We start from the raw sequence: 70,689 nt of genomic DNA, 5'->3' as shown, positions 1-70,689 counted from the left end.
CTAATGTGCTGCGTCGTGGCAACGATGGCTGCAGGCGAAGTAGTAGGCATGGACATCAGCACGCCGGCGTCATGGCCGGGGCAATCAGTTGAACGCCTCGTTGGTTTGTTGGTGGTCGTGTCGCTGAACGTCATGGTGGTGGCTGCTGCAGACGAAATAGTGGGCGCCGCGGTGGTCGTGGTCGGTGAAGCGGTTGGTGCCAGCGCTGCCAAAGGAGGTAGCTCGCTGATGACCTGGGCGGCAAGGGTACCACTACGGGATTTGAGCCGCTGATCCCATTTGGCATCCTGAGCGGTGAACCACCGATCCCACTTGGCTTCCTGCTCGGCGAAGTGCTTGTTGAGCGTGTCCAGTATGAGCTTGGTGTCGAGAGTCATGGCGTCGTGTCGTGGATGCAGCTGGTGCGCCGAATCTCTAGTGGGAAATCCTCTCCAGATCGAGCAGCGGGGATGGGAATTACGGGACACGACTCCGTTCTACGAAGACATCAAAGATCGAGCTCACCAAACCCAATCCGTGTGCCACCCAATCGATGAAATCCGGATCCAACACCGAACCAAATCACACCAAATCTAATAGCACCGAGGATCAAGAATCTCTGATACTAATTGTTAGCAGTTGGTTAGTGGGGATCGAAGAGAGAGATAGAATTTAGATAGAGTAGCAAGAATTGGGGATAGTGATGGATCGGAGGCGGTACGAGATCCGCTATGTCTTAGAAAAGAACAAGCACAAGTGCTTAGTTCATACATCAATATCCTCCCTTCTCTCAATGCTGAGTATAAGTACATGGGAACTTAGCCCCCGACAATACGTGCAAGCGAGTTTACCCATTCCAGGCTGTCGATTCGCAGGTTCACCTTTCTAGGCCTAGAGGAGCGCACTGGAGGCCCATCAGTTAGAGCGCTAATCGAGTGAGTCCGCAAGAGGAGTCGGGGTACTAATAACAAGTGGGCATATGTTTATCCTAGAAGGTGATACGATATCATGGAGATCTTGCAAATAGACTATTTTGACGAGATTAACTATGGAAGCAGAACTTACTACTCTACATATAACCAATGTTGAAGCAGAGTGGTTGCGTAAGCTTTTTGATGGACTTGCCTGTGGTCGAAAAACCAGTGCCGGCTATCCTTATGAACTGTGACAAACAAACAGTGATAGTCAAGGTTAAAATTGCTAAGGATAATACGAAGTCATCAAGACACGTCAAGAGACGACTGAAGTCAGTCAGGAAGTTGAGAAACTCCGGAGTGATAAGTGTAACTTATATCTCAATAGAGAAAAACCTGGCAGATTCCTTTACAAAATGATTTTCACAGAATGTGATTGAAAATGCATCGAGAGATGGGTACTGTGGCAGAACCGCTTGAATTATTCCAGCTCAAGCGCGCTAGTCATCGCTAGGCAGGCAACAGAAGCTCAACGCACTTCAAACAGAAAAACCCATTGGTCTGTCGGGTCACCGCCCGATTCAACCACGGTTACACAGGATCGACGTAGATTTACCTCGCACGAAAATGAGTCCAGCCTTACAACAGCTCACAACTTTTACACCACAGGATAATTAAACATTATTACACAGGGATTTTGTTTCATCCTAGCTAACACAAATTTATACAAGTATTATTCGAAACTTCAAATTTACCAGGCAGTATTCAGAGTTAGCAGCGAAAACAACAACGTGGCTACATACGCCGCAGAGGTAGGCACCATACTCAGCCCAAAGCATGGCGTTACTCTGAAGGGTCATTGCCGGCCGGGGACGGATCCCATTCCACGGACCAGCCAAGCGGAACAGTACCGGGCCAAGTCAGACTATCCACTCGGGTCACGAACGACATACCTGAAAACCATATTACTAGCAAGGCTGAGTATTCTAATACTCAGCAAGTCTTACCTGATATTTGGATATACTTAGCCCATAACTAAACCATGATAGGTTGAACGGCTCTAGTTTTCTTATTCTGAAAAGCAACAAAGAGTATGTCCTTACTTTCATATGTTAGCTTTCAGCTTCTAGTTTCTTTTAACCATTCTAGGTAAGCACCTATACTAGTCAAGCAAGGTAGATATTTAAGTATCCATCAAATTTATTCCATTAACTGTTACTGTTATTACTCTATGTGGCAGAAGTATCAAGTAGTCTCGATCTCCGCGAGAAACGGTTGATTCTGAATCGAATTTCATAACCTTGCAAGGGATCCTAACTCACACGCTCGAAAACTTAACTTTCTGGGCAACCGTTCCCATCTTATTCCGGAGCGTGGATCAAGGCCACCACAAGCAACTGTAGGACCATACGCACATTCACTGTGCGGGACGTACGCCTATAGCGCGACTGTATGGCCGTACTCCCGTCCGCTACGCGGAATGTATTCCCACACGTCGGTGCGTGTGTGTGAATAAAACAAAAATTCGAGTGCTGGGGTAAGTCCACTTGCTGGGCCAATCAGGTAATAGGCTTACCGCGTGCCATATTTACGGTATGTGGTTAGTACTTTCAAATACTTGACTACCACTACCACACACTGCGACCTTATCAAACTTAAATCAACACGGACGGGGTATTCTTTCAAGTCATGATATCGTACATAACCCCATCCGTTATCCTTATAGTGATTGCAGAATGGTAAACAATCAACTCCTATATCGCGCGAGTGACAGGAAATCACTCAACTTCTACTGGTCCTATTAGCAGAGCATCTATTTGGTAAAGACTCGGAAAAATATTACATAGGTTCCTAAGTTTCATGCATCTAGGGTTTCATTACAACTCCTAAAATTTAATGTACAATATAGATATATAACATAATAAGTGCATAATTTGAAAAACTGGGTTATGCACCGGGGTTTGCCTTCTTGGGTGAGGCTGGAGTCAGGAATGTCAACAACTTCCGAACTTTTGTTCGGGGCTTCAGTAAGATCCTCGGCGATGTTCACTTGGTCTTCAGATATACCCTGCTCGGGTTCTGGGACCAATTCGTAGGTTCCGTCTTCAAGCGTTGTTGATTCTACATGATATGCAATGATTTGAATTAAGTGATTATTAAGTCAATAACTTTCCTTCACGATAAGGTTGCAATCCAACAATTCACATTCAACACACCACAAAGAAAAGGATTTGAATTCCAAGAATTCAAATTTACTTATTATACATTAATTCAATTAACTCTACTAGTATCATAAATAATTTCTATAACTTCAAGGATAAGAGTATTGAGGTTAGGAATTTAACTACACACACTTGAAGTTAATACAAAGCTTCTGTTAATTTTTTATTTTTAAACCTAACAGGTTAGTGGTACAAAAATGAACAAATTCAAACTTAAGTTAACAAGTTTTATTTTTAGTTTGAAATCTATAGGGGCTCTGGCTTTAAATTTTGGTGAGTGTGTTTACTTCTATCAGATGAGCTTGCGATAAATATTTCATAAATTTTTGAAAGCAGAAACTAAGGTACTTGAATTAAATTCAAATTTCAAGTTTAAATCAAAATCTTAAGTTAAATAGTGCTATAAATTATTCAAAAATTACTATTAATTACTCAACATCAAAAAGATATATAGTAAAAATATCTAAGCATGGAAGCATCAGAAACATGCTTGAATAGTCTTAATTCATTTCAAGCTTAATTGCACAATTTTAAATGAGTTCCAGTTAGAGTTTAGTAATGATGGCGAAATTTTCACACAAGTTCACTCATGCCACATACAAGTTGTATACCAAAGATTACATGAAATAAAGCTAGCATGCAAGAGTTACATACAAGATTCCCTTTTGTTAAACTTTAAAATAACACTTAAAACATTAAGTTTCAAACTAAACTTTAGTAACAAACGTCGCAGAGCTAGACTCTTGGAGTACAACAAAACTAGTTTGACAATTTTTGGATTTTTCTACAAATTTCTATAGATTTTCAAAGTTGGCAGATTTGAATTGGGAGGGTACTGATATTGTTGTAGAAAAGACCCTAAAAAGAAAAGAAGACTTGCAATTGGGTCCCTGATCAGTTTGAACAGAGCAACCGAACGACGGCGGCCAAATTCCGGTGAGGCGGCTCATCGGCAGCGAGGGAAAGTGGTGGAAAAGGTTCAGGGGCTCACGGCGAACTCGGGGATGACCGGAATCGAAGAAGAAAGGCTCAGAGGCGATCGTTCGATGGAGGTCTGAGCCGGTGCGGCGAAGTTCCAAGAGCGGCGGTGGCATTCCGGCGGCCGGAATGTAGGAGGGCGATAGGAAAGTGGCCAGGAAGCTTCTACGTATAGATGTGGTGCTGGTGGTGAGCTTGGCGAGAGCTAAGAGGGGACGGAGCAGCGGGACGACGGTGAGACCGAGCGGCGGCGGTGGAGAGGATCACCAGCACGGCGTTTTGGGCGGCGTAAACGCGAGAGGATGGAGAAGAGCTGGCTAGGAAGTTTCGGTGGGATGTGGCGGTGCCAGGGGAGCAGTGGGTTGCGGACGTGGGGTGGCGGAGGCGGCTAACGGCGGCGAGCAGGACTGCAGCGGAGCTCTAGTGACGGTAGTCGAGCGGAGAAGAAAAAGAGGAGGTGAAAAGAAGTCGAGAAGGGCTCCTGGACGCATTGCAAGACCAAGAGGAGTCACGGGCGAGTGGGGAGCACCTGCTGGCGGCCGGCGGTGCGACGTGGCGGCTTCGGACGGCGGCGGTGCGACGTGGCTGGGCGGGGAAAACGCCAGCGGGGTCGGGCAAGCGGCGGGCGGGCAAGCTGGAGGCCAGGTGGTGCGGGTAGGGCGGCGAGGGGGCAGCTGACGGCCAAGGAGATTGCCGGTGAGGGGGCGGCGGGCGGCGCAGCAGTGAAACAGAGGGAGGGGAGAGAGGAAGACGATGACGATTTATGTGTAATTTTCCAAAAGTGCAAAGGGTTCACTGTAAAGTAAAATTTTATTTCAAACCATATCCCAAATAAAAATATGCCAAAAATCAAAAGTGTAGGGCTTAAAAAGAAATACAACTTTGCTTTAAGGATCAGCTTCAAAGGAGTTAGGGTTTTGAAACTATTTCAAAATTTGACAAACTATGCAATTTCAAATAAAACCTATTTAAATTTCACATTTCAAATGAAACCTTAGGGTAATTCCACTTCTTACAGTGGTTTAAAAGTAAATTCTTTCTTTTGCAACACAAATCTTCATACATTTTGAAATTACCTTTCCTTCAAACACATTTTACAAAAGAACTCTAATTAATTTCATAATTACAAAAATACCCTGTAACTTGCATTTAGGTTTTAAACCCATCACAAGAACAAACACAAACTTTACACTAAACTCTAGTGTGTCTTACTCCCAAGTACCAGAAATGTCACAGGTACGAGACCCATATAGGTTGTCATAGCAGTAACCCAACCTATGTGATCGGAGATCCCGTAAATTAGGACTTGGGAAAAATAAGCTATTGATTAACTAAGAAGAGTAACCTTTAACCCTCTCCAAGTAAAAATGCAATACTCTCAAATGTTGTAAGACAGTTAGGCTATACGTCTTAATGTGTTTCTATTGGCATTGATAAGCAAATGTGTTGTCCTATAGAGCATTCTTTAAAGAACACACCTATATGAACCTGATTGTTAAAGGTTGCAATCTATGAGATTTGTGTGATCTCTAGCAAGCTCATGAAGAGACCAGGGAGTACGACGTATATGCTCCACATGAGGGGTAGGCAACTGGTTATGACTTTGAGTGAAACTTGTTTACAGAAAACTAACAATTCAAGGCATAGTCCATTGTCAAGTTATGAATAAACGTAGCTTGAAGCTCTAGGCGGAAGTTCGACTTAACAGTCTCTGCTGAAATACTAGTATATCAAACAGTGTTAAGAGTAGGCAAAATTCTAAATAGGCTTTTGAAATCTGGTGGGGAATTGCTACAATTTTAGTGGGCTTGGCCCATTAATAATTTTAGAAATTTTAGTAAATCTCAAACGTTCATGTACGCAAGAGGATGTAGTGCAAGTTTAGTCCCACCTTGCTAGTGGAGGAGAGGGATGGCAGTTGGCTTTCCTATATATATATGATCCAACGGCCTCCACCAAAATTACATCTAAACGAGCTAGAGTTTCTTCTCGCTCCTGCGCCGCCACCGTAGCATTCTCCATCCCAAGCACCGGCTTGTACCGACGAACGGGACAACAGGTCTCTGGAACTCTTTGCCTTTGGGATCCTGCACCTGGAGAGAGCAAATAAGATTTTTGGGAAGCGCTTCGCGCGACTGCTCAAGGTCTTCATCACGGCACGCCTTCCATCCAACATCATCACCTCACGGGTCAACTGCCATCGTCGACTCCAGCAGCGTGCGGTTCGTCGTCATCAATCCTGCAGCCAAGACTCAATACGTATTCTGTGATCTGATATATTTCTTGAGCATGTATCCTAATATTCTGACTATACTGTTTATGTTGTCTAGTATGTTGGATCTATGCACGCTAATTCTTGTGTTCGTTATGATTTATTTCGTACGGAATTTAATATTACGATTGTCTATATTCTCCATAACTACTGCCGCGACTTCACCGACGTCCTCGTCCCACTGTTCATCGGCTCATGGTGATTCAACGGGGGGAGCTCCAGCTCCTCGTCGTCAACCTGCTGCACTTTTGGGTCGACAAGTACAAGAGGATCTTCAGCCAGCTCTTGCGCCACAAGATCGTTGACTTTGATAGGGACAACTATTGATATGTGATCCAAATTCAGAGAAGGCCAAGTTTTTGTAGTGTAGCGGAGGCCCGTCGCCGGAGGCCCGCGGTATGGATCGTTCCCTACTCGGTTTAGGGTTCCACCTCTATAAATATACTTGTAAGCCGCAGGAGATAGTTATCTCATTGTAAATCTCATAAACACCCCAAAAATAGTGAGATTGTTTGCCGGTCGGCGCCCGTGGTTTTTCCCTTTCATGTTGGAGGGGTTTTCCACGTTAAATCCGTGTCATCTCTGTGTTTGATCTACTTTGTGTCGTATTCGATTTCTAACAAGTGGTACCAGAGCCGTGTTCTTGTGATCCGTGTGCTAGGGTTTCTTGCCGGCGCACATATGTCGACGACAATGAAGTACAATCTTCCGCTGTTGGATCTTGACTCGCGATTCTCGCTGTGGCAAGTGAAGATGCGGGCTGTGCTCGCGTCCTATGATCTCGATGATGCCCTGGAGGGCTTCGGGAAGGATCGGAAAACATGGACACCGGACGAATCGAGGAAGGATCGTAAGGCTCTGTCCATGATTCATCTACAACTTTCGAACAATGTGTTGCAGGAGTGTTTGGAGGAGAAATCCGCTGCTGCCCTCTGGTTGAAGCTGGAGTCAATCTGTATGTCGAAGGATCTAACCAGCAAGATGCATGTCAAGATGAAGCTATTCACCCACAAGTTGTAGGAAGGAGGCTCCGTTCTGATGCACATATTGGTGTTTAAGGAGATCGTGGCCGATCTGACGTCTATGGAGGTAAAGTTTGATGATGAAGACCTAGCTGAAGTGTCCCCTCATCCGAGGTGACTTAAATGTGATATAAAAATCAGTCCCAGGAGGCTGATACACATTTATTACATCAGATGGTACATTACCGTACAAACCTCCGAGGAGGCGGGCACTCGATACAAATGATAATTAGTAATAAAACAGCTATGGTGATACACCAAAGCGTGATCCACATGGGATCCAGCTCGGGCTCAGAGTAACACGCTAGCAGAAGCATCTTGCGGAGGGCCAACACCACAGGCAAAGTTGGGCGCAGACACAACCTCTATTCGACGTCTTCGATCACGAAGTCCGGGTCTTCCTCTAAAGAAAACCACAAATATATATAGGGTGAGTACAAGGGTACTCAACAAGTCCAACCACACCCGTGGAGGGGAAATAATAGAGATCATGCACGGGTATATCAAGGGTGAGGTTAGGGTTTATTTGCGATAAAGCAAGGTTTTACACATGCAAGGGTTCATTTTAATAAAAGAGTTTTCTCAAGACATTTTTATGGTAATCGAATAATAGGTGGAGTTGATCCTACACCAAGGATCCAAGTTTTAATGCCACCGGACTCCGCGTCCACAGTAGCTGACTGCACAACTGCCTAGTACTTTCAAAACATCTCATGCCACAAAACCAATCATCCCAAAACATCTATTGAAGTGACCATGCCGTAACGCGCCCAATACCGTGGACACAGCTATTCGAATAGATTTTTCACTCTGCAAAGGGGGTACACTTTACCCACAAGTAGGGTACCGCGCTACGAACACCTTAATGCCGCGGTGGATCCTAACGAAGCCATTACCCACCTTAGCTGAATCCAACTAGCCAATACGGAAGCTACCATGGGGTTAATGACCCATCAAAGTTATAACCGGAACATAACTCACACAGATCGTATTCCTTTTCCATGGTCTCCTGTTGCTCACCCGCTCTCCTTTTGGCTAGTAGAACAACTAGTGGGGATTATGCTAAGCCGTTGCCCACACAACGGTCGAGTGGTTGTACGATAAATGGGTTAGGCAAGATGACACCTCAGTTCATCCTTATTTTGACCAGACGGACATCTCCCGACCATGCTCAACCACAAAGGTACGAGCACACTAGTGGCATTTCACACAGAAAACGCCGTCCATCTCGTCAGACTATGTCTTTATTTTATTTTCTCAAAATCCCGCTTTATCTTTCAAAACACTCGTACCCTTATTTTCAGTAAAGCACTTGTGGTTGTGGTTTAAAATATAATAAAATGAATAACAGGTAATAAACATCTCTAGCAGTAGTTATCATCTAATAGGGCAAATCCTAGGTCATCAGGGAATGGTCATAACAATCAAGGGGTGGCTATCCAACCAGGTCTTGCAATAAAACAATGCATTTTATAAAACAGGCCAACAGGTTGTATTTATAAAGCTGGGATAAACATGCATCGAAGGATGGGATTGGATTTGCCATTCACAAAGCCTTCCGGGAAGTCCTGATCAAGGTACTGTCCTTCAGGTTCGGGCTCACGGCACTGGTTCTCGGACTCTTGCTCGCAGTATTGCTCGTCGACGGGTTCCCCCTCGGTCGCTTTGTGATCTACGGCGCATATAAACAATCAATCAATACATAAAAAGAAATAAAGGTTTTATCTTCGAGCCCGAATCAAGAATAACTTAAGAAACAATGGTAGAAAGAATATTTTTGGTAGATTTCTTGATGGCATGGCCGAAATTATGATAGAAATGGCGTGGTAAAGTTTCGGGGCAAACGGAAGGTTTTTGGCACATGAAATGATAGGCCGAACGGGGTTTTAGGGAAGGGATAAGGGTCCAAGGACCGATTTGTAATTACTATTGGGAGAGGAGGGCTTGGTTAGAATTTCTAGAAATACCTAGGGTACCCTGGAAAAGGTCGGGGGTTTATCCGTAATTATTTTGTATAGGAGGGGGGGTTCATTTCCTAAATAGAATGAGCATGGGGTTTATTTGGAAAAAGGGATTAAGGAGAGGTGGGGCTCTGAAGGGGATAGGCAGAAGGGCAGGGGGCTCAGGGCAAATGTGCCCTTCTTCCTCCTCCCGTTACCAGGAACAGAGGAGGGGAGAGGGGCCGGCGGCGGCGCCGATTCCGGCAACTCCGGGGCACGGCGGTGGCCGGGGGCGGGGGGGAAACGGAGAGGGGAGCACGGGGGACCTATTCCTCTACTCACCACGGGCCGGGGTGGCGCGAGGCGGCCTGCCCACGAGAGCCAGGGGCGGCGGGCGGAGGGCCTGGTGGCGGCAGTAGTGTACGGCCGGGGAGGGGGAGCTAGGGGCGACGGCAGAGGCGGTGGTGGTGGCGGGGCGCGGCGCGGGGGTATTTATAGGCCGGCGAGGGTGGGAAGGAGGGGGCGCGGTGGAGGCTGGCGAGCTCCGGAGCACGGCGGCCAGTAATGGCGGTGGGGGCGGTGGTGGCTCTGAGTCGTCGATGCGCAGGGCGATCGGTGGCGCGTAGCGGGGAGGGGCGGCCTGGGGGACGCGCTGCGCAGGGGGGCGGCCAGTGGCGAGGCGACGCGCGGCGGTCGGCTCTGCTCGGCGTCGTGGCACGCAGGGGCAGCGCGAGCGCCAAGACGGCAAGGGGGCATGGCGTGCGCAGAGGAGGGGCCAAGTTAGGCCATTCGTGTGGAGTCATCAATGGAGGGAGGGGGTGGTGGCCGGGCGCTCGGCGTCGAGCTTTGCTCGGCGTCGTGCTGTGCGTGCAGGGGAACGAGGGAAGGAGCAGGAAAGGAGAAAGAGAAAGGGGAAAAAGAAGAAGGGGGAAAAGAGGAACAGGGGAGAAAGGAAGGGAGAGGGAGGGCTGCGTCGGCGGGATTCGCGGCGACGGTCGCGAGAGTGCGGCGCGACGCGCGAGGGGGGGGCTGCGTCGGCGGGATTCGCGGTGACGGTCACGAGCGCAGGGTTGAGCACGCGGCACGGCGTGCGGGTCGAGGAACAGAGAAAGGATGGCGATTAATTTTTGGATGTCAGACGGCGGGACGTCGGGAAATGTTTTGGGCGATTAAGAGCTCAGACGATAGAGGGTTTAGGAGCGATCTGAGCTTGACGAAAGAATTTTTCTAGCGAGCGATTTGTGCTGTAATTTGAATAAGGTAAAAACGCGGGCGTTACACTAGCCCTTCTTCTCTTGTGTTCCCTCCCTGCATCGTTCAGCAATTTTCGAGATACCATCCTATACAGTCGTGATACTTTAACCATGACCGAAGTGTATGAAGCTTTGACTGCGAAAGAGAAGATGAGACAGATGGTTAACTCGGAAGATGCTACGGGCTTGAGTGGAGAAGCTTTAACTGTTCGTGGCTGCACTGAGCAGAAGAAGTCCAAATCAGGTGGCAAAGGGAAAGGAAATAACCAAAGGGATCGCTCCAAGTCAAGGGGGCCATCCGGTGGATTGTTTTGTAAATACTGCAAGAAGAAGACCCATGTAATTGAGAACTGTTACAAACTGCAGAACAAGGAGAAGAGGAATAGGGAGAAGGGTAATACCGATGGTACTGCCTCTATTGCCTCCGATAATAGTTCTGATAATGGTGATGTTCTTATTGTCTTTGCTGGATGTGCTGCTGATGATGCCCAATGGATCCTCGATTCTGCTTGCTCGTATCATGTCTGCATTAACAAATCTCTGTTTAGTACCTATGAAGCCGTGCAGCACGGAGGCACTGTTCGGATGGGTGATAATTCCCTTTGCACTATTGTTGGCATGGGCACCATGCAGATAAAGATGTTCGATGGGGTTGTGCGCACATTGACAGAAGTGCGGCATGTTCCATCCATGTCCAGGAACCTCATCTCTCTGAGTACACTGGACACGAAAGGTTACAAGTATTACGCCGGTGACGGTGTTATGAAGGTAACAAAAGGTGACGGTGTATGCTGTCCAATTCAGGTTTGAGCCAAAAGTTTTGGGCTGAGGCCGCTTCCACTGCTTGTCATTTGATCAATTGTTCACCATCCACTGCTATCGATAAGAAAACTCCAATTGAGGTTTGGTCTGGTTCCCCCTATAATTATTCTCAGTTGAGAGTGTTTGGTTGTACTGCATATGCACATGTTGATAATGGTAAACTTGAGCCTAGAGCAATTAAATGCGTTTTCTTGGGTTATGGATCTGGTGTTAAAGCATATAAATTGTGGAATCTTGATACACAGAAGGTATTTTATAGTAGAAACATTGTGTTCAATGAATCTACTATGTTCACCTCGGCTGTATCTACCAGTGCTACTAACCAGAATTCTGAGTCTATCAGTGTGCAGGTGGAGCACGTGGGGGATGTTGATGATCATGCTCCACCATCTGCTGAACCTGCTGAAAATTCATCTCCTACCAGTGCCTCGTCACCTGTTGTGGAGTCTCATCCGCAGTCTCTTGCTGAAGGCCGAACTAGGAGGCAGACAGTTTGGCCCCAAAGATTGATGGGTGCTAATGCAATGTTGCTTTTGCTTTGGCTGTTGCTGAAGAGGTTGATAATGCTCAGGAACCATTGAATTACTCAGAAGCTATATTGTCTACTGATAGTGAAAAGTGGATGGGTGCTATGCATGAAGAGATGGAGTCTCTTGAGAAGAATGGCACTTGGGAACTAGTTTGGCTGCCTCCTGCCAAAAGGGCAGTTAAGTGCAAATGGATCTTCAAAAGAAAAGAAGGTATGACTCCAACAGAGCCTTGCGCTTTAAATCAAGGCTAGTTGCTAAAGGTTTTAGTTAGATTCTAGGAATTGATTACACTGATATCTATTCTCCTGTTGTCAAGCATAGTTCAATTCGTACCTTTCTTAGTCTTGTTGCTATGCATGATTATGAGCTTGAGCAGTTAGATGTGAAAACTGCTTTCTTGCATGGAGATTTGGAGGAGGATATTTATATGGACCAGCCTGAGGGGTTCGTTGCTCCTGGAAAAGAAGACTGTGTGCAGGTTGAAGAAGTCCTTATATGGTCTGAAACAATCTCCCAAACAGTGGTATAAGAGGTTTGATTCATTTATGCTTTCTAATGGCTTTCAGAGGTCTCAATATGATAGCTGTGTTTATCTTAAGTTTATTAATGGATCACCTACATACTTGCTGTTATATGTTGATGATATGTTGATTGGTGCCAAGAGCATAAAGGAAATCGCTGCTTTGAATGCACAGCTTAGCAGCAAATTTGATATGAAGGATCTGGTGCTGCAAAGAAAATCCTTGGCATGGAGATAGTGAGGGATAGGAAGTCTGGACTGCTGTACTTAAGCCAGAAGAATCATATTGAGAAGGTCCTTCATCGTTTCAACATGCATAATGCTAAACCTGTGAGTACTCCGATGGCTCCTCATTTTAAACTGTCTGCAAAACAGTGTGCTGAAACTGATGCTGATCTTGAGTATATGTCAAAAGTTCCATACTCTAGTGCTGTTGGGTCACTCATGTATGCTATGGTTTGCTCTCGTCCTGATTTGTCTCATGCTATGAGCATTGTTGCTAGATACATGTCTAATCCTGGTAAAGAGCATTGGAAAGCTGTTCAGTGGATTTTCATATATCTACGTGGCTCTTCTAGTGCTTGTTTATGTTATTGTAAATCTGGAGATGGTTTGGTGGGCTATGTTGATTCAGATTATGCTGGTGATTTAGACAGGAGGAGATCACTTTCAGGTTATGTCTTTACTGTTGGAGATTGTGCTGTGAGCTGGAAAGCTTGTTTACACGCTACTGTTGCTATGTCTACCACAGAAGCTGAGTATATGGCGGTTGCAGAAGCTACTAAGGAAGCTTTATGGTTGAAAGGTATATATTCAAAACTATGTGGAATTAAGTCTTGCATTACCATTCATTGTGATAGTCAGAGTGCTATTTATCTCACCAAAGATCAGATGATTACGAAGAGATCCAAGCATATGGATGTTTGCTATCACTTCGTTCGTGATGTCATTGAAAAAGGTTTGGTGAAGGTTTGCAAGATCAGTACTCATGATAATCCTGCTGATATGATGACAAAGCATGTTCCTGTTGCTAAGTTTGAGCTATGCTCAAGCTTAGTTGGTATTACAAATTAGCCCCTAGTGGCTGTTGGCGCCGGCAAGATGATGATGTATTGTTTGAGGTGGAGTTTGCTATTTTGATGCTGCAAGGAATTTGTCTTAAGGTGGAGTTTGTTGATATGTGATCCAAATTCAGAGAAGGCCAAGTTTTCGTAGCGTAGCGGAGGCCCGTCGCTGGAGGCCCGCGGTACGGATCGTTCCCTACTCGGTTTAGGGTTCCACCTCTATAAATATACTTGTAAGCCGCAGGAGATAGTTATTTTATTGTAAATCTCCTGCATTCTGTAAACACCCTGAAAATAGTGAGATTGTTTGCCGGTTGGCGCCCATCGTTTTTCCCTTTCGTGTTGGAGAGGTTTTCCACGTTAAATCCATGTCATCTCTGTGTTTGATCTACTTTGTGTCGTATTCGGTTTCTAACAACAACGGCACTGTTCGGTGCTATCCGCACGTCGTCATCGGCTACGGCAGCCGGAAGGAGTTCACCATCAACCCATCTCAGGACGCCACCAGCGGCAGCTACACCATGGTGGACTTCACCAACTTCCTTGCCGAGCGGCCAGCCGATCAAGCTCAGCGACGACGGTCCCCCAAGTCGACAAAAATACGCTTATTTTCGTCGATTTTATTCCGACGGTCTAATTTCGTCGGCCAGCCGACAAAAATAGCTATTTTCGATGGCTTTCGGCTATTTTCGACGGTTTCTGGCCGATGAAATTACGCTATTTTTCTGTAGTGTCAGCAGCCGCGGATGATGATCCTTGAGCGGACCAGGAGCCGGAAATTCATCAACCCCAACGAGGTCATCGCTGCAGTGGAGGCCGCCAGGTTCGAGATGACGGTCGCCGGGCGTCCAAGGGCCAGCTACGACGAGTGTCATGTCCCGTGCTTGATGGCTGCATGGGACATGACGCTAAAAAACACTATATTGAAATGGTCCGACACAGTGGATATAGTGTCAGTGCTAGCACGGCACGGCCATAGTGTCGTGCGTGGGTCAAAATCCCGGCATGCAGTGCCAGCACGGGCACAACACGACTAATGGGTTGGCATCGTTCGGCCCGTTACGGCACATAAACTTCTCATATATATAGTACAATCCTCTTCTCTAAACCCTAATCCCCATCCTCGCTCCCTCCAACCATCCGCCACTCTCATCCTCTCTCCCCTCCTATCTCGCACGCGCCTAACGGTCTAAGCGTCTGAGCTTCAAGCCCCCAAGCGAGGCGCGACACCATCACGCCTTCACCTCTCATCCTCCTCTCTCGTGCGCCTGAGCTCCGAGCGGGGTACGCCGCCACCGTGCCTCGCACTCACCTCCCCGACCGCCGCTCTCCTCCTCTCTCACGCGCCTGAGCTCTGAGCGGGGCATCGGCACGGCGGCCTCCAGCATCGCTGGTGCCAGCCTCCCTCCCCGCATCCATGCTTCCAGCCTCTAGCATCGCCGCTGCCAGGCTCGGGCCGACACGGCCATGGCGGGCTGACCGTGCCATCGTGCCGGCACTACATGACCGCGCGTGCATCATGCTGTGCGTAGACTGCGGCCGGCACGGCATGACACGATTAGCTATCTGTGCCTAATTGTGTCGTGCCCAATCGTATTATGCCTGGGCATGTCCGTGCCATGTCGTGCTGAGCCGCACGTTTGGTCATCTACAGGAGTAAATGTTGTAGAGAGGTCTTTAGGGTTAGTTGAACAAGACAAACACTCTCTTCGATCTTCTTCCAGTTTTATTATTGGATTCTTTGATTTCCTTCCGATCAAGGACCTGCTGGTCCATGTAGGTGTGCGTAGTAGGAATGAGTGGGGTGAATGTTTTCCGATGGCACCGGCCGGGGAAGTGAACTTTGATGCCGTCAGATGAATTTCTCGAGATGTGTGCTGTGCCCGGCGTTATGCCTTGTGCTGCATTTCTGCCTCGCATCTGAGGCACAACCCCATTTGTCAGTTCTTTCCCCTTTCTCAGATCGCTGCCTGGCATGCGAACAGACCTCTCTCTCTCGCGCCCCCTTTCCCCTTTCTTCTTTCATGTTGCTCATTTCTAACCTCTCTCTCTCTCCCTTCAGTCCCTCTCCCCCTTCTCCAGTCCATCGGTGCGCGGGCCTTCCCCCCCACTACCACCATGGATCCCCTGTCTACCATGGCTCCTGTATGTGGTGCGCCCGGTTGTGGGCAGAGATTAGAAGAACTCATTTTCCGCTGCTACTGTGGTGATCCCGCATGGTGCGTGACCTCAGGCAACCCCAAATCCGTGAAACCTGGACATGGGATGGACTGTAAAGGATCTGAAATCAGTCTCGATTTTGGTCAGTTTGGGTCTTGGCCCCCAATCGTCGAGCCAGCCCTAAGGTGTGTTCTTGGTTCTTTTATTTTCTATAAGTTCTTGGTTCTCGCACAGATCTGGTCAGCAAGTTGCATATCATTTTGATTAGTCTTGGTACGTATCATTTTCAATTTTCTAGTGTGTACATGCATGTTAACAATTCCTTTTGTTTAGATAAGCAGAAACACCTGTATCTTGGTAATTTTTCTAGTGTGATTTAGCTTCCTACTTTAGATAAACTCATAAATAGAAACACCAGGATCGGCGGTGGTTCCAATGGATGCTGAATGGTTGTGGTTACTATGGTCCAAATGGGGATTTTCATAATGGTATTGCTGAATGGAAAACAAGTTGCTTGGACTTAGGGGCAGAGAAGAACCGTAAGCTGCTTTAGCTAAAGGACAGTGAGACAAATTTTTTCTCATCTGCTTTTGTATTTTAGAAGATTCCTATTCTATTCTAATGTGAATTTTCTACCCTCCAAGCTTGCATCTGCTTGTGTTCTGGACTATACTTGTGTTCTATCAAACTGGTGCCATCGTCATGGCAACTTGAGTAATGATGTATGTAGGATTTTCTTCCCTGGGCACAACATGGGTTAGACAACCTCAGTAATGTGTGGATAATTTTTAGTCCGTACGTAGTAAATTGGTTGGTCACATTACCATCTTTTAAGCTTTGACCAGTGTTGATTTAACATGTTGTGGTTCTATGTACAGATTGAAAAAGTGAGAAGTTTGAATCGCATTTGCTCCGCTTTTTTTGTTTGGGATTCATACATATTAGAATTAGTTTGTCTGGGTTTATATCGAAATATGAGTGCATCAGCCTTTATCAATTGATATCACACAACAACAATTCAGTGAGGATTGAAAAGCCTTGAACTGAATAAACACTACTTCAACTACTACTGTATTTTTATGTTTTCTCCATTATGCCTATGAATGTACCAATTACTACAGTCTTGGTAATTTTCTCCCTTTTAGTCAAATCTAATGTAACAATTTGAGATTTATGGTCATCGAACATAGTATATTGATGATTTGCTCTTAATTGGTCATGATCAGTTGTTAAGGTTGGATGCAATCTTTGGATCGTCATTCATCTTGCTAAATTTAGTTGTTATCCTGTCGTCATGACTAGATGGTAGGATTGGAGGATTAAGCTTTATGCTTTGCAGATATTTGACTTTCCAAAGTTTGGGTTTCTCATTCATGCATCGCAGGCAATTCCTGAAAAGAGTTACTTCATTCAATTGCTAGCTGAAAATGCTGCACGAATGGTTACAGAGGGTGATCAGGGTGCAGAATCGTTTGATATTGCAAGGATATGAGCAGAGCATTTCAGGAGACAGCTGATTACATCAAAATGAAGACTTTGTGTGCTGCTGTTGGATAGGAGTTAGAAGACGACACAAGCTGCAATGAGCAAGGCAATGGTGCCTATACAGATGACCAAACTGGTGATGCTCAGTATTCAGTTGTGTAGGCTTGTAATATGATGTAAAAAGTGTTAACTAGATGGTGTTATTATTGACTTTAAGTACCAACCGACTTGATATTAAACCGTGGTACTCACATGTAAATATGAGTACTCGGCACGCATGATCAATATAAGTTCTTTATATCATGGTATTCTGATTTCTCATATGCTCTGTCTTTACGTTTTGTAAGCAACTCTATTTCTATCCACTAGTGTAATGTAACTACGTGTCATTGCAAGTACCCTTATATGTTTATATGCCCTATGAAATTTGTTCAGCAACCTAACTTGTTTGGTAAGGTTTGAATTGATATTTTGCTAAAAGTTGCATCGGCATACCAGTTGACTATATATCTTTCACCACATAATTTATCTGTTCGAAGAACTCCAACCATTGTGTTTTCCACGTGCTCACTTTTGAAGTATAATGTGTGAGAATCATGAATATTTATGTGCAGGCATGTATGTTCATACATAGTTTTCTTAGCATTATTTATCATGCTGGTCAGACTTCGAACACTTTTCTAGTGGTGCATACAACGTTCTTGCAACGAAATGCAATGGGAATGTCCCAATGAAAATCAGGCAGCTAACCAATTATATGTTCCTCACTATAACATGCAAGGACCAAGAAATGGGAGAGCAAGCAATGAATATTTCTCAAATAGAAATATGAAACATTAATTTATTTATTCAATAAATACAAGGAGGATCAGACTTCAAGTGTTTGCATAACTTTGCTCAAATAGAAATACGAAACATTAATTTATTTATCTGGGCGGCATATTTTAGCGGGAAGAGGCACTTTTCAGATAAACGAATTTCAATAACAAAAATGAAACGGAAATTATCTTAAACCTGTACACCTTAAGGAGCCGTCATGATGCTATACTAACTGCTAATTTGTTTGCAGTTGCAAATAGACTCTCCAATGCTTGCTTCCATAAACATATTTTGTAAAACCATTGTTGATGGAACTCCTGGTTACCATAGATCCAAAAAAAAATAGCACGGTACCTAATCTAAGTTACCAAATCGAACTGGTGCTCCTGACTTTTTTCTGAAACAAGCATAAACACCATGCACCATCTGGGTACCAGCTTTGAAAGTCGAAAAAGAAAGCAACATGAAAGGGTACCAGCTTATAGCTTTCGCCTGCCGCTTGCTCCATCGAAGCTGCTCCTTCTAAAACGACAGCAACAACTTCAAAGATGGAGACCAAGAGCACTAGATCCTAAGCGGAGAAGGAAATCAGACAAGTTCAGGAAAGGACCATGTCCGTTGACAACCAGGTTCCAGCATCAGTTGCATCAGTCGAATCCTTTGTTCTTGCCACCATTGATGGAGGTGCCGAGCTCTGTCCATGCCGGATCCACGAATAAAAGCTTCCGTCCATGGCCGACCTAGAGAGGAGGAAGGAGGAGGGAGGTGGGATCTGACAGGTTGAATGGAGGAAGCAGCAGAGGCAACGTGGGGAGCGAATCCGAGGCGCCAGCATGCCTCGCCCCTTGCCTGGTTCTCTCCTATTGCTGCCTCGCGGGGCAGTTCCTTCAGCCAGGGCGCCAGGCACCAACTGGGACCACAATAAAGTGGTGGAACCAGTTTCACCCTCCCATCAATCTGCACGTTTGTTGAGGCACCATCAACGGTAGGGAAGTTGCCGGCACCTGTGGAAAATCCACATCGAGTGAGTGGCGCTGGCTCAATCTCGTGTGCCGACTGGTCTGCAACAGGAACTTCTCGTCGTGATGTGCGGCAAGCTGGTGTGGTGCCTGCTGTGAAAGCGTTTTCAGAAGCAGTGCTTGGAAGTTCGGGCTGATTGCTGCTGTTCAACTAATCTCTTAATACTATTCCAGACTATCCTATCGGTTCTTTTTAAATGTCTTTATGCCTTTTCGTTGGAAGGCAATGTTTTGTATTGATAGGGTGGCTCTATCGTCCATGCTGATACTCAAACGATATATATATTGCAAATCCTTTTGAACAAATGATGTTTTCTCTTATAGCAAGTCTCTATTATTTCAAGGACCAACTAGTTTTTTTTTCTACAATTCATATATTTATTAGGAGTATAATTAAGAAATTGAAAAATGTTAAGTCATGACAACAACTTGGGCGAAAGGTGCGTTATACCCAACACAAGAGCAATCACGGCACGTAATGAGCTTGGAAAGTTACCGGTCGTTTCCGCACTCCTGAAATAAACAAAATAATGAATCATCCCGACCAATAATCTACGATTGCCCAAGTTCAAATCAGGACCATTTCGCAAAGATGACTAGAAAAATATCGCTGACTAAGTTGGCAGGGGACGGAGTAACAAGGCCTAACCGATGGAATCCTCCGGACCGGCGCAGACAGCGGCGACCCAGCTCAGAGGCATGGTGGAGTGTCAAAGCGAGCGAGCAATAGGCCTAGTCCCCCAGCGACTTGTTCCACGCTTGCATCCGTCTCCATCCTTGTGATGCCATTTCCATCACCAGGCCAACCAAACCATCCATGGAAAGTTTACTGAGCAGCAGTGACGGCAAAATTCGAATAAAAGAAGATGGATGAGTCCTAGTGCTAACTGCTACTAGCTAACATGGAATTAGGTAAGCAATCCTAATTATTGTGCACTGCTTCTGGACAAGTCAAACAGAGGGAGGGAAGGAGAAGGGCGACGAAGCCGCCTCTCCGTTAGTCGTCGTACTCGCGCCACCACCAACCAGCCCAACGAACAACGAGATATAAAATACAACTCATTTCCCAACAGATCAATCATCGCTCTGCACATGTTACATCACCGGGACCTATCGCGATTTTTTTTAAGCTTTAGAAGAAACTAAAGAGGCGCGCCGCGGTGGCGATCGCTGATATACCAGCAGCAACCCTGCCTGGAAGGTGCGTGTTTTGTTCCATTTGTGTGCGTGAGCGGTGATGGCGTCAACGGCGTACTCGCGGCCGTCCAAGCCGCCGGGGCCGGCGACCGGCGACCGGAGAGGCCCGCGGCTTGCCAAGGAACTCGGCAAGATCGAGCCCAAGAAGCTGGGCATCGGGCTGGTGGCCGGCTGCTGCCTCGCGCTGCTGACCTACCTGTCCTTCGCCAGGCTCTTCGCTATCTACTCGCCAGTTTTCGGTAAGGGCCTTTCAATCCGATTCCGATGAAGAAATCGTTTCTTGGGTTGCGGGTCTGGGTAGTTCCGCATGCTGTTGCTTACTTGGGGAAGTTCCCCTGTATTGACGGTCAACAGATAGCTCGGCCTTGGTGTTGAGAAACGCGCCGCCGGCAACGACGACGGTGCCGGCAACAGAGACCCCGCCGGTGCAGCAAAAGACCGAAGTGGAGGAGCAGAAAGATGTTACGGACCCTGAGGCGGATCCCAACATGACCAACTTACCAGAGGCCACAAGTAAGGATGAACAGGAGGACCCAGCGGCGACGAAGCCAGGTGAGAAATCGTATTTGCTTTTTTTTTTGCCCCTCTTCTACGACCTGACAACACTCCACTGTGTCCGTTTAATTATGATTCCCCAAAAAAATTTGATATAACCTTGAATTGGTATCTCGATGCGTTTTAATTAGTTCGTGTACGAGTACGTTGTAATCAAGGCATATGCAAATGAGTCCTCTGTATTTGTGTTTTCTTCAGCTCCTGCTGCCACGGAGGCCAAGATCACCTGTGACGAGAACGGCGTTGACAAGGGCTTCCCGTACGCGCGCCCGCCGGTGTGCGAGCTCACCGGCGACATCCGGATCAGCCCCAAGGAGAAAACCATGTACTTCGTGAACCCGTCCGGGTCCGGCGCCGGCCCCTTCGACGCCAACGGCGAGAAGAAGATCCGCCCGTTCGCCCGCAAGGACGACTTCCTCCTCCCGGGCGTCGTGGAGGTCACGATCAAGTCCGTGTCCTCGCCCGAGGCCGCACCGCAGTGCACGCGGCGGCACGACGTCCCCGTGGTGGTCTTCTCCGTGGCCGGGTACACGGACAACTTCTTCCACGACAACACGGACGTGCTGATCCCGCTGTTCCTCACCACGGCGCACCTGAAGGGCGAGGTGCAGCTCCTCATCACCAACTTCAAGCCATGGTGGGTGCACAAGTTCACGCCGCTGCTCAAGATGCTCTCCAACTACGACGTGATCAACTTCGACAAGGACGAGGGGGTGCACTGCTTCCGGGCAGGCCACCTCGGGATGTACCGCGACCGCGACCTCATCATCTCCCCGCACCCGACGCGCAACCCGCACAACTACTCCATGGTCGACTACAACCGGTTCCTCCGCCGCGCCTTCGCCCTGCCCCGCGACGCCCCGGCCGTGCTCGGGGAGGAGACCGGCGCCAAGCCCAAGATGCTCATCATCGAGCGCAAGGGCACACGGAAGCTGCTCAACCTGCGGGAGGTGTCGGCGATGTGCGAGCAGCTCGGCTTCGCGGTGACCGTGGCGGAGGCCGGCGCTGACGTGCGCGGCTTCGCGGAGCGCGTGAACGCGGCCGACGTGCTCCTAGCGGTGCACGGTGCCGGGCTGACGAACCAGATCTTCCTGCCGACGGGCGCCGTGCTGGTGCAGATCGTGCCGTGGGGGAAGATGGACTGGATGGCGACCAACTTCTACGGGCAGCCGGCGCGGGACATGCGGCTCCGGTATGTGGAGTACTACGTCTCGGAGGAGGAGACGACGCTCAAGGACAAGTACCCCAGGGACCACTACGTGTTCAAGGACCCAATGCGCATCCACGGGCAAGGATGGCCGGCGATCGCCGAGATCATCATGAAGCAGGATGTCATGGTCAACATGACAAGGTTCAAGCCGTTCTTGCTCAAGGCGCTCGACGAGTTGCAGGAGTAGGAGAAGCCTGATTCCCCTTTGGTTGGCTGGTTTTGGTTCCATTTGTGTGGTTGGATGGGAACAGATGCGCTACAGGGGAGCTTTCGTTCAATTTTTTTCTCTCTCTCTGCCATTTATATCAACTACTAAATTGTTCATTCTCATTTGCAAGGCTGTTTAGCAAGTCGCCAATTTAGAGACAGCTACTAAGTTAATTGATTTAATGGGAAATATATTCAAGTTGGCAATGGTGTATAAGAACAAAGAAAGTTAGTTTTCTATTTGAAACTTCTCAATTTTATTAGAACAAAGTCCAATTTCCACCCTCCAACTACCATCTTTGTCTGATTTTCAACTTTAAATTATAAAACCTGATATCAAAGGCCATCCAGCTGTGGAACCGGATAAATATAGCCCTTTGGAAGGTTTTCTATATTTTTATAATTAGAAAAAATCTAGTTTGATCTAAAAAAATTAAATATTAATTCACTTTAAACTAGAAAATAAAAAAATGCTACAATTTTTTTTGAAAAATGAAACTATCTGTTGGTGCTTTATTTGGAGCTATTTGGATTTTATTTACTAAAAAGATAATAGGTGTGACTACAAGCAAAAACACACAGGTAACATAAAAATTAAATTCAAATAACTGATAAATAAAATACCAACAGATTTTTTATATTTACAGAAAAAAGTTGGCACTAGTTTCATATGTTTTTTATTTAAAAGAATTATTTATGTTTTTTAAATTAAACTAGGAATTAATTTCTATAAAATTCAAAACCACATTTGAAACCACTCAATGGACCAAATTTGCCCAGTTTGAACAGTTGAATGTTCTTCTATGTCTATTTTGTAGTTGAAGGTTGAAGATCAGATTTTTTTATGATAGTTGAAGGGTGTCTGTTTTTCCTTCTTATTGTTATTAATTTGAGTCTCTTTTTGGAACATACACATTAATCATCTAGAGATGTACTAGAAAAATGTTAAACTCTATAAATTCTCATAAAAATCCAAAACCATCTAGCCATCAATCATAGACTTTATTCGTCATTGATAATAATAGCAATTAGATCTGTTAGGTTATATAAAAAATGCTCATCTCTGTCATTTTAAAAAGAGTCTAAAATAACCCCCTAAAGTAACTCACCACCACACCCTCACATAGGTGTGTCCTAGCACATGTTCAATAAAATTTGAGACTTTGCATTCTCACAAGTGCTTAAATGCAGAAGCGAGCATCGATCCAACTTCAGCATATCCAAGCTGTAAATGGATTTTTAGGAGGGACATGTCCCATCATATTTATCATCATGAGTAAAATGCACCGCCAGTCCTCAAACATGTAACACTATGTCATCCTGGTCCATAATCTCACAAAATACACATTTAGACCCTAAACATTATTTGGGTCTCGTTTTCCTTGAATTGAGTGCCACCGCGTGTCATGAGCTGATGTGGCTCTATGTCGCCTTACATCGCTTGGCAGAGTGATAAGCCTTATAAATTTTTATAGAAGCCCCTTTGATGTATCATGCCTCTCATTCCCCCCCCCCCCACACGACCCGTTCCTTGCTCGCCGTTATCCTTGTTGAGGGTGACGAGACTCACTAGGGTGGGCTTGGAGGCGACAACCAAAGCAAACGGTGGGAAGCATGACAAGGATTATCGAAGTGCGGAAGGAAGCACACAAAGCTGGAGCAATCTGCCGCTACAACATGGAAGGATGGTGGTGAGATGAGGCAAAGGGGAAGCAGTGGCCGAGTACGATGAGTTGATCTTTTTCCCCATAGTTTTAATTCTTCTAGGATTAGGCATATTAAAAGCATAGCCTTAGGTGTACGTTGCCATAGGAAAACTTTGATTTGGCATATGAGATCATGGATTTGGGGGAAATTTCTAGGGTTTTCACACGATTGGTTGTAGCTAAGGTTGTGGCTTTGAGCGCGTGTGATGTTGGTGCTAGTAGAGAGGAATTCACTATTGAGGTTCATCATGGGTCTTTTTTCTGGTCATCTCAGGAATTATGTAGGTGAGAAAGTTGACTGGTTTGATAGGATTAAGAGGGATACATGGTCGCCTATATGGTTTGAGGACTTTGTACAACAGCTAGGATATGAGAAGAACCCAAGTATAGAGTTTTATTGGTTGTTACCAGGGAAGATACTAGCTGATGGACTGAGATTGATTGCATCTGATCATGACACTAATGTTATGGCCTTAGTGGTAGAAATGTTCAAGACTTTTGAAGTGCATGTTGATCATGATGATAACATGGGAGGTCTTGGTTGGGATGATATAATTACCATCCGGTTGCTGACTTGCCCAAGGTTATTAACCCAAAGAAGGCTAAGTATGTGGATAGAAAATCTGGTGAGCAGTTGCCAATGTTCTATTACTACATGAAATCTGATAATCTATAATGATAATTTTATGACAAATGAAAACTACATCATAAATTTCAGACTTTTTTGGCTAGAATGTAATGAAATAATGCATCCAAGCAAAACCTGATAACTATTGAAGCGAAAACGTGCCACACCAAATACCAAGAACTTGAACGTGCAGCATGCAGGGGCCCATCAGGGCAAGCACACCTTGGGTTGCTTTAGGATCAGCAGACCACCTAGAACATCCTCAGCCGTCATCGAGATGAAAGAAGAACAGGTAAACCCAAACCCTAAACCTCTAAACCCAAGTGGACAGTATTTAAGGGTCTAAATGCATGAGTTGCGTGTTTAGGGCTAGGATCTAGAAGATATATCATTACAAGTTCGAGGACTGGTGGTGGACATTACTCTATGTAGTTCTATGTAGCCGATGAATTCTCTCCTCAATGGTTTCCCAAATAGAAAAAAAAAGTCTCTGGCCAATGAAGACGGAAAAGCTCTACAACATTTTTTCAAATAGGAAAAAATATACAACATTTTCCAACTAAACTGGGCCCAACTAGGAAGTGTCGTGCATAGCTGGTACAACACCAACTGGTGAGAGGCCAAAAATATCGAAATAAACACTATCTTGGAGTTATTACCAAAAGACATAAAAAATGACCCTTATTTAATCTTATCTAAAGTATGTCAAATAATGAGATGGATCCATGGTTAGATTGTCCCCAATGGTTGCGAAATGAGCATAATTTAGTTGGTTAGATTCCTTGTGGTGAAATCTGTACACCCAAATTCGAATCCTCATCTCAGCATATGTGCTCATATCTTTCTATATTGAATGAATTAATGATGTTATTCTTTAAGTGGTAGGTGATGTGACCATCGTCAGCGAGATTTATGTAGTGACATCATCAATCTCAAGATCTATATGAGCATCTGCGCTTATACTATATTTTACAGTAAAATATCTCCAATGGTTAAAGATAGTACTAGCTATAAGAGTGTACATGTCATATATAAATACTAAGTTCACTTCTCCAACGGTTTATCTATAGAATTGTCTCTTATTATTTTGGCATTGTAGTGACAATTGCCCTATTTTTTGCTATAGACTTCCTCTTAAACAAGATATAGTTATTCTCTCTCTCTCTCTCTCTATCTCTCTCTCTCTCTTAATTAACTCATGTCCATGTTGGATAGATGCTAATATGTTCGTACTAGCTTATAGCTAGCTGATGTATCTCCATTAGAGACACTCTTAAGCTACTCCCAGTTGGTTGGACTTTCATTCTCATTAGTTTTAGTGCTATGTCAGCATTTCTGATAATGTGGCAAAAAATAATAAAGACAGAGAAAACAGGGTGTCATCTAGATGGAAACGCATGGACACTCTTTCTAAGACATCTACCCCCTTGGATGTTATCTATAAAACAACAAAATAGAACAACACATGGTAGATTTATATTCACTATCTCAATCATTAACTAATATGTATATTGCTTATGTGGCGTTCTTAGAAACATAAACACAAAACCTCTCGCATTAAGTGGCCTTAATAATCTGCCATGTGGTAGGATTTTTGTTGAATTAGCATTAATTGGTGATAAGAGAGGTGAAAGCTTTATTTTCATAGAGACACTACTAGAATCGTAAGAATGGCCGATGGTTATTAAACTGTCGGCCACTAACCTACACCATCAGTAAAGATAATAGCCGAGTGTGTATCGTCAGCAAATTCTGGTCGGGCACTCTTGGTCGGGCATCCCCTCTTTTGCCGAGGGGCGGTTGGTGATTGAATGACCAACCATAAATTACCAACAGTTGACAGTCGGTAATTAGTTAGTCAATATGTTGTTTCAGTTGTGGGCCCGTAATGAATTGTCAAGGGAATTCTGGTTGGGGATATTATTTTTGATGGTTTGTTTAGCCTGTTGGGAAATATTTTAACAATGATATACTATTGACTGTCAGGGATTAAACACAGTTGGCGATACATATATGTGAGGATTTTATTTGACCATTGGCTATAATAATATGTGATTACACCATTAGGGATTCGACGGTACAATAGTTAATCATGTCCCATTGCCATGTCTGCGATTGTTTAACACCCACTCAAAACTGAAGTGACAAAATGCTGAACACTTACAATATTGCATAGTTCATCCAAATTCAATGAATAGAAAAGAAATGTGTAGACATTCCAAAGGTGACAAAGAGGATCCTTCAGAATAGTACTAATATCCAAATGAAATTCTTGACTAAGATACTATTGTTTGTGCATAAGATAAACTGCGTGCAATATCACCCGACTCCAATTTGCAGTAGCATAAGCAAAAGACGTGTGTGTCCTCTCATCACCAAAGGTCATACTCCACATCACCTCCATGCCCAAAGTTTCCACCACCATTGCCACAATCATCATCTTCTATGGCCATAGTATCCTTCGTCACCATCTTCATCATCAAAGTCTCTTCCACAAGTGTTATCCTGTATAGATTATAAGATATATTTGTAAGGATGATCATGTACCCATGCGGTAATAAGAAAAAAACAGAAGAATAAAGTAAAGCTAGAGGAACCACCATTCTTTCATTATAGTTGTACTATGCATGACTTGGCTGATTAGGTAACAACTGATTTAATAGTACATGCTGGTATATGCATGATGACAGCAAGAATGGCTTGCTGGTCATTTTGGTTGCTACTATGTGACAAAAGGTAAAAAGGTTACCACTAGATTTTGGCTTGAAGCAGAGAAGAGGGAAAACGTGGTCTGTATTCTCATGATGGAAAAGTAAAAATTTCTGTGCTCTCGAGGAAGTGATTGAGACTCATGTGCATGAATAAGTGGACAGCTAATGCATACATTGTGTACCAAAGATCTAAGTAAATGAGGTCTTGAAACATGACTGGCATAAATCATGCTCCATATCAGGAATTAAAAGTTATTGATCTAATTAGATTACTAATAACCAAATGTTTAATTATTGTGTGCACTGCTTGTGTTTTGCCTAACAAAAGGGTTCAGAAAATGTCAGACATAAGGTAGCAATAGTACATGTCAGTGCTAAAATTACAAGTTGAGGACAGAGATATGATTAGCATATCCTATCCATTAATCAGTCCTAATTACTTTCTAGAATTGTATGGAATAGCTCTAGCATGGTACTCCGTATGAAACAGCTAGTTACCAGACTGCTTAATAGTTCAAGGTTATGGGAGCCTGCATCACAATGGATTTGATTCTACTTATGTTTTTAGTCCAAAGAGATAGAAAGGCGTATCCTTAATTTTTATATGTGATAGCAAATAAATTTACAAATAAACTTACCAAGTTAGCTGCAGTTTCCTGAGCTAAGAGCAACTCCAAGAGCCTAGCTAAAGGGACTTGGTTAGGTAAGGGCAACTCCAAGAGACTAGGTATATTTCTAGCTAAAAATAGAGATTTGGAGGGCTGCTAAAAAATAAAAAAACTTCCTAAACTAGGTGGTAAACAAACAGACTTGCTAAAACTGGACTCTCCATATTCAAACAGAGGCCCACGTCGACTCTTTTCCTGGCTATCTTTTTTTCGTGTTCCGTCCGATGCCGGATGCTGCCGCGACCTGGCGCGTGGACTCCGCCGCGACTGGTGCCGTGAGGCCGCCGTGACCTAGCGCTTGGATGCGTTGGCGCTAGGGCCCTGGAGCCACGGTGATTCTCGCTCGCCCTTGCCGTGTGGACGGAGGAAGCCGACACGCTCGCCCTTGCCGTGTCAGGTAAACGATCTAGTGATTCTGTGCTACACCATGCCTGTAAAATCTGGTGAACAGATTGATGATAGCCCTCCTCCATTCAGAGTTCGGGAAGGAGGATCACATTGGCCTAGAAGTATGGAGTCAGATGATGAATTCAATCAGTTTGTAATGAATGAATTGATTGATCGCTCCTCATTGGATGATGAGAATGATCTATTTTTTGGTGCGGCGCACATGATCATTAAGGATTCTGTAATCATCCGGATCGAATTGGTTCTGTCAAGGGACATGATGTAGTGGATCGTGAAAGACTGTTCTGGCATGGTCTTCTTTACAAAGACTATTTCTCAAAGAATCCTACGTTCCGAGCAAAGACTTTTAGACGCAGGTTCGCATGTTTGCAAAAAAATTTATCTATTTTTTATGTGACATCTATTATAGTCTTGCTAATTTTTTAATTGCGTTGTGTAGGTTTCGGTTGAGGCGACCTATATTTCTTCGCATAATGAACGCTGTTGAGTAACATGACGACTATTTTGTGCAAAAGAGGAATGCAACCGGTGTGCTTGGACTATGTTTTCTGCAGAAGGTTGTAGCAGCTTTTCGTATGTTAGCTTATGGAGTACCAGCTGATGCTTTGGACGAGTACATTCGTATTGGTGAGAGTACCGCTCTAGAAGCTTTGAGAAAGTTTGTAGTATCTGTTGTTGCGGTTTTTGTACCCAAGTACATGAGATTACCTAATGAACAAGATACTGCTAGGTTATTTGCAATTGGAGCGAGCAGAGGATTTCCTGGTATGCTTAGGTCCATAGATTGTAAGCATTGGAGCTGGAAAAATTATCCTACTACATGGCACGCGATGTACAGGGGACATAAAAAGGAGCCTACAATTATACTGGAAGCAGTTGCATCTAAAGATCTATGGATATGGCATGCATTCTTTGGTATGCCTGGTTCACACAATGACATAAATATGCTTCAAAGATCTCCTATATTTGCAAGGCTTGCTGAGGGGGAAGGTCCACAAGTTAATTACAACATCAATAGACATGATTATTCAATGGGTTTATTATCTAGCAGATGGCATATACCCATCACGGGCAACTTTTGTTAAGACTATTCCAGAGCCACAAGGTAATAAAAAAAAATATTTTGCAAAGGCACAAGCAGCGTGTCGAAAGGATGTTGAGAAGGCATTTGGAGTTCTGCAATCTCGCTTCACTATTATTCGTGGGCTGGCTCATTTGTGGGATGAAGACACGCTCCATAACATTATGATGGCTTGCATCATAATGCATAACATGATTGTTGAAGATGAGTGAGATGAGTACGAGGGACAATATGAATACAACTTCGACGATACGGGATAATATGTTTGCAACTATGACGATATGGGAGAAAGGATGACCGCCTCCCATAATGCTGCACCAGATCTAGATGCTTTTATTCAGAATTAAAAAACATCAAGAACAAGGAAACCCACACTCAACTTAAGGCGGACCTAATCGAGCACATGTGGTAGAACCATCCAGATTTATACAAAATTGATTAATGATTCAGACTTTTGTGTACTCTATTTAAAAGTTGTTCGAGAACATTATACTCATATTTATGCAATACTTATTTTGGCGTGCATACACAATATTTATTTCAGTCTGACACAAACCACTCTAATTGGAAAAAAAAATGAACAGTACTATTTATTTGAGGCAGTGCATCCAGATGGAACTAAAATATTCAAAAAACAACTCTTTTCCAAGGGAACAGTACACAAATATTACTTAAGTGTACCATGACAAAATAAATCAAATAGTTTCATGACTTGTTGAAACAATAAACGATTTCATTGTCTAGACTAATCCAGATATTCAAACGCCTGTCAAGAATCTTATTCTTACGATCTTCATAATACTGCTATTGTTCATATGTCATTGTGCTCAAATCCAAAGAAATAATTTTGTCCTCTTCCTGCTCTCTCTCGAACTTAAACTTCCCCCTCTCTAATTTGATCCTTTCTTCCTGCAGAGCAAAGGATTTGTTGCACCTCTCTTCTTTCTTCAAGTCTCTCTCAATGCTAGCTTCTTTTTTCTTTACCATTAGATAGTCCACTGAAATAAATATTGTACATGCACACCAAAATAAATATTGCATAAATATGAGTATAATATTGTCGAATAAAATTTAAGTGGACTACACAAAAATCTGAATCATTAATTAATTTTGTATAAATCTGGATGGTTCTGCCACAAGTGCTCGATTAGGTCCGCCTTAAGCTGAGTGTGGGTTTCCTTGTTCTTGATATTTTTGTAATTCTGAATGAAAGCATCTAGCTCTAGTGCAACATTATGGGAGGCTATCACTCTTTCTCCCATGTCGTCGCAGTTGCAAACATATTGTCCCATATCATCAAAGTTGTATTCATATTGTCCCCCGTACTCATCTCGCTCATCTTTAACAATCATGTTATGCATTATGATGCAAGCCATCATAATGTTATGGAGCATGTCTTCATCCCACAAATGAGCCAGCCCACGAACAATAGTGAAGCGAGATTGCAGAACTCCAAATGCCTTCTCAACATCCTTTCGACACGCTACTTGTGCCTTTGCAAAATATTTTTTCTTATTATCTTGTGGCTCTGGAATAGTCTTAACAAAAGTTGCCCATGTTGGGTATATGCCATCTGCTAGATAATAAACCCATTGAATAATCATGTCTATTGATGTTGTAATTAACTTGTGGACCTTCCCCCTCAGCAAGCCTTGCAAATATAGAAGATCTTTGAAGCATATTTATGTCATTGTGTGAACCAGGCATACCAAAGAATGCATGCCATATCCATAGATCTTTAGATGCAACTGCTTCCAGTATAATTGTAGGCTCCTTTTTATATCCCCTGTACATCCCGTGCCATGCAGTAGGACAATTTTTCCAGTTCCAATACATACAATCTATGGACCCAAGTATACTAGGAAATCCTCTGGTCGCTCCAATTGCAAGTAACCTAGCGGTATCTTGTTCATTAAGCAATCTCATGTACTCGGGTCCAAAAACCTCAACAATAGATACTACGAACTTTCTCAAAGTTTCTAAAGCAGTACTCTCACCAATACGAATGTACTCGTCCAAAGCATCAGCTGGTACTCCATAAGCTAACATCCGAAAAGCTGCTATGACCTTCTGCAGACAAGATAGTCCAAGCACACCGGTTGCATTCCTCTTTTACACAAAATAGTCATCATGTTCCTCAACAGTGTTCATTATATGAAGAAATATAGGTCGCCTCATCCGAAACCTATATCATGACGCAATTAAAAAATTAGCAAGACTATAATAGATGTCACATAAAAAATAGATAAATTTTTTTGCAAACATGCGAACCTGCGTCTAAAAGTATTTGCTCGGAATGTAGGATTCTCTGAAAAATAGTCTTTGTAAAGAAGTCTATGCCAGACAGTCTTTCATGATCCACCACATCATGTCCCTCGACAGAACCAATTCGACCCGGATGGTTAACCGAATCCTCAATGATCATGTGCATCGTACCAAAAAATAGATCATTCTCATCATCCGAAGAGGAGGGATCAATCAATTCATTCATTACAAACTGATTGAATTCATCGTTTGACTCCATACTTTTGGGCCAATGTGATCCTCCTTCCTGAACCCTAAATGGAGGAGGGCCATCATCAATCTCTTCACCAGATTTTACAGGCATGGTGCAGCACAGAATCTCTAGATCGTTTTCCTAACACGGAAAGGGCGAGCGTGTTGGCTTCCTCCGTCCACATGGCAAGGGCGAGCGAGAATCACCGCGGCTCCAGGACCCTAGCGCCAACGCATCCAGGCGCTAGGTCGCGGCGGAGTCCACGTGCCAGGTTGCGGTGGCATCGGGCGTTGGATGGAACAGGGAAAAAATGATAGCTAGGAAAAGAGTCGATGTGGGCCTCTGTTTGAATATTGGCCTCTGTTTGAATATGGAGAGTCCAATTTTAGCTAGTCTGTTAGTTTACCACCTAGTTTAGGAAGCTTTTTATTTTTTAGCAGCCCTCAAAATCTCTATTTTTAGCTAGGGATATACCTAGTCTCTTGGAGTTGCTCTAATGTGTCATAGTGCAGTCCTCTAGTAGCCAATGCTCTTCCTGTCCAATAACCCCCTCACAAACAGATTGGATCGGCAGCAAGCAATAAAACATCGTGGATGCGTGATTTCAGGGTATGTGGAGGCGTGGGTTTGGGCGCGGCCGTGATTGTGTTCAATCTGCGCTAAAACTTCTACGGCGTCCTTTACCTCTTCCACTTTATTCAGATGTGGAATAACCTTTCTATTTTCTATCATACATCATATTTGCACAGGTGTATTAGATCATTTGGCAAGTTCTCTACTTTGGAGGCTGCCAGTCTCGGGGTTCAATTCCTAATGAGGACGTATTTTCATTTTTTTTTCAATCCCAAAAGATCTCTGTTTGTGCTATCCCAATTTGATTTTAATTTCCAATCTTTAGATGGACTGAATTACCTATAATTTTATATTGAAATAAAAAAGGAAACTTGTTTAAGATGTACATTGAGTTCATTTCAACTAAATAAATTGATAGGTCTATTCAGTTAGATATTGAAAACATATCATCAAATCGAACTTCACTTAAATAATCTTAACTCAAATTGACGGTCTCCAAAAAAGATGTCACTTAATTCTTGAGCTAGGTCCACCCATCTTAAGTGATGATCAAGTATGCATATTTTCTTTTCTTTTTTGTAAAATTCCAAAATAAAAAACCCATAGGATCATAGCGACAATAGTCACAAATGTACAAGACAAAAAGCATATTAGTGGCGCGTCTAAACAATTATTAGTGACACGGACAAAACGTCACTTATATTGCGTCTATGATGTGAACACATTAGTGACACGGAAAAACGCATCACTAATGACCATTCATCATCAGAGACACGTGTTGCCAAGACGATGATGACCATTCATCAGAGACGCGTGTTGGCAAAACGCGTCACTGATGACCATTCATCAGAGACGCGTGTTGGCAAAACATTCACTGATGAAGGGTCATCAGTGACGCGTCTTGGCAACCTGTGTCTCTGATGATGAATTAAAAATAAAAAGAAAAGAAAAGAAGGACATGAAAAGGTATAGGAAATTGGTCATTCGTACATCACAGTTCCTCCTCTCATTACGTATGCATTCACAAGAGTAATTTATAACAGCTTTTGTTCCTAACAAGATCAAGATCAAGTAATTCAGCAAGTATCATGAAAAGCAACAGCCTATAGAAACATGTCTTCGTATGCCAAGTTAATCAAATGAAGGTCAAGATATGCCACAATTTCAGTTAGATCCAGTGGTGGCATTTCCTACATTATATTCCAAACTCAGATTAGAAAGGACACTCTAAACAATAAGCAATCAGATCAACTAGCAACAGAAATTCCAGAAATGAACATGCAGTAGTAGCTAATACACAAGTTAGGCAAGTGAGGTGGAGATGTTTCAGTGTGTGCTTTTCACAAAGGCCTTGAGATGGTAAAGAAGCATGCCAAATGATTAACACATACCAGCAACACATTGTTCAGTTCAAAAGATACTTAGTTACTATCAGTACCAAGCACTAATTATCTTCAAGGAGATCCTTTTAGGTAAACTTATGGAGATGTCACCAACATGAGGAACACTCTACTTACGGAGTAGCTTTTGGCTAGGAATTAATAACAACCTATCAATTTTTTTATTTTGTATAACCCTCTTAACATATCCTTTTAATAACAACTTTGTTCGACTAATTAGTTAAATCATATTGGTTCAGCAAGGTCAAAATCAATTACTTAAATCATATTGGTCCTCCTTCCCCATAGGCTTGGATATATAGATGCATCATGCAGGCATTTCTAACCTTTGAAATAAATTCCAAAAGGCTCCTCAGGAACTTTGGCCATGTCTAAAGTAAAGAATGCTAACTTACAACTGACCTCATCAGCTAACTGTGTGCATTTGCCTCGCTGATAGCTCCCTTCTTCCTGAGAAATCAGTTCTATACATAGCTGTGACCTGCAAATGCAGAGCTTCAGAACAGCAGCTAGGACTGCTATTATTAATCTTCATTATAAGCATATACTGAAAACGGCCATTAGCTATATGAGCACAAAATCTTGACCCAGTTATAGTGTTTTCAGCAGTTGTCTAAAATAGGTGGCCTACAAACTGCAAACTGAGATGGAGAACACAGACAAAACAGAGCAGTCCTTATGAATCTGTATAAGGAGCAATCAAGGATAGCAATATTCTATTCAATAGACTAAATATAGGATTACAGTCCTGTGCACAAGCAGCTTAAGAGCATAATGTATGGAAATCTGAACGAACCTTACTGGATGCTCTCTAAAAAAAGATAGAATGCTTGCACAAGTCACTTAGAGTACGCAAGCGGAAGGGTGCAGCCGTCGCCGTCGACCTTGAGCCAGTCAGAGCTGGCTCCTGCTAAACAAGGAAAAGAAAATCACCTAAAGGGCCTACCAGACATCACAGTAAATATTTCTAAACTATCAGGCAAAAAAGGATAGACACTGGTTGATCCGACCCTCAATTCCTATAGTAGGTGCTCGTCAGTTGATGTATTGATGTCCTCAAATCAGAATCTAGCATCCAACCTCTGCATTCATCTATAGGCTACCAATCATTAATCATTCAGAATGAAGCACGAGGCTATAAAGGTTCTGAATTGGAGTTGCAAAAATCAGCAAGTTTTGTGCAGGATGGCATAAGTTTAATCATTCTAATCACATAAGATTCTACCAATCATTAATCATTTAGAATGAAGCACCATGCAGTAACAGAATTACTTTGCATAAGGACAGAATAATAGAATACTTATCTACACGTTTTTTTTACCAGAGTCATCACCCAATGTAATAAAACACCACAGTCGCTGAATTTCTATCAAAATTATACTAAACTGGTAGTAGTAGAATCAAAAGTAACACAACACAATCCTTTAAGGTCTCTAGTTCAGTGCCTCTTCAACTAAATACCCCAGGGATGGTGGTGACTGAATGGGAGAGGCAAGCCTATCATACTAACACACAACCTTCAGTAACCTATCATACTATCTGAACCCCAATAACAGAGCAGCAACCATGCATAGGGCTGTAGTAGTAGAGGGGTGGGGGGATTGAGTTTATTTGGAGCACTTATCTGTAATTTTGAGACCAATTTGGGTGACCCCTTAGCCCAGCAGCAGCTTCCATGGCCCAAACCCTTGATCAGGACCTAGATCAATTTTGGGAAATCAGAGAGGGAGGGAGAGTGGATGCCTAACCTGAGTAACGAGGACGGCCGGCGGCAAAGCAAGTGCCGCATCGATAAGCACCGAAGCAGGGCCTCGTGTGCTCGCGCGGGCACAGCACGGCGGGTGAGCCTGCCCGGAGGCAGGAGGTGGTGGTGTACGCTCCATCGCCGGCGGTGTTGCTCCCGCTCCCTCCGCGCCTAGTCCACAGCCGGCAAAAATTGGGCCGGAGCTTACCGGGAAGCTCGGGCGGGCGGATCTCCCCCACGCGACGCCATCCCGGCCGCGGCGGAGGCGAGGTGGGAGCTAAGGGGCCGGCGGCGAAGGGGAGCAGCGACGGCGGCAGTGGTCGGCGTAGGGAGAGGCGGCACGGGATTGGGGGCGGGATCTGGGCGAGAGAGAGGGGTCGGCGATGCAGAGGGGACGGTATTTGGGCGAGAGGGAGGGAGCGGCGGCGCAGAGAGGGAGATGTGCGAGAGAGAGAAGGGAGCTAAGGGGCCGGCGGCGAAGGGGAGCAGCGACGGCGGCGGTGGTCAGCGTAGGAAGCGGCGGCGCAGGATTGGGGGCGGGATCTTGGCAAGAGAGAGGGGCCGTCGCTGTAGAGGGGACGTGATTTGGGCGAGAGGGAGCGGCGGCGCAGAGAGGGAGACGTGCGTGAGGGAAAGGAGAGGTGAGGACGCGCGAGAGAGAGAGAGAGAGAGAGGGGACGCGGACGCGTGAGCTAAAACCAGACAGAACAGGTCCGTGACTCCAGTTGAGGTAACGGGGCATAATCACAGAGGCGGGTGAATAAATCGCGTCTCTAATATGGGTATAAACTTTTTATTCAACACGCATCGCTTAAGTCATCATAGACGCGTTTTCTTTACAAGTGTCTCTATTTTTCAACATTAGAGACGTGTCACCTGTACAGCCGTGGGAGACCGTCATATCAAAGACGCGTGTAGTAGACGCGCGCCTCTAATAATGAATTACAGATGCGTATTAATTCCGCATATTTGATGAAGATATCTTTTTTGTTACTTTCTTACATAGTAAGAAAAACATACAAATTAAAACAAAAATATTTCATGTAGGCTTTGAACATTCTTTTTTTAATGAGGATTTGAATATTCATACATGTATATCTATAAAATACATGTACTAGCCAAGTGTTATATCTAGACCTATTGCCAAAGTCTATTGTTCACCATGCGTTCCACTATACCATTGGATAAATATTAAACTATCGGTCACGCCATACAAAAGCCAACGGGTAAATCATTAACAGCTGGCTATTGTTCAGAAAATAGCCGGTTGTCCCTGTAATACCATCACTAATTATCTAACTGATGGCTATTACAACTATTTCCCATGTGTCATGTTGAGAACGTTGGGAAATACTCCATCCCGTCGGCTATGTAATTAAGTGTGCGACTGGTCAACATCTAATTCTCGGGAATACCTTGTAACGTCGGCTATGCAATTAAATGCGCGACTGGTCAACGTCTAACTCTCAGGAATACCATGTACTATCGGCTATGTAATTAAGTGCGCAACTAGTCAACATCTAACTCTCGGGAATACCTTGTACCGTCAGTTATTTGATACGAAGACCGACCGTTAAACTTTTAACACTCGGTAATACCGTAACTGTCGGCTATTTATACTCTCGCCGACTACCTGTTGGCAATAATACTTCCCTGTTGGTATAGATTGTGTTTCTAGTAGTGAGATATAGCTTTGGCATGAAATCCAAGATTGACTTAAGATACTCATTCCTTCTCTGTAAGGACATCACATTTTGACCATGGATGTCTCATATACATTACAATGCTCATGACCATATAATTGGCATCGTGTAAAATGCTTTCAAATATGAATCAATGCTATCAAAATTTCAAAGACTAAGTGTTAGTTAAAGTTTAAGAATGTGAATTATGGGTTGCGTGTCACACCCGATTTATAAGAACATAAATCGAGCAATCATATATGCGCCAGGATCAAGTCACGCATATATACAACAGATCATCAAGATATCACAACACATGTCACGAATAATATTAATATAAATCGTAAATGAATCATAAATGAATTATTTTATTACAACCAAATCAAGAATCGGTTCAAGAGTTGCGGAAGCGTAAAAGAGATACATGAAGAGCTGGGCGCCACAGGGACGTCGACTGGGAGACAAACACCTAGAAGTCGTCGAAGCCGCTGACGTAATCCTCCACGTTGCCGGGCACTGAGCAGCAGTCGAAGATATCCGAAATAGAACAGAAGAGTAGAGAGGCAAGTGTGAGTACAAACTCGTACTCAACAAGTATAACACGAGCATGAGGCTCTAAGGTTAGCTGACTCAACTGCATTAGCTTTTAGTCTTGGCAATTTTTATTAAAGCTAATTACTACAAGTGGATGAGTTACCATAAACCCAAATTGCATAAGAATTAATCAATATTAATTAGGAACTACTGAGAACCATCCAAACCAAAACCACCCCGGGGAATCTCCCTAATCAAAGGTTGATAACCCCACTAATCAGACGGAGGATCTGGGCCGCTCATGACTGTGAGCACAGCTGATATATCAGTTTTACACTCTCGAGAGGTTGCACAACTTTACCCACAAGTCGTGAGCTACGCTAGTTGTTCATCACACTTCCTTAGGTGAGATGGCTAGCAAGCACACTACGAGACCGTTACAAAGGACCACGTTGGTAAGGTGTAACCGCTAAGGATTCTGGATCAGCGACGATGGGGCCCACCTCCGGGGGTACAAGACACACAGCACAGACCAAGCCGGAGGAGCAGAGACCATTGAAGCTTACCACCCCTCTTGCCCACGCAGGTAAGTTACTCCCGAACCAACACGACCTAATTAGTAAGTCAAGACCGTCCCATTCCAGTCTTGTGGTTGCGCAGTTGTCCCAGGTTGTCGCTCTATGAACCGGTCCTTATGGAGAGTGGCCAACCAAGCACTAAGCACCGTGCTGGCCCCCTAAACCAAGTTTCTAACAAAAAACATCTTTTAAGGACGCACAAACCACTCAATCACACAGCACAGAGGGTCGGCTCCAGAATTAAGTTGCATAAGATCATTAACAAATTAATTAAAAAGGACCAAGATCTGTTATAACGCAGCAACCTAGCACAACTAACCAAAATGCAACCCAAAGGATATATATAAAGGATATAAAGGTGGCTAGGAAGTCTTTATAGGTATACAGTATTAAAATGCAGTATGAAATTGTATTAAAAGTGATAGGAGGTTCATGTTATACTTGCCTTCCTCGTACTCTCCCGGCTGCTGCTCGAACTGCTCGGAAGATGGCTGCTCCTGGTACTGCTCCGGTGGCTCGACGTCTATTCACGATCGTAACAGCAATACATGGGCCACACATGCACACACATGCAAACAATAGCAAAATATAAGAAACAGTACACCAATACAATAGATCAGCACATAAAACTGGCCTAGAACTATTCTACGCATTACAACGATCGCGTGGATATAAAGAACACCTAAAACGGAGCTAAAACGCGAAAACTACGCTTAAAACAAGTCCCAGGGACCTATTTGCGAGAGAAACTGGACTACAGGGGGTTCTGTACGAAAACCGAGGACTTAAACATAAATAAACCCTAGACGCAGGGGCTAGCTGGCTTAAAAACCTCAGGCTGGACGGCGGTTTCAAATTCCAGGAAGTTCAGGGGTCTAAACGAGTAAAACAGGACTAAAACATAAATACTTTTGAACTAAAGAGTACTGCGGGTTGATTTCCCTAAAAGACAGGGGCTCTTTAGCAAAAACGACGGGACGAATGGGTATGCTTTAATCTGGGCCGTTAGATCTAAGGCGGGCGGCTGAGATTAGATCCATTAACCGAAGGGGTACGCGCAAATCTCAGCCCTTGGATCGGGTGTGGCAGAACCAACCTGAATTATACCGGCTCAAGTACGCGAGTCCACTCCCGAGGGCTCCAACGTGCTTCAATCGGTATAATCCCTTGGCCTGTCGGGTAACGTCCCGATAAACCACCGATACACAGGATCAAATAAGGTTACCTCACACGAAGGTGAGTCCAGAGATACAGTCACCATCACATTTTACATCACAAGAAAATTACTTTACAAGAGTCTCCAACAATAGTGCAAAGTTCCAAATTGGGGAAAGTTATTACAAACTCTTAGAGTTATGGTTTTTAGCAGCGGAAAACATACGCGATGACTTACGACACGTCGTCAGGATGGATGTCATGCTAAGCCCAGGCACGACATCACTCGGTATCACCAATGTTGGTCGGGGACGGATTCTATTCCACGGACCAATCATCTGGAAGAGCACAGGGCCAAGGCCAGGGAAGAGTAGGGTCTTTGAAGATATTACCTGAAAAACATAAAGCTAGCAAGGCTGAGTATACTAATACTCAGCAAGGCTTACCCGGGATTGGGTATACTTTAGCCCGTAGCTAGACTCATGAAGGCATTGTAAGGTTCTGGGTTATTTTTAGCTGAAAAGCATCTAAGAGTATAGTCTATTTGCAGGTTTTAGCTTTCAGATTCTAGTTTGATTACTTATCTAGGTAAGCACCTGCACTAAACAAGCAATGTAGGTATTATCATTCATCAAGATTATTTTCTCAATAATTCACTTTTTACTCTCTGTGGTAAAAGGGATACGCAGTCTCAAACCTCGTGAGAGGTGGACGATTCGAGTCGAATTTAACCTTGCAAGGTAAACCTAACACACACGCTTGAAATACCAACAGGGCGTTTCAAGCAACCGTTTCCCTCATATTCCGGGTTATGGATCAGGGCCACCACAAGCGACTGCAGGACCGTACGCACATCACTCGTGCAGGACATACGTCTGTAGCGCGACTACAAAACCCGTATTCCTGTCTGCCATGCAGAACGTACTCCCACACGTCGGTGCGTGTAAACATAAAATAAAAGTCGAGTGGTGGAGACAAGTCCATTTGCCGGGCCATTCGGGTACTAGGCTTACCGCTTACCATATTTCGCGGTATGTGGTTAGTACTTTCAAAAACTTAGCCACCACTACCACACATTTCGACCTTAAAGCTTTTATCAAAACAGACAGGGTAAACTTCCAGGTCATGATACAACACATGACCCTGTCCGTCATCCTTATAGTGGTTGCAGGAATGTAAACATGCAACTCCTATATCGCGCGAGTGACAGGAAATCACTCGACTTCTACCGGTCCTATTAGCGGAGCAACTATCCGATAAGGACTCGGAAGCATTACATTGGATTCCTAGGATTCATGCATCTAGGGTTTCACTTCAATTCCTAGACTTAATGCAAGATATAATATAGATAGACATAGATTGCAGTGTAAATAAAGTAGTGGGATATGTCCGGGGCTTGCCTTTACTGGTGAGGCTAGGGTTAGTCAAGTTAATAACGTCCGAACTTTGGTTCGGGCCTTCCGAGAATTCCCTGACGATGTCCTTAGGGTCTTCAGAACAACCTCCTTCTGGTTCCAGGATTAGCTGGTAACTTCCGTCAGCGAGGGAGAGATCGAGTCTACATGATATGCAAGATGGAGTTCAATGGATGCATACACTTTCATTTCAATTCACGATAAAGTTGCAATCCAAATAAAGGAACATTACATTTTGACAAACAATTTAACTACCCTGTACTGGGCAGTCATTTATCGGGTATCAACCAAACTAACTAGTTACGTTAAGCAACAGGGTGGTTACCCTAAACATCTATACTAACTTCATTAGGTAGCATGTTTGGTTATCTAATGGGTTGGTGTATAGGTCTTGGCTGTAACCGATGAGGATGCATCAGGTTTAGCCGATTGACGTGCTTTGGTCATGTCTAACAGAGGCGTGTCTACTGTGCGATCTTACTGATTCAAGGTTGTGTACTTTGGTCTGGGTAGCCGATTGACAGGTGCACTGGTTTTCTAATTGATCGATGAAAACATCGAACACTTTAGCAGAGGGATGCTTCTTAAAGTAGTTGTGTCTTAACTGAAATGTGCTTAAAGGTTATTCTAGGTAACTAGGTGTAGTTGCATCGGCTGGATTACGTCAACACAACAATTGAGTGTCGTACAGCCGATAGGGTTAGCTAAGTTAGACCTAGTTCAAGAATTAAGTGTAACAGAACACTAATATTAAACTAGGTTGGTGAGACCACAAGTGCGAACTAGTCTAACGAGAATGTGGCCGATAGGTGTATAGCTGATGAGTTGTACGTGACCGACTTCTTAGCCGACAAATCGGCAGGTAGAAGTGTGCCGGTAAAGATTGGAAAACTAAGAATTGATCGGACACGATTGACCTATATGGAAAACAACTAAAATCAGCTTGGATTAGCCGAAAGCAAGAATCCTAAGATCTAGTGTGAAAACTCAGATAAATCGGCTGTTTAACAAAGGTTCACACATAGCCGATTCACATTTTAATCTGACAGAGTACCTAGCCGATAGGTATGTAGTCGTTAAGTGTATCCTAAAGTATGTGATCGATAAAGGCCGGGGGGGTGCTGATTTTACAGAAAAGGTCCTAGCAAGATTAAAATCTACACACAAACATTTCATCAACTACAACACAAAGGCACTTAAATTCCATAGCTAAAGAGCAGGAAAAGACTTGAAAATTTTTACACAAGACTAAACAAGAAAGACACAAGCTATATTTCAAAGATTAGCTGCAATCCAATAGGTTAACACTTAAGAACTTATGGTACAAAAAGGGAACCTAAGCTCTGAATCATTTACATTCAATTCATGATTATAGCATTGATTTAATTGAAAACAGGAATTAAAATATTTCAAGTTTAAATTAAATTCAAAATTGAATGTGAACCTTAAATAATTAGAGTTATAAAGTTTTGAAAACTTAAACACAGCTTATTGTGTATTTAAAAGATTTTGATTAAAAGATCTAATTAGATAAGCTTCACTGAAAAGATTTAGTTAATTGTATTATAAACAAATTGAATTGATCAATTTAAAAGAATTTAAGTTACAAACAAACTGGGGTTTGAAAATTCCACATCAATTTATATTTAATCTATAAAGATTGTTTACCCAAAAACCATGATCATAAAGTTAATATGTTGGAACAAAATTGGAACTATGGATAGAATATTACACTCCCATGTCTTAGATTCGACATGGATTCAAAACTATTTGGTTTCAAATCAAACTCACTTAATAGAAGTTATAGAGTTCAAAACCTAGTTTCAAACAAAATAGGTTTTGTAATTTTTGGAATTTCCTACAATTCTCTATTGAATTTACAAGTCAAAAATATCACTCACATGAAATAACAAACATCCATTTACTTTTATTCTAAATACAGTACAAACTATCTATTTTCACAGCATGGTCACAAAACAAAAGTGATAGAATTTGAAATGAAGATTCAAGTACAACTGGTTTCATATTTTTTTGAATTTTCTACGATTTTCTAGGGATTTTCAAAGTTCAGCACATTGGAAAGGAAGAAAGGGCTGAAAACTTCCATTTGGACCCTTGGAAAGATTTGGGACTTTGCAATTGGGTCCCTCTGCCATGGATGGCCGGAGCAAGCTCGGTTTGGGCTCCAATCCGGTGAAGAGGAGGCTCGGGTAGCAGGGGAAAAGGAGTGGGGAGCAAGAGGAAACCGCGACGTACTTGTTTGGAGACTTGGCCGGGCTTGGGGAGGCCGGAAGGATGGCCGCCGGCGGAAGGCAGAGGCGGCGGCGGCACGGTGGCGTGGGGAGTTGGGCTGCGGCGTGGGAGAGGCGCAAATGAGTGGAGGAACAGCTTCAGGAGGTCCCGGAGGCGCTATTTATAGGGAAAGGAAGGGAGGAGAGGGACGCACGGCCAAGCGCCACGGCGGCGTGGAGGAGCAGTACCGGCGGCGGCGCTGGGCGCGTTGGAGACGCGAGGATGTGCCACGGGGGCGGGCTAGGGCAGAGGAGCAGGCCTAGGGCGGTGCCTAGGAGAGAGAGGGGGAAAGGGGGGGTGCACTGCCGGCTTGCATTCCAGGGAATTGCGGCGCCGGCACAGTAAAAACAGGGGAGCAGCAGTAAACAGCCAGAGGAGGAAGAAGGAGGGTTGGGGACGACTGGACCCAAATGTAATTTTTCAAAATTCCAGGGACCTGTCTGTAAACCAGTGATAACTTTTAAGCTAGAGCTCAAAAGGAAAAGTGTTCAAAATGAAAGTTGTACAACTTTTCAAGCTCTACAACTTTGTTTTAGGGTTTGAATTCAAAAACTCAAAGTATACAACTTTATTTTGAAATTTTGGACTAACTTTAAGTTTTCTAAAGATTTGTCCTTGTTACATATTTTACACACAACTTGGGTCTAAATGCAAGTTTTCAAAGCTGTCATGATTACTTGCATTCTTATAATTTGGCCCCTAGTAACTTTTGAAAATTACTTTTGTAAATCAAATATTTGCGTAAAAGGACTTATACTTTTATAAAATTACATAAATACCCTTGTTTTTACCACTTTACCCAAAAAATTTTACACACTTCAACATACACATTTCCAATGAAACTTTTGGATAAATAAATATATTTTTACAAGGGTTAAAACAAGAAAAACATGTTTACAAAACCACTTTCACTTATTTTGAAATTACCCTAATCCAAATACATTTTGCAAAAACAACCCTATGTTTTTCTGTAATTACAAAAATACCCTTTTTACTTGTATTTTAAATTTTCAACAGTTTCACACAAACACACAAAAGTTTTATACTAACAAGCGTACACTTCACACTATCAAATTATAAGCCTAGCTTACAGATACATGAACTGTCACATCGGGATCTGGCGGTTGGGATCTATTACGATCTAGATCTAATCCCGAGCGCAGGATGCGGATCGGATGGCTCGCGGTGAAGGGGTATGTGGGATCTAATCCTACGCGTTGGAGACTGATCAGACGGCTGGGATGCCCCGGGGGCTCGGGTGGCGGTGGGGGTCGCCGGAGACGCGCTCCCCGCGGCGGCGCTTCGCCGGCGCGTAGCGTATCTTGGTGCTCCGGGCTCGGTTCGGGATGAAATCAAGCCCTAAGGGTGGAACATGGCATGGGAAGCTCATCTATGCACTCAAGGCGGTGAATTTGGGCACGGTTAGGGTGTGTCGACGGAGAGGGCGGCTCGGGGTGGCTACCAACTCCGGCGTGCGCGCGTTCCGGGGGCTAGGAGGGATCCCGGGCTTCGACATCTAGTGCATAAGATGCGGGGGAACATGTGGTGCTCACCAGGGGCCTGTGGTAGCCGGTGCTGCAGTGGAGGGTGGCCGGCGACGAGCTTCCGCGGCGGAGGGGATCGGGCTCCCGCGGAGGAGGATGATACCGGGGTGGCCGGGCCCTCTGGGTGGCGGGAATCGCTCCGGGAGTATCCTGCGGAGGTGCACAGGGAGTCAGGGAGGCGCGAGGCTCACCGGCGGCGACCAATTGCCCGGAGCGGCTTGCGGCTTACCGAACACCGAGCAGCGGAAAGGGCAGTGCAGGGAGGGGCTCAGGCGGCTGGGACGCGGAGGCAGCTGAGGGAGAGGGCGGGGAACAGCTGCGGCTAAGAAGGGGGGGTTGGCAGCCTCGGCGTGCAGGTCGTTCGCGCAACGGCCCCCGCACCTCCCGCGGATGCGCTGCGGCTTGATCCAATCCAGGTGCTGCGGCTTCTAGAAGCAAGGGGAAACTCGGGTGCTGGCCAGGGCGCGGCTCGGGGGAAAGGGCCCAGCAGCGCGGCGGGGCGGGGCCACGGCCCGTGGCCGAGCGGCCGGCCGGCGAGGAGGAAACAGAGGAGGGGAAAGAAAGAAGGGGGAAGGAGCTGACACGCGGGACCAACTCGCCAGAGAGAGAAGAGAGGAAAGAGAGCGGCGCCGAGCGGGGAAACGGGCGCCGACAGGCGGGCCTGTGTGGCAGCGAGAGAGAGAGAGAGGGGAGAGAGCGTGGGGTGGCCGGGCTGGGGAGGAGTGGGCCGGGGCGCGGCCCACACGGGAGAGAAGGAAGAGGGGAGAGCTGGGCCGCGGGTGAGGGAGAGGAGATGGGTTTGGGCTGGCTGGGTTGGGCTCTTTTCCTTTCTTTTTTTCTTTCCCAAACTCAATTTCAATTCAAACAATCTATTTGAATTCAAATAAGTTTGAATTCAAACCCTATAAATTCAACACAAGAAAAACAATGCTGCAGCATGAATGCACAAATATTTTAATCCTATGATAAATTTTATTTCCTTATGTTATAAATTGCTTTAAATGCCACAAAAATTTAAGAAAAGCCTAGAAAATTCATTTAGGCCCAATTAAATTCATTAAAATTAAGGGAAATTACATTAGGGTGTTACATTGCGTAGGCACCTTACAAAAGAGATCAAATGAGGGAGTAGTTCATTAACAACAATATGATACTCCCTCTATTTCACTATAGCACACCATGTCCTAAGAAAAAAAATGTAAAATGACCATCCATACCTCTATAAAATAACATGATATAGCAGCTATTTTCTTTCAAAGCGTTTAATTAGGGGATAATTGGTGGGAAAAATTCAATAACCACAATCTTGGTATATATATATATATATCCTCAATACATCGTGAAATCATTTTCTCCGGAGGCCTTGGACAAACATAGAGAAACAATTTAGTAATATGCATTAGAGGTGTTGTATCTTAATACAATAGTTTAACGATATTTCTATACACAGTCTTAGATACAACAACACGATACTATGGATTAGGAATAGTCTTAGGTAAAACATACGCGGGGGATGAGATATTTATGTGAAAATAAGTTACTTGATGATGAAAATGATAGGAGGTATGATTGAAAAAATTAGGCTGAACTTGGTTAGAATTCTAGTACAAGAGACTAAAACGACAACATTTTTTTTGTGAGGAATGTTTGATTATGTGCATCATAAACATTGGTCAAGCAGTACATATAGTCAAACATTGGTTGCAGAATATTCTTGGGTATGGAAGATGTAAACTTTTTTTTTGGTTTAAAAGAAACAGTATCTCAATCACAAAGCTGTGCTTCAAGCCTCACCTGTTTGGCTCAGTACATATTTTAGCATGCCATGCATGTATTGGTGTTTGTCAGTATATATGTGAACACCTATGTCTACACATGAGCGAGGGAGGGAGGGAGGGAGGGAGGTAGAGAGAGTATTAGCATTAGATTCATAGAAACATTAGTACGAAGAACCTAGATAAGGAAGATATTTCTTGGCAAAGTTGCAACGGAAGCATGTTCATCTAAAAAGCATGTTCATCTAAAATAGATAGATCCTCAACGTTAATTGTGTCCCAACCTCTATTGTCATCCGATTAGGCACGTTGCAACTTGTTTGGTGAACAATTTGCACCATGCAATTGAATGTTACCCCTACCCCTCTCCCGAAGTCGTCACCAGAAATAGATTTCCAGTTTTAAGAGACCCGGAGTGGCTACGTGTTGCAAGTTTGGGATAGAGGAGGAAAGTTGTAACAACACAAGGAAAGTCTCGGTACTTTCTGTTAGGTGTAGTAGGTTTATATTAATTTTACAAAGAAGTTGTAGGAAGAGAATGAATGGCAGTTCGAGCACGGAATCTCGTGCTTCATTTTTAGTATTGCTGACAAAACATAAGAGAGTCTTCAGGTGCGTTTAGATCCTCGGCAAACCTGTCATAACCTTACCCCGCATTGGCAAGGTTAGATATTGGAACCGTTACTGAAGCAAATGGTGACAAAAGAAAAGTGGATCATGGGTGGTAAACGCGCGCTACCAGCTACCTAGTGGTGCCCGGACACCGCGGCGAGAGAAGACCGCACGGGCAGCACGTGGCGAGCTTCCCGCTGACACTAAAACATGCATCCAACAGTTCGAGGGTCCTGGCTAACTGCAGGAGGTAAAAAGCTGATTGGAAGCTTCGCAAAAAAAGAAAGGCACCCTCTTCAACGGACAAGAGGACTGTGTATGGTCTCAACTCTGATGACATGCATGCTGGTTTGAAGGTGGGCACGGACTACTGGTTCTTGGTACAATTTTCTCTCTCCTCACCATTTAATCTCACGATATTAGCATGACAATGTTGTGAAATGTGAATGATATGTATTGAGCACATAGGTCGTTTGTCTAGTATATTTTGGTTTGGATCTTAAGTAATCCTACAGATTGAAACATAAACTAATCTACTCTATCATAACACAGCATGTATCTTTTGCAATATAACACGTACACACTTATAATGATTTCTGGAATACTAAACAATGAAACAAATTCAACTACAAATTTTAGATCTTATCGGCCCTACAACTTTGATATAAAGTTTATCCTCATCTGGGATCACAGAAAAAGTTATAAATTTATTTATCCGTAACTATTTGTAGGGACGTGCCATATCATCTTCCGGAACTATAATTTATAGGCAAGTCACATCATCAGCATTCATCCTTAAAAATTATTTTCAGAAACAGGTGATACCTTCCTAAAACTTATCCCCATGTACATGGGCTGTTCAACTCATGGTCCGCTTTGGGAAATGCTTATTTCTAGAATCGGGTGATTTATTACCTTCTGCCATTGGAAATCAGGACTATTTTATGGAGGAGTTTACTCTACGGTCCACCCCTGCATTCTAGGTACAAATAGGAAGCTATAGAACCCCATGGCTTTTTCAAAATCAGGGAAATTTTTTGTCCACCCTAAAATAAAAGGGAGGCGAAGCTAAAAACCGTTTTTGCAGAAGTGGTGATCGGCAGAGCGATTAAAAACTCAAGGCTAGTCAAGAATCGGTGACAAATGGACCAGACACTAAGAAAGAATCATCTTCCAAGGGACCTATGACTAAGTGTTTGATAACTAGATTATAATCGGGTGTATTACTTATATGACTTATGTGCCTTGTCATCAAAGCAAGCAACCACCAAAACAATTTAAGACATATGATCTTCTGGTTGTAGAATACTTTTACAAATAAGTTGAATGCGTAGCAGCGCCATTTGCCATATATCATGATTATTAAATAAGGTCCAACCAGGATTAGTACCTACTGAGTACATGCTTGCCCAAAACAAAAATACACAAGAGCGACTGTGGTAGGACCCATAACCTTTAGTTAAGATTTGAAAGCTCCAATTTTGGATAGGCCTCCACTTTCAGCCACTGCTTCAAGGCCCGGTTTCTTGCTTGTTCATCCTAAGTCCTAACGGACGAATGGCGTGGGTGGATCTAGGATGGTCTCTCTCTCTAAATGAAGCACCTCTCTAGAGTCACTAATGGCATCTCAATTTTCCCTTTAGCCGTATTGAACCTTTAAAACATTTCGAAGCCGAGTAGAGAAAAATAAAGTTAAGTTTGAAACTCTTGGAGATTCTTGAGATGAATTTCTTGAATTGAGCTCTTACAGTGACTCGAACATTTCCCCATATCCAAGTAGATTTTTTTTCTTGCCATCGTTCCTGAACTGGTTGGGAGCGAATTAGAGTCCACCCCAAAATCACCCCTTATGCGAATTTTTTGATGCATATGGATGGCAGTAGATACGAGTATCTTTCTATGCGGATCTGTAATGCTGTCTTTTTCCCCCTCGGCTTATATTTATTGCTATCCCTTTTATTCTATCTGATATCAATTGCTACCCTTTGTTGCGTCACATTTCTTTATTCGCTATTCTTTATCGCACTGGCCGTTCCCCGTCAGAGCCGGTGAGATGCATCTCTTAAAATACGGAGCGGCGTGTCGCAGCGCCGTGCGGACTCGTTCCAACGATGCAAGAAAGAGATTGATCAAAAGCAATGATAAAGCAGGGGAAGGAAGCAACTACGAAAGCAGGGCAGCCGCCGGGAATCCGCCAGCCTAGCAGCTGCCGCGTCGCCCGGTATCGGCCGCTGCACAGGCCGCCATCAGACGACCACGCCTCACTCTCCACTGGAGCAAGTCTGCCACCCAGCCCCCTCCACCTCGCCTAGCCTCGCCTCCTCTCTGGTCAGAGGCACCCAGCCCATAGCCTAGATACCGGGGCGGCACACGCAAGAGCCAAGAGGCCTGGCCAAGTAGCCTGACCGCTTCTTGCTGCCTCCTGTGCTCCGTTTCCTTTTCTGCTCCCGGGCTCCCTCTTCTCGAGTTCTCGCAGGCCTCTCTTTCTCTTGGGTTGGGTCCAACAAGTGGAGAAAGGGGCAGGATGAAGTCCGGAGAGCGGCCGAAGCTGGTGCGGGGCCTCCGGCAGGAGTCACGGCGGTTCCGGCTGCTGGTCATCGTCGTCGGCTTCTTCCTCGTCTCCCTCACCTTCGTCGTCATCTCCAAGCCCGACGCCATCCTCTTCAGCCGTAAGTACAGGATTCAGAGACGCAGAATTCAGCTCGCCTCCCTGTCGAGCGCGACCGGCCACCTTCGATTTCGTTAGCTAACCGAACGCCGGCGGTCCTGTTGGCTTCTCTTGCGCAGTGAACGGCAAGCTGCCGGTGGAGCAGGCGCCGACGTCCATCCTTATCAAGCAGAAGGTCAACTCGCCGCCCGCCACCTCCCGGAAGACCTCCACCGACGCTCTCCGTGAGCCCTCCCCGCTTTTCGATCCGCTGTCGAATTCTCGGCACCCGGAAGCTTCTTGAAAATTACTGAACTTAGGGGTGTGTGTTTCTTTCTTTCAGCAGGTGGAGATCCTAGAGTGGTCGACGACGAAGCCGATGTGAGACCAAAAGGTGATTTCCTTGTTATTTAATTTCTTGGTTAATTTCTGCCTGAAAGGTGTTCGTTCTTGCTCAATTTTTCCATTTCATCTTATCCTCTTGGTCGATTGACGTGTCGTACGGCTGCTGCTTTCAATCCTCCGGCTGCAGGTACCAAAGGCGAGGAGGAGGAGAGCCGGGTGCTGAGCGAGCCCGACCCGACCAGCGGGATGACGGAGCTGACCCCCAACAAGGACGGGGGCGGCCGTAAATCCGACGAGGAGACGTTAGGTGAGGCGTCGCAGTTGAGCGGCACATCATTCCCTTGTCCGGACACCCGGAATTCGCAACCGATTCGATTCCTCCTGTTTCGTTTCGTTATAGTCGGGGGTGTTCGCAGTTGCAGAGCCATGATTTGACACTCGGAGGAGCTGAGACGGGGTAATTGGGCTTTGTTCTTGTTCGGATCTCTCATTCAATTTTGCGCTGGATTGTTCACGTCCAGGCGGCGAGGGGAAAGGGAAGGAGGGCGAGGAGCGTGGGCACGCGGCGGAGAAGCACAAAGTCACGCTTCCAACCGTTTCCAATTACACCATTCATGACACCGAGGACACCGAAAATGGCAAGCAAGACGACGGTGCGTACCCCCACTCTCTCTTTATTTACGCTTCCCGTGTTGTTCTCCATTGAAGAGCCGGGATCTGGTTCGGTCTGCCGAAACAGAGATAGTAGAGTAATTTCCTTGATCTGAGTTTATTTCATTCATATCTAATTTTGGGGTAGTAACCAGCTGGCCCTGGGCATTGTCTAGCCACAGTAGATACAAAATGACACACCTACCCCTATCTTAAACAAATGCCAGTTCGACTGTTTGTTAAACCTCTTTTGACACCATAAAGTAAAATTAGAGAGTGGAAAGATTACGTATAAAGATATAGAAGTACGCAGTATTTTGAACCGGCGACTCCAAAGAGAAACGTTTTCGTCGACTCCCGTTGTAGGGTGATTCAAGTTGCATGTTGGGCTTCTTCTCTCCTTTTCCTTTTGTTTAATGTTGAAGCTCATATCATTGATGCCTAATTCTCACTAGTTTTAATCAAACCGTCTTTGTCTCCCTTCCCAACCGTCCTGCTGTTTCTGCCTACTATTTCTATTAAACATCGTGTGTTGTTGACGTAGTACCTTCCGCTTTGCAGGTACAGGTCCTGACCTGCAGGGAAGCAAGCCCCTGTGTGATTTCTCAAACTTCAGAGCAAATGTGTGTGAGATGCGTGGTGATGTTAGGGTTCACCCAAACGCTACCTCAATCATGTTCATGGAGCCTGCCGGTTCGCAGAGAGATGAGCTCTGGAAGATCAAGCCATACCCTCGCAAAGGGGACGAGTTCTGCCTCAGCCATATCACCGAGCTGACAGTGAAATCAAGCAAAGTGGCCCCAGAGTGCACCAAGTACCACGATGTGCCTGCTGTGATCTTTTCACTGACAGGATATACAGGAAACCTGTTCCATGATTTCACCGACGTGATGGTCCCCCTTTTCACGACCGCAAGCGAGTTCAATGGTGAAGTTCAGTTCCTCATAACCGACATGGCACTTTGGTGGACAATCAAGTATCACACTGTGCTCCAGAAGCTGTCCAAATACCCACTGATTGATTTCAGCAAGGATGACCAGGTGCATTGCTTCAAGCATGTCATTGTCGGCCTCCATGCTTACATGGAGTTCACAATCGACTCGTCCAAGGCCCCGCACAACTATTCTATGGTCGACTTCAACAGGTTCATGCGCGGAGCTTACTCGCTGGGCAGGGACACCGTTACCGTGCTTGGAGAGTACCCCAAGGTCAAGCCAAGATTGCTCATCATCAAGAGGCACCGTACGAGGATGTTCCTCAACCTCGATGAGATCATCGCGATGGCTAAGGAGATCGGCTTTGAGGTGGTGATCGATGAGGCCAATGTGAGCTCTGATATCTCCAAGTTCGCCAGGCTGGTTAACACGGTCGACGTGATGATGGGAGTCCATGGGGCTGGGCTCACAAACTGTGTGTTCCTGCCACAGAATGCCACGCTGATTCAGATCGTGCCGTGGGGAGGGCTGGAATGGGTATCCCGCACCGATTTCGGCAACCCAGCAGAGCTCATGGGCCTGCACTACAAGCAGTACAGCATCAGCGTGGACGAGAGCAGCCTCACGGAGCAGTACCCACGGGACCATGAGATCTTCAAGAACCCTATTGCATTCCATAAGCACGGGTTCGACTTCATCAGGCAGACTTTCATGGACAAGCAGAACGTGAAGCTGGATTGCAAGAGGTTCAGGCCTATTCTCTTGGAGGCATTGGACAATCTCAACCCCTGAAGATTGTGATCGATTGGTTGTTGGGCATGGTAATAGAGATTCTTGTACACAATCCATTTTTTCTTCACCATTCGTTCCCGTTTAATTAGTAAAAATAATTATTGTTTGTTCTATCCTTACCTGAGAATGTCCCCATTCTGGAAATTGTAGGATAGAGAAGGTGTGTGTACACTGTATAAATTGCTGTAGGTGCAAAGATGGAACGAAATTCATTCAAATCACATATAGCCTCATCGAAAAATAATATAGTATCAGATATTTCTAATCCGATTCTTGCTACTTGCTATAGTGCCATGTGCCACCTATCTTCTATCGTCCTGCAATAATACAGTATTTTGGGGATGGAGTACCGGTTGACTTCAATGTTTGGTTTAGAGATTAACTTAATCGCTGAAGTGGTTACAAAAAGCGATGTGCTGAGGTGTCTCTAGATTCATCTAATTATTGGTCAACTGCCCTGGCTCCCACATGGTCTGCTTGCAACTACACGAGGTCTAGGATAACAATAAGACTATTAGGAAACATGTGATTGTGCTTTAAGCATGTGATGGTACTAGGGACAAGCTAGTTCAACAACCAGAGTTTGACCTTACAGGACTACAGCTGGGCTTGCAAATGGCTAGAAATGAAATTCAGATCGAATACGCATAGAATTGGATCTAGATAACACTTTTTACCATATTTTAACTCGAATATGAGACAAAACAAATAGCACAGATTCGGAGCTTTTCATCCTATTTTAACTTGAATACGAATTAAAAATAGCTTAGATTCAGAATGGTCTGAGAACAACAAAATCACTATACAAATATAAAGAGGATAGCTCATCAATAAATATTTCAACAATTAAATATATAAAAATCAGTAAAAAACTATAAGTAAATACAAAAATATTTACCAAGAAATAAATAATTAAAGTATATAAAAAAGTTTCACCAATAAAATGGATAAACTCAAAGCATTTAAAATTAACATGTTTAGTGATATTAAAATTAACAAAACAAAATCTTTATATATCATTAGTAATATTAAGACTATTATCATTGTCCATTAGTCATAATAACTTTAAATAGTTTCAATCAATATATTATTAGTAATATTAAAATTAGTATCATTGTAATGTAGGGTACATTAAACATTGTCGACTATGAATCTGAAATCGAATAAAGGAAAACAATGAAAAACGGATTGAAACCTCCACCTTAGTACTACATTACAATCTGATATGAATACGAATATCCATGTTTACATTTTAGAGGATATGGATATCAAATAATTAAGATATCTGTATTCACATTTACCCCAACAAATGATGACCTTGTTATGGATACAACATAGCGTGGCATCCAAGACGACGTAGCTAACTCTTACCACATTGAGCCCAGTGTTTTCCCATGGAACATGATGCAGAAAAGGAAATATCAACCATTAATGTCCTCTCTGTATATAACAGGTGATCGCCAACAAAATGAATATCACTTACCATATGTAGTACCCAGCATCATTGCCCCTTTTTGAACCTTAATGCTCAAGTTAGGGCGTCCGGCGCCCAACCAAAAATTGCTCCAACCCAGTGCCGCAGTGGCAAATCTAGAATTTAAAGTTATGGTGGTCCAATGAAGCAATTTTTTAAAATATTTTTTGAATAAGTCAATCTAATCTTATAAAATTATAATTTCTCACTTTTTAGCTTATCAATTCGAGCATCAATTGTTGTACACAAGAAAATAATTAGTACAAGCAAGTCCAAAGGTGCTGCCAACAACAGGAAAATTAGGAGATGAGGGTTGTTGGGCCGAATCTTAGGGTGGGCCGCCGCCCATCCGGCCACCCCCTAGGTTGGCCCCTGCAGCGATGGATGTTGTGGTGGGAGTCTTTACACACAATTTTTTATTGCAATAAGAATGTGATGATGTTTATAGCAGGAGTGATGCTCCATCCCCAAAAATGCATGTTGTGGTGGGAAATTTTTATGTGCATTTTTATTGTGAGAGGCTCATAGGCATATCGTGATGTTGCAGCGTGATATGCATCTAGATTTTTTTGTGATGGAAAATTTTTCATCCTCCTTTTGCGGTGATTGTTTTTCATGTTGCAGTATTTAAATATGTAAGAAATATCAAGAAGAATTGTTGTGTGTGTGAATTTTATGCTACAATTAATTGAATATTGATGTTGTAATAGTTGTTTTAAGATGCTACAATAGCTTGATTTCGGTGCTTATTTTCATCACATTTGATATGTGACATGATTTTGCAACAAATGCTTTAGGATTGTACAAATATTCTAGATGTATCAACAGTTGATTTGCCATATTGCACCTTTTAGTCTAATTGCCTAATTCTATTTGTTTCATTGATACTTTCTAAAATTTTTTAATATGCACTCACATTTGTTGTAGCCGTGGTTTTATAATATTGTGATTATAATTTTTAGTTGTTGTGTTCCAATGGTTAAAAAAGAACAGATGGTCCCTTCAGGTACTTTCCTTTTAAACTTTTGCTGACCGTTTCATTTGACAAAAATAATTATATAGATTTACACATAATTAAAAGGGTGTCATAGTCTTTTCCCTCTATAACTCATCCTTCACCCCAGGTTCTATAAAAAGGACTATTCCTTCGCACCGACCTCATCCTCCTGGTCGATTGTTTCCGGTCAGTTCCGCTTGTTGTCCCCCCACTTGGAGCCTTGGAGGGGATCTTGTTGCCTCCACACTATATCAATCTGTTTAGTTTGGTGCCCATCATTTCCGGCCACCGTCGCCCCCACAAGGAATAAAGGTCTTGCCAACCTGCTCACTCAGCTGTCGCTGCCTCCCTTTCATTCAAGCCCTTGGTGGAGATGAACCTTTAATTTTTTAAATACAAAAATACAGAGTTAGAAAAATAAAATGCCAAAATTGAGGAATTACAAAAATATAGCATAATCATCCGCTAAGCAGATAAAAATCCTATTTTCATCCAATGCGTAGATGAAAATAGGTTTTCGTCTATCCAACGGATGAAAATCTCGCGTTGACTATGTCGGTGTTTTACCGCCAAGCCCACCGTGGGATACCCCGAGGTGGTGAGTTATAGGTAGGATTTCGCCGAGATCAGGAACTCGAAGGTGCAAGGAACATAAAGTTTAGACAGGTTCGGGCCGCCGAGAGCATTTGGAGGGAATCCCTGCCCGCCCTTATATAGTTTGGGGGGATAGGGTTACATGAAAATTCTAGCTAGATATGAGCTTAGGAGTCCTACCCAAATACTTTTCGGGTAGTTTCCTTCTGTTCTGACTAGTTCTACTACGGTACGAGTAGTTACAATTGGTATAGGGTGTGGGCCATGTCCCACCCCTTATCCTAGAATATGTACGCCATGTGCGCAGTCCCGTGGCCCCGGATCTGACAAGCCCCCGAGCTCTTCGTAGTCGAGTACTGCAGGCTTCCGAGTACTTCTGAAGGCGTCTTCGAGTTCTCCCGAACTCCGTCTTGAAGGTGTCTTTCGAGTACTTCATTAGCTGCATCGAGGCTGTGAGGTGCTTATGCTCCGAATAGTTGTCAAGTCTTCTTATATATGATGTGCGATTAAACTCACACTCCATATAGAGTAGCCCTCGAGGTTTAGGTTGAATCGAAGAATCAAGCCAAGGGTCAAATGAGCCTTGAATCTTCTGTCCTTATCTTCCAAAAAATTTGAAAAATAAGTTGCTGATGACATGTGTCCCGCAGCCTCCGAGTCTTCAATCCAAATCCCCAAGGTTTGGAAAAAGGGGTCCAAAGAATCATGGCATGCAATGATGGTAAGGATTTGACGGTTAAGATGATCAAATTGGTTTAGAAATTTGAAAACTGCTTTTTTCAGAATGAATTCCCTGAAAAAATGGTTAAACAAATAACTTCTCCAAAAAAGTGCCCTAAATTACCGCTCAAAACCTTTTTCCTTGATTCAATGGCTAGATAAGATCCCTGGACTAAAAATTTGAATAAACCCTTATTTTGGAACAAAATCTCTAAAATAATGGTTAAACAATTATCTTCCCGAGATAAATCTTTAAAAAGCCTCTTAAATCGGGTTTTTCTATGAATCTTCCGAGTACTTTTGCAGCGTCCAGCTTCCGAACATGGGAGCTTAAGTGATCCGCTGAAAGCACGCTGAGTGCCCTGTTGAGCCCAACCCCCGAGCATGGGAGCTAGGGGAGTCGAGGTTGCTGACGGTGCGTAAAACTAATCGGGAACGAGTAAATGCAGTGTTATGGGAGCGAGACCCCTTCAGTAAACTACACGTAGTGCTAGCTGAGAACTAGTAAATGAAGTAGTACTAGAAGTGTAGGAGCGATGCTCCTTCAGTATAGTACTAGTGAGAACTAGTAAATGGAGTAGCACTGGAAGTATAAGAACGAGACCCGTTCAGTAAACTACACGCAGTACTAGTCGAGAACTAGTAAACGGGGTAGTACTGGAAGTATAGGAGCGATGCTCCTTCAGTAAACTATATATAGTAATAGTCTAGAACTAGTAAACAGAGTAGTATTGGAAGTATAGGAGCGATGTCCCTTCAGTAAACTGCATGTAGTACTAGTCGAGAACTAGTAAACGGAATAGTACTGGAAGTATGGGAACGAAACCCCTTTAGTAAACTACACGTAGTACTAGTCGAGAACATGTAAATGGAGTAGTATAGGAAGTGTAGGAGCGAAGCCCCTTCAGTAAACTACACGTAGTACTAGTTGAGAACTAGTAACGGAGTAGTACTGGAAGTATGGGAGCGACGTCCCTTCAGTAAACTGCATGTAGTACTAGTCAAAAACTAGCAAACGGAGTAGTACTGGAAGTATGGGAACAAGACCCCTTCAGTAAACTACATATAGTACTAGTCGAGAACTAGTAAATGGAGAAGTACTGGAAGTGTAGGAGCGATGCCCCTTTAGTAAACTACACGTATTACTAGTTGAGAACTAGTAAACGGAGCAGAACTGAAAGCATGGGAGCAATGTCCTTTCCGTAAACTGCACGTAGTACTAGTTGAGAACTAGTAAACGGAGTAGTAATGGAAGTATGGGAGCGAGGCCCCTTTAGTAAACTACACATAGTACTAGTCGAGAACTAGTAAACGGAGTAGTACAGGAAGTGTAGGAGCGATGCCCCTTCAGTAAACTACACGTAGTACTAGTCGAGAACTAGTAAACGGAGCAGGACTGAAAGTATGGGAGCAATGTCCTTTCCGTAAACTGCATGTAGTACTAGTTGAGAACTAGTAAACGGAGTAGTACTGGAAGTATGGGAGCGAGGCCCCTTCAGTAAACTACACGTAGTACTAGTCGAGAACTAGTAAACAGAGAAGTACTGGAAGTATAGGAGCGATGCCCCTTTAGTAAACTACACGTAGTACTGGTCGAGAACCAGTAAACAGAGTAGTACTGGAAGTATGAGAACGAGACCCCGTCAATAAACTACACGCGTAGTACTAGTCGAGAACTAGTAAATGGAGTAGTACTGGAAGTGTAGAAGCGATGCCCCTTTAGTAAACTACAAATAGTATTAGTTGAGAACTAGTAAACGGAGCAGGACTAGAAGTATGGGAGCGATGTCCTTTCAGAAAACTGCACGTAGTACTAGTTGAGAACTAGTAAACGGAGTAGTACTGGAAGTATGGGAGCGAGGCCCCTTCAGTAAACTATATGTAGTACTAGTTGAGAACTAGTAAATGGAGTAGTACTGGAAGTGTAGGAGCGATGCCCCTTCAGTAAACTATGCTGCGCTGCAGCTGACAACTTGGGATACAAGTTAGATAAGGGTGAAAATGGCTTAGGTGCTCGATATTCCTGGAGTTTGGGACCTCCTAGACCATTAGGGTACTGTAAGCGATACGACCCTGGTCCTGTAACCTTGAGCGCAATGAAGGGTCCCTCCCATCAAGAATTAAACTTGTGCAGCCCAGTCTCATCCTGGATGCGGCAAAGGACCAAATCTCCAACGTTGAAAGATCGTTGTTGAACATTCCGGTCATGGTAATGACAGGCGCCTTGTAAGTAGCAGGCCGTCTGAAGCAAAACATTGAATCTGACTTCTTCTGCCGAGTCAAGTTCAAGATGTCTTGCGTCATCAGCCTCACCTTCTTCTTACATCTCCAGTCGAGGAGATTGCCACGTATAGCTTCGGACCTGTAGACGAGAAAGAAATGCGAGTGTCCTGTGGCCTTGCTTGGTTGTGTGCGAAGCCCCCAGACTACTGATGAGATCTCATTGATCCATTTGCCTCTCTTTTTTCTCTTCTCGTCATAGAGTCTTTTGTTCAGCCCATCCGGGATCATGCCGTTGGCGCGCTCAACCTGACCGTTGGCCTGCGGGTGAGCTACTAAAACATACTTGACCTCGATGGCGCTGCGCTCGCAGAAATCCCAAAACTAATGCAAGTGGAAATTGGATCCCAGATCTGTGATGATGGTGTGGGGGAAGCCGAATCGGTGCAAGATATCGCAGATGAAGCTAACCACTTGATCTGCAGAGAACTTTGTAACTGGCTTGTACTGGATCCACTTCGTGAACTTGTCGATGGCTACCAACACTGAGTAAATCCTCCTAGCGTAGTTGTCAAGGGCTCTATCATGTCCAGGGCCCAGCATGCAAACGACCATGAAGGTGGTATGGTAATAAGATTGTGGGCCGGGATGTGGGGCTGCTTGCTGAAGAACTGGCAGTTTGCACAGCGGCGAATGAGTGCTTTAGTGTTTGCCAAAGCGGTCGGCCAGTAGAACCTGGATATGAAAGCTTTCCCGACTAGCATTCGAGAAGCAGCATGGTTTCCGCATGCGCCTTCATGAATTTCCTGGAGTATTTCTCTGCTTTCCTCCGTGTGGACACACTTCATGAGTATGCCTGATGCTGATACACGCTTCTATAAGTTGTCCCCAACTAGAACGTAACCTTTGCTGCGCCTTAGGATGCATGTGGCCTCAGCGCTTTTTGGGTCGACGCTGGGAGGTAGTTTGTGCTCCTTGATGAAGTCGAGAAAAGTCACCCGCCAGTCGACCTCGATCATCAAGACCTCTCGGTCAAGTTCTATATGACCCTGAGTGATGGTGCTTTGATCTGGTATCTTGATGGATGGGTGATGCAACTTGTGGACGAAAACTCCTGGTGGGAGATTTGCTCGACGGAAACCTAGTTTTGAGAGCACATCAGCTCCAAAATTGTTGTCGCGAATCACATGATGAATTTCCAAACCCGAGAACTTGTTCTCGAGCTTGCGTATTTTCGTGACGTACATGTCCATGGTGTCCTTGTTGATATCCCACTCTTTTTTAACTTGTTGGATCACCAGCAAGGAGTCGCCATAAGTTAGTAGTCGCTTGATGCCCAGAGAGACTGCTAGGCGCAACCCGTGCAGTAGTGCCTCGTACTCGGCTTCGTTGTTCGAGACCTCAAATAATATTTGGAATACATATTTGAGTTATTCTTCAGTTGGACTGATGAAGAGTAATCCCGCAGCACCGTCTCCAAGCTTGAGTGAGCCGTCGAAGTACATCACCCAATGCTCTGGCAGGTTGGTTGGGGCTTCCACTTTGTTTTCTCGTCATTCTGCCATAAAGTTGACTAGTGCTTGCGACTTGATGGCAGTTTGGGGCTTGAAATTGAGAGTAAGAGACTCCAGTTCCATTACCCATTTGGAGATGAGCCCAGTGGCATCCCGATTGTGGAGAATATCCATCAATGGGAAATCAGTAACCATCGAGATATTGTGTGCGTCAAAATAGTGGTGAAGCTTCCTGGAGGTGATGAGTATAGCGTAGAGTAGTTTTTGAATTATCGGATAACGAACCTTGGATTCAAAAAGAACTTCGCTGACAAAGTAGACCGGCCGCTGCATACCGAAGGCATGGCCTTCCTCCTAGCGTTCCACCACGATTGACGTGCTGATGATGTGAGTAGCCACGGTGATGTAGAGTAATAGGTTCTCGTCTGGTTGTGTAGCCGTCAAGATAGGGGGCGACTGCAGATGATGCTTGAGGTTTTCTAGCGCCTGCTTCGCCTCCTCGGTCCACTGGAACTTGTCGTGTCGTTTGAGCAATTTGAAGAAGGGTAATCCCCGTTCTCCAAGTCATGAGATAAACCTATTCAGAGCCGCCATACAGCCTGTGAGCTTATTGACATCCTTGATCGTGTGCACTGGAAGAGCGTGTGCTTGGACTTCGGGTGCATCAGGCATTGCTTGTGCAGAATCTTCTCATATTGGTCCTGCTGGTTCTCCGACTTCTTGCCGCATGGGTTGCGCTCAACAGTTGTGACTTCATCGTCTAGCTTGCGCTTTTGGGAGGATCCCGAGTAGTTCCAGTGGCCTTTGTCAAAGCGGTGGTCGTTGTTGCGCTTGTCGTTGTTACTAGCATTAGATTCTTTCTTCTTGGAAATTGCGAATCTTGATTTCTACTTATATTGGTTTGAAATTGGAGGCTGAAAGCAGCGGTTCAGAGCTAATATGTACTGATAATTGGGAAATTTGTTTATCCTCTGATCCTGAAAACAACAGACGATAAGATCTGGTTTCAAATATTTGGTCCATCTACCTACAATTGATAAACTATTTTTGATTTGAAGTTTCATATCTTTGTATATGGTAAGTTTCATATCTTTGTATATGGTAAGTTTCATATCTTTGTGGCTTATGGAAATGAATCACCTTATCAGTGATCATTTAGCAAGGATTGGAGGACCTGTAGCATGTGATTGTTTTTATTCAGAATTTAGTTTTTGTGAAGTTAAGAAGATTTGAGAGCGAACTGCAAGATGGATCTTGCATATATGTACATTTTATTCCATGTAAGTGTGGACCATTTGATACAACTTACCATGTTGTTCTCAAAACCTTGTTATATAGTCAGGGTCTTTCTTGATTCTTTGCTGTCATCTTGCTGGCCTAGTCCAAATTTGACAAATGCAATTGATATTCTGAATTTCTGACATGCAACTTGCTTGCTAATTGGGATGCCCTGCTAGATTTCTCTGTCTGTTATATTGACATGACTTTCTTTCTGCTCCTCTACGTTTGTTTGTAGTTTGTACCACTCCCAGGTGAAATGTTTTCTGGAACTCAAAGATTGTGGCTTCTAAGCATGTGGTGCTAAGGACTGGCCTTTGTTATGTTTGCACTGAAATTTTGAATCACCTGTTGTACTGTTTTGTGGTGAGAAAAGACCAGTGTGGTTTGCATGGGACTCCTCCCATTTAGGAGTGTACCAGAAATTTTAGTTTGGCATCTTTCTGGGAAAAATATGTTACATTCTACTTGATGAAGAAACGATAGCATGGCTGTTTCGTATATGGTCCTGTGGTTACTATGATAATGTATCAGTATATGATATAAATACAGGACCTTCTAGTATGAAAGGTAGCTGTGGTATATATTCCTGCAATTGAACCTTTGGGTGGGCTTGGGTTGACAGAGTTGGCTCATTAGCTGCGGGTTGGGATGGGTTTTGACCCATTTGCAGGCCATTTCCAGATGTGATCGTGGCAGTACATGCTTCAACTCCATTCCACAACCGTTGTTCAACGCCTCACTGGTTGCCCCTTCCTCTCCTGGTCATCACAGCTCCTCACCGTGAGCTTAGCCCTCGAACCTTACAGTGTTGCTGCGATGAAATATACGGTCTGTTTGGACTGCAGAACCGCCCTATCTGGAATGAATTCGTCCGTCGCGAGACCAAGCGCGAAGGATGGGCTTGTCAGACGTTCTTTTTACGGAACCAGCGCATCGGGCAATTTTGCTCCTGGACACTCTACAATGTCGTTTTTTGTCACAGGACATTACTCAATCTTGCCTTTGCTGCTGGACATCTTTTAAGTGTGCATCTTTGCCAATGGATACCGCAGTGAGTATAATATTCATTTTGAGAAAAATGGAGGGAGAAAAATTTCTAAATACCCAAATTACCCCCTGTGCCCCCTTCCCCCGGCGCGCTTTCCACCCGCCACCGGCCACCCCCGCCCCCGGCGAAGCAAGCCGCCGCACCCCCCCCCCCCGGCGGCGAAGCAAGGCAGGGGCGCCGCCGTCGCCCCCCCCCCCCGGCGCGAAGCAGCCCCCCCCAACCCTCCCCCCCCACCCCACCCCCGCGAAGCAAGCAGGGGCGCCGCCGCCGGCCCCCACCCCCCCCCCCCCCGGGCGAGGCAAGCAGGGGCGCCGCCGCCGCCGCCGCCCCTCACCGCCGACAAGGCACGCAGGGCGGGCGCCCCTCCCCCCCCCCCCCCCCCCCCGAAGCACGCAGCCCCGGACATTGTAGAGTGTCCAGGAGCAAAATTGCCCATCCATAAATGTAGCAGGGAGGGCTGGAAAGGATGGCTTGGCGACGAATCGGTACACTCAAAATATTTGTTGGAAGCACATCTCCAAATACTTGATGATTTGCTTCCATCAATCCAAACGCGCGGATAACGTTCCACATTTGCTTCCTGTACCACATCTCCAAATAAAAATAAACAAAGCATATTTCATAGCAGATCATAAACATGATAGCCACTTGTTTAGTCGTTTCCGGTGGTGGACCCAAAGGGTAGTCCAGATAGGCCTAGGGCTACCATGAATTTTAGACCATTTTTCCTTCACTAGTTAGCTAACTTCGGCCCAGACAACAAAAGACCCAATAATCAGTCTTCGAGGGACCCTGCTGCACTGCTGACCCGTCACAGAACAGGCTTTCGGTCTCCTGCGCCGTCACAAAACGGCAATCCAATAGATCTTCCGGGAGTTCTTTTTCCATCCATATCTTCCTATGTTTGCGATTAGTGCAATGGCTCAGATCACCCAGGCAGATGAAGTTGCGGGAGAGGCTTGCGGTTGAGCGGAGAGTCGGCAGGCAGGTGTCAGCGGCTGATTGAAGCATGCTATTTTCTCATCTAATTCCAGTTTCAAACTTTAAATGCTACTTTCTCTTGAACCGTTAATTCTTTTTTAAATCCATTTGAACCGTTGTGTTATTTGGAATTAATGCAACAAAATAAGATCCAATATGATTATATTTTACTTTTTGTACATATTTATAAAATCATCATTTGAAATGTACTATTTCAACATTTCAAATGTATTGCTTCAACATTTCAATACAAAATGATGATGGAGTTGATCTGAATTGTTGAACAAAGTCTAGGGAAATGTTGAATCTAAAATTTGAAAATGTTAACTATGCTAGTTCAACATTTTGAACATACTACTGAACTTATAATGTGAAACAAGGAAATAATAATTAAAATGTTAAAATCCTTCTATAATGTTGAAAGTCACAAAATCGTGCATCTTAGAATATAATTAGCTAATTGCTAGGATTATGAGAAGAATTATGAAAGTAACAAACAGAAAGAATGAAAAAAGCAATAAAGAAAGGAAAAGGAAAAAAACATCTCTTGTCTAATGCTCTGCGCCGGAAAAGACGGCTTGCATGCCGGTGCGTTGGGCGGGCAATCAATTAATGGGCCGCATATGGGCGTGTGTGATTCCTAAGCAGCTTTCATATAGAAGTTAGCCCCGTCACGTACCCTCACACACAGCGGAATTCCTATCTATCTTCCGGAAGAAAAAATTATATACATCTTCTAATATTCTAGATTTGTGCGTGGTACTTCAATATCTGAGATCTAATGTCATGCAGCCGCGGAGAACGCCAAGTGGGAATGCGGCGCCGATTTTGGAATTTTTTGGGGACACATGTCACTACCTGATTGGGATGGTTGGAGAAGAATCTAGGATGAATCTCCATCTTTAAATGATCTTTTCTCTTAGACGGTAAATGCGTTTTCAAATCCGTTTGCACCATCACGTTCTACAGAATTAACCCAATGAAATGAGATCCAATATTATATATTTTTAAATTTTTGAATTTTGTCTATAAAATTCAACATTTGGAGTATATTGTTTCAACATTTTCAAAATACCATTTCAACATTTTCGTGAAAATGTTGACTTTGTTTTCCTGAAATGTTTAACTACTTTCCAGAAAATGTTGTATGTAGTTTTTTAAATGTTGAATGCAACAAAACTACAAAAATATAATTTATGTCTCCTTATAGGTCTAATATGTCCACAGGTCTAATATGTCCACGCCAATGGACTGTAATTTATCTTTTAAATATATTTTATCTTACACTGGCAGTAGATGATTTAGAGATATGCTCCATGTGCGTTATGCCGTTGTGTAATATGTGGCCAAGTTTCTGCTAATCGGATCTTATTGGGCTTTATAGATGTATCCCTTAACCATATTCCACAAGATGCGTAGGGATACCCCACGCACAGGCTTCCGGCCTCCGGCTTCGTGCCACTCCGTGGGGAGCCTAATCTTAGAATCCTCGTTTGATGGTCTGCAAAAGCCCAGGGTGAATTACTGATTTTGGACCTTTTGAGCACATCTGTTTGCTTGCTCCATGTCTGAATTTGATCTGCTCCGTTTGGCTTGTATGATTAAGACTTTTGCAGTTTCACGGTAAATATAGGCTTGATCTAACATTTGCTTTGTTATTTTTCTGTCCTAAATTTCTATAGTTGGTTTTTTTTTATGAGATGTGATGATGCCAGGCCATGAAAATTCCATTTGTCATTCAGCATCTGTGAGGCACTACATACGTTGGTGGAATCAACAAATCATTTTTCTATTGTTTGTCACATAACATTTAAACTTCAGGAAGAGGTTCATAAGCTGGTTCTAAAAAATATTATATGTAATTAGTTTTCACTACCAATATTACAATTTATGTAATTTTTCTACTTAAAATATTGAATTTAAGATATTATGGGACCTTTTAAATATACATATATCATTTTTTTAGTTATTTTGTATTTGTATACGAATTGTCAAAGTATTGACTAGGCTTACCCTGGATTAAAATCTTGGGTTCGCCACAGGTTATTGTTTCCCGACTATGCATGGCAAAAGAACAACATTCTATAAATATTAAACAATGGCAATGTTAAGCTGGTACATGTTTTTTCATAGTTTTTAGACACTGATCAATCACAAAGTTCAAAAACATTCTATACTGACAGTTGTTAAACTTTCCTCTAAAAATTATGGAACAGAACATTAGAATCATATTGAATAACAATGCGCAACAACATTAATTAACAAAAAGAACTGAGATTGGATAACACCATTAAATAATCAATTGTTTGTACACATTATTTTTTCTTGACGCACCCACAAAGGAAACATATAACTTTGCAAATCCGAAAACTTAACCAATTGAAATTCAAGAGACAACATATACGACAATTGTATAGTTTACACCACGGGATAATGGAATCCAGCCCGTATCCATGATCATTGATACATGAGAAATAAAAAAAATTATTTTACTCCTCTCACCTGTTCACTTTATCCATCCCACCTCTCGCCAAAATGGTGGCTTAATTTGCTCACTCCTCATATAAATACCAAATTAATTTAACCCCTAAGCAAGATTAGCACCCTGGTTTGCCTACATGTAAGCTGTTTTGACCGATTCAACTCGCTTTGTAATCCATCTGGCATGGAGCCCCCACGGTCACAGCCGAGCCTAGCCGAGCTGGATTGATGAATTTTGGTGACGGGTGGGATGGACAAAGTGAAATAGGTGAGACAAGTAAAATGGACTTTTTCTAAAAAAATAAGAAATAATAAACTTCTATAATATTTGGCCAATATGATCATCTTAATTTGAGGGGAATTAGATCCATGCCCTTGCATTAAACCAGCTGTCACGGGGAGATGAGAAATTTTATCGCTTTGTCATGAAAAACCTAGATCAGACATTATAGACATTATAGAGATAGAAATTTTATTACCTTTCTTTTTTTAATTACACAGTACAACTCAGATACTCACAACGAACGTACTCTCACCCCTATGAACGTACATATGCAAACCCTACCTCTAGCGCCATTAAATTTTAAAAAATTCACTCACACGGAGAATCAAACTCAGGACCTAAAATCCTAATGAAGCTTTTATAACCACTAGACTATATACGCTTTCCTTGTTACCTTCCTTCCAGCATGGAGGGAAAACTAGAAATTTCAATATGGAGTAGCTCCTGCTAGATAGTTGCATGATCTAGGGGCCAGAATGTCTAGAAAAAACGCAAAAACCACTCCACGCAGGAGCCAGGCCGAAAGCGAAAAGCAATATTCGAAATATAGCCTGCAAGCTGTATAAACTGAAAGATTTCTTTCACGGAACAGAGAGAAAAAGTTACTAATTTGGTTTTAGGTAGGGATGCAAATTATATTTATTTTAGATTATTGGGTTAAATTTTTTTTGATAAAACGAACTAGGATGGCATTATGCGTAATTAATTTAGAAGGAGAAATGAATTAGAATGGTATGCTATTATAGTTATTTAGTTAATCTATAAAATACGATTGGATACTCACGTGTCTCTTAGTTTTGTCTCTTAGTTTTAGGATTCAATATAACAATTAGTTTACACTAATTATAGAAGCAAAGAGGGCTTAACACGCCTAGAATAATGAATGAGCTGTACACGCTCCAAGCTTTGCTATCTTATCCTGCCTCAAACGGTAGGCTCAGGTTGCAGGCTTGCAGTACCGGACAAGTTTTCGAGTCGGGAAGGTTTTCAATGCGGCGCGTAGACAAAACGATGCTGATGCTTTTTTCTAGGCAGCGCGCCACGCGTGTAGCACACCCGCAGAGCGGTGCGTGACAACCGGAGGACAGGGGAATGGATCGATGTGTCCACTCTCCGCACGCGCGTCGATTGCCATTGCCAACTCAGGAGAGCGATTCGTCTCGAATCTGCGCCGATCCATCGCCACGCCACCCGATGTCATTCAACATTTTTTCGTTTGAAAAGAATTCCAGTCAACATTGCAGCTCAGACCTGGTATTGGTAAAAGTTGGGAGAGTTGCTCTTTCCATTACTGTTATGTTTACAAGAATAAAGAAAGCTCCGCTCTGTTTTTATTAATCCTCCGGCACTTGACACTTGTATCGTGGAGCAGCGAGCAGAGCACCATACATGATCCAAAAAGGAAGATTGCAAAAAGGAAAAGGATAACTTATAAACAGTTAAACGCTAGAACTTGTCCCTGCGATCTGTTCACCATTCGCAGTAGCACTGCCACTAGTACTTTGCTGCTGCTGCTGCCGCTGCTGGAGGCCTGGAGCGCCCTCTTACTCATACAAACAAATAAAGAAGAAAAAACAAGCCAAAAAAATAGTAATTACCATTAATTAAGCTATACATCTACCCTCTAATACCGATGTCTAGATCACCTCCTTCCTAATCGTCCCGGCCGTGCGGCAGCATCTTGAGCGCCTGGAGGAAGGTGTTCTTGAGGCGCCCCAAGTGCGGCCGCACGTTCTGCTTGTCCAGGTACGTGGTCTTGAGCGCGTTCCACCCCTGCTTGTGGATGGCCATGGGGTCCCTCAGCACCGGGTGGTCGCTCGGGTACTGCTCGCTCAGCGTCGTCTCGTCCAGCTGCACCGCGTACTCCAGGTAGTGGACCTCCATCCCCGCCGACGGCTCCGCGAACGTGTTCCGGGCCAGCCACTCCAGCCGCCCGTACGGCACCACCTGCACCACCACGGCGCCGGCCGGCAGGAACACCATGTTGGTCAGCCCGGCGCCGTGCACGCCAACCATCACGTCGCACGAGTTCACCAGCCGCGCGAACTTGGACGTGTCTGTGCTCGTGTCGGGCTCCCCGATCCGCACGTCGAACCCGAGGCTCGCCGCCATGTCCGCCATGGCACGCTCGTTCATGAACGCGCGCCCGCGGGACGGGCGCCGCGAGATGATCAGCAACCGCGGCCGGCGCCGGATGTCCCACCGGTCGCCACTCGGCGTGGCCGTCGCGCGCTCCAGCCCGAACGCGTCGCGCAGCATCTTGCGGAAGTCGGCCGTGGAGTAGCCCGACGGCGTCTTGGACGCGTCCACGCCGAGCTCCCGGTGGAACGTCGGGCCCACCACCACGTTAGGGTAGCACCGGACCTCGTCGTCGGCGTCGATGTCCACCACCTCGTGCCGGCTCATCTGCTGGAAGATCTGGATGTACCGGTTCACCCACCACGACTTGTAGCTGCTCACCAGGAACTGCACCTCGCCACCGAAGGGGTGCGCCGTGATGAACGCGGGGATCAGCACGTCCGTGTAGTCGTGGAACGGGTTGCCCGTGAACCCGCCGGTGGAGAGCACGAAGGCGGTGGCCGAGCTGTTGACCGTGCACCGCGGCGCCGCGCCGGAGGGCAGCGGCTTGAGGGTCCACTCCTTGACGTGGGACAGCGCGAAGTTGTCGTGCTTCCGGCAGTACGGCTTGGTCTTCCACTCCCGGTCAAGCGTGTCGACGTACACTGTCTGGCTGCTCCCCATCACGCGCACGTCGCCGGCCGCCTCGCAGGTGTCCGAGCGGCGGCTCGTCTCGTAGCACACCGGCTTGGCGGCGGCGGCGGCGGGCTTGGGCTGGGCCTCCTCCTTGTCTTTCTCCTCTGCAGCGCCGGCGAATTCCAATTCAGTGAGTCAGATCTGACGCCCAATCATGTGGCGGAATGTCACGCTATTCTTTAATAACACGATTCTTCAAGAAAGTCCTGATGAACTCAGGTGGAATCTAAAGAAATGGAAGTGAAGCTACCAGAGAGGGGAAAGCAGGAAGGAGCAGGTGACCAGATATGCTCGACAGGCATGTGCCCAGACGCATAAAGCAGCCCCAAATCCTAACTAATCTTATCCAGAGCGAAGGGAAAGGGCCAAGGTAATTTACCCGCAGCAGCTTCGGCGGCAGCCTCGTCGGCGCCGTCGCCGGTGTCAATGTTGACGGCCGCCTTGCTCACAGCGGCCGCCGCGTCCTCGGATTTGATGGCGTCTCCGGCACTGGTGACTGCACGCAAGCAGAATATGGAGGCCCTCACAAATCAGCTCACAACCACCAGGAATCTGACCGCGCAGAGGTAGAGAAGAGGAGGAAGGGAGCGGAGCGGATACCGATTGGGGCGAACCTCCCCCGTATGAGGGAGAGGGCGACGACGGAGCAGAGCATGAGGGCCAGAAGAGCTACATTCCCGACCCGCCTGTGCTCCCCCCTCGCGGAGCTCCGGGTCTTCATCTCCTCCGCCTTCTCTTCTTGGCCGCTTCCTCTCTCAGCAAGGGGGCAGCTGCCGAGAGCGTTGTTGTGGCAAAAGCTTTTAGAAGCGCGGCCGCGCGGATCGACAGCGCGGGGCAAAAATCTGGGCTCCTGTTGGTCAGGCGGCGGTGGCGCTGGTAGTCACGGGCACTTTGGCACGAACTAGAGGAAGGGGGCAGGCGACGGAATTTGGGGGGGGGGGGGGGGGTGAAAGCAGCCGGAGAAGCTGCCCTCCTATGGCACCGGTAGTCGGGTCGGGGTAAAGAAAGCGTTTTTGTTTTGTACTGCCGGCGGCTCCACTCCGCGCGGATTTTCAGATCGGCGATGTTTCGCGGCGTGGTTTGTTCATTTGGACAGTAATTTTGGCGTGTCGGTGCCAATTGATTTGGGCACTGGGGAAGCTGACACAACATTTATTGGGGGACGTGAGTCGGTGCCGTGCGTGTCCCCCGGGGCATGTGCCGCGTGCCAGAAGGTGCGGAGCACGTAGTACCACTACCACTGCTCTGCACTGTACACTAGACAATACTACTACTTGTACGGGCATGGATTTCAGATCCGGTGTCGGGTACGTCGCTGGAACCGTAGAGGTACAACCGCTGTGATGCGGGCACGCAGCAAACCCGATCGAGGTGGCCGTCACGATTTGTGCTCCCGAAGAGACGGTCAACGCGAAACAATGTTGCTGGATTTCCCGTGAATGATGTGCGTATAAAATACGCATTCTCGTCCTTTCGTAGACCCAAAGACTCATGTACACAGTGAAGGTATTCACCCATAAGAAAACTCTCCATATGTTCAACAAATCCCTCTGTCACTAATACACCCTATTTAGGTCATATTTCTAACGAAGGAAAAAGTATAGAGAATTCAATTCGTTCCTATCAAAGCCTTTGCTATGGAATGACCTCTTCTATGGGATTTTTGGGTCTGTTTGGAGTATTTTCATAGGAAAACAAAAGCAATGGATTACTTAGGAAAGTTTTCTGCTTTGGGTGTGCGGAACGGAGGAAATATGATTTCCATTCCCAAGGAAAGGCTTATGTTTCTTCACAAAATGGA

The 70,689-nt window shown here is 44.5% G+C and overlaps 4 protein-coding genes, 3 long non-coding RNA genes and 1 pseudogene across 12 annotated transcripts in view; 4 read left to right on the top strand and 4 right to left on the bottom strand.

The window, feature by feature from the left end:
- Nucleotides 1-718, bottom strand: part of LOC112890761 — a 2,545-nt gene extending 1,827 nt beyond the window's left edge. For both annotated transcript variants that reach the window (XR_003228337.1, XM_025957617.1), the window contains exon 1: nt 1-718. This exon is cut by the window's left edge. Coding sequence is in view for 1 of the 2 variants with exons in the window: in XM_025957617.1 (XP_025813402.1) it covers nt 1-377 (377 nt within the window). In the remaining variant the exon portion in view is untranslated.
- A 14,724-nt stretch (nt 719-15,442) lies between these two features.
- LOC112890839 lies at nt 15,443-17,469 on the top strand. The gene is made up of 2 exons (XR_003228351.1): nt 15,443-15,861; nt 17,061-17,469. It is a non-coding gene; the product is annotated as an uncharacterized LOC112890839 (long non-coding RNA).
- Nucleotides 17,470-17,967: 498 nt separating this feature from the next.
- LOC112890840 lies at nt 17,968-18,985 on the bottom strand. Its single transcript, XR_003228352.1, has 2 exons — nt 18,591-18,985; nt 17,968-18,502 (listed from the first exon to the last, which is right to left on the bottom strand). It is a non-coding gene; the product is annotated as an uncharacterized LOC112890840 (long non-coding RNA).
- A 979-nt stretch (nt 18,986-19,964) lies between these two features.
- On the top strand, nt 19,965-22,410 carry LOC112890233. Its single transcript, XM_025957132.1, has 3 exons — nt 19,965-20,435; nt 20,551-20,748; nt 20,950-22,410. Exons 1-3 carry the CDS (start codon nt 20,237-20,239, stop codon nt 22,146-22,148), a joined length of 1,596 nt encoding a protein of 531 aa, XP_025812917.1. The 5' UTR covers nt 19,965-20,236; the 3' UTR covers nt 22,149-22,410.
- Nucleotides 22,411-28,308: 5,898 nt separating this feature from the next.
- On the top strand, nt 28,309-29,582 carry LOC112890406 (annotated as a pseudogene).
- An 823-nt stretch (nt 29,583-30,405) lies between these two features.
- Nucleotides 30,406-36,244, bottom strand: LOC112889699. 4 transcript variants are annotated; one of them, XR_003228159.1, is made up of 4 exons: nt 34,637-35,582; nt 34,243-34,321; nt 31,642-31,928; nt 30,406-31,555 (listed from the first exon to the last, which is right to left on the bottom strand). It is a non-coding gene; the product is annotated as an uncharacterized LOC112889699 (long non-coding RNA). The 4 variants fall into 4 exon arrangements; XR_003228157.1 differs by lacking the exons at nt 30,406-31,555; nt 31,642-31,928 and adding exons at nt 33,118-33,630; nt 35,589-36,244 and having other exon boundaries at nt 34,637-35,527; XR_003228158.1 differs by lacking the exons at nt 30,406-31,555; nt 31,642-31,928 and adding exons at nt 33,118-33,630; nt 35,589-36,244 and having other exon boundaries at nt 34,637-35,510.
- A 13,232-nt stretch (nt 36,245-49,476) lies between these two features.
- LOC112889372 lies at nt 49,477-52,808 on the top strand. Of its 2 annotated transcripts, none has more exons than XM_025955962.1 (6): nt 49,477-49,840; nt 49,959-50,063; nt 50,165-50,212; nt 50,351-50,470; nt 50,685-50,816; nt 51,376-52,808. In XM_025955962.1, the coding sequence occupies exons 1-6, from the start codon at nt 49,696-49,698 to the stop codon at nt 52,539-52,541; spliced, it is 1,716 nt and encodes a 571-aa protein (XP_025811747.1). In that variant the 5' UTR covers nt 49,477-49,695; the 3' UTR covers nt 52,542-52,808. The 2 variants fall into 2 exon arrangements, with proteins under 2 accessions (XP_025811747.1, XP_025811746.1); XM_025955961.1 differs by having other exon boundaries at nt 49,479-49,840; nt 50,162-50,212.
- Nucleotides 52,809-67,391: 14,583 nt separating this feature from the next.
- Nucleotides 67,392-69,844, bottom strand: LOC112891078 (protein O-linked-mannose beta-1,4-N-acetylglucosaminyltransferase 2-like). The gene is made up of 3 exons (XM_025957982.1): nt 69,489-69,844; nt 69,268-69,384; nt 67,392-68,992 (listed from the first exon to the last, which is right to left on the bottom strand). Exons 1-3 carry the CDS (start codon nt 69,607-69,609, stop codon nt 67,788-67,790), a joined length of 1,443 nt encoding a protein of 480 aa, XP_025813767.1. The 5' UTR covers nt 69,610-69,844; the 3' UTR covers nt 67,392-67,787.
- Nucleotides 69,845-70,689: the final 845 nt, after the last annotated feature.

This window comes from Panicum hallii, chromosome 4, assembly GCF_002211085.1.
Source record: "Panicum hallii strain FIL2 chromosome 4, PHallii_v3.1, whole genome shotgun sequence".
In the NCBI taxonomy this organism is placed as follows: Eukaryota; Viridiplantae; Streptophyta; class Magnoliopsida; order Poales; family Poaceae; genus Panicum; species Panicum hallii.
The sequence above is the reverse complement of the archived record's forward strand: the minus strand, read 5'-3'. Positions and strand labels throughout refer to the sequence as shown.

Bases quoted from the DNA above. Each gene is read 5' to 3' on its own strand.
- LOC112890233 (XM_025957132.1), top strand. From the start codon at position 20,237: ATGGCGTCAACGGCGTACTCGCGGCCGTCCAAGCCGCCGGGGCCGGCG. The intron at 20,436-20,550 runs GTAAGGGCCTTT...GACGGTCAACAG, and splicing joins TATCTACTCGCCAGTTTTCG to ATAGCTCGGCCTTGGTGTTG. The intron at 20,749-20,949 runs GTGAGAAATCGT...TGTTTTCTTCAG, and splicing joins CCCAGCGGCGACGAAGCCAG to CTCCTGCTGCCACGGAGGCC.
- LOC112889372 (XM_025955961.1), top strand. From the start codon at position 49,696: ATGAAGTCCGGAGAGCGGCCGAAGCTGGTGCGGGGCCTCCGGCAGGAG. The intron at 50,064-50,161 runs GTGAGCCCTCCC...TCTTTCTTTCAG, and splicing joins GACCTCCACCGACGCTCTCC to CAGGTGGAGATCCTAGAGTG. The intron at 50,471-50,684 runs GTGAGGCGTCGC...GTTCACGTCCAG, and splicing joins ATCCGACGAGGAGACGTTAG to GCGGCGAGGGGAAAGGGAAG.
- LOC112891078 (XM_025957982.1), bottom strand. From the start codon at position 69,609: ATGAAGACCCGGAGCTCCGCGAGGGGGGAGCACAGGCGGGTCGGGAAT. The intron at 69,385-69,488 runs GTATCCGCTCCG...GCTTGCGTGCAG, and splicing joins GGGGAGGTTCGCCCCAATCG to TCACCAGTGCCGGAGACGCC. The intron at 68,993-69,267 runs GTAAATTACCTT...CCGGCGCTGCAG, and splicing joins TGCCGCCGAAGCTGCTGCGG to AGGAGAAAGACAAGGAGGAG.